Raw genomic sequence first — 72,089 nt, forward strand, 5'->3', positions numbered from 1 at the left:
CACTCAACTATGTTGCAATGTGATAAAAGGCTCAAACTAAGGACTGATTTAGCAGAAATGAGAAATTGTTGAATTGAATTGGGTCTAATCAATTGGAGCTGTATGAATCTAATAAATCTTGATGATATTTCAAACATATTGTGTGTATGAACATTCAGATGTGTGGTTGTGTTGCTTGAGCGCGTAAACCATCGTCAATTCTCTGATAAATCGCGGATACGTGGCTGTGTTGTTTGGGCAGAATGTGATGAAGTTTCATTCTGTTAATTGGCTGCATGTGCTGTTTATCATATTTGGTCATTTGGTTTTTAAGTTATGCGTTGTTTATCATGTGCTGTGAATTTTCCAATAGCTTGGTTGAATGTTTTTCTTTAATAAATTTGAGGTGTGCCGTGCCAAACAAAATCTCAAAATGCATGGCCCTCATTTAATTAATACTTGAATCCTTAGAAATCGAGGCGCGCCATTTAGTTGAACTTCCATGGCCCTCGCAAAGTTGAAAATGCATAGTTGCTCTAGGCGCGTAATTTAAAATTATCTTCCTAAATTCGGGTGTGCATTTCATGTGATCCAAATCCAACTTTTAACAACGTTAAATAAAATGTGTCTCGGACTGTGGGTGCATTTCATGTGGCATGGTCCAAAGACGTGTTTTAGATGACGCTGACCTCCTTAAAATAATTAAAAGTGGTTTGAAGTAAAATGCACATAAGCTTAAAAGTATTTTTAAAATCAGATAATTAGGCCAATAAAAAACAGTTGAGCGACCGTGCTAGAATCACAGAATTCGGGAATGCCTAACACCTTCTCCAGGGTTAACAGAATTCCTTACCTGGATTTCTGTGTTCGCGGACTATAGAACAGAGTCAATCTTTCCTCGATTCGGGATTTGAACCGCTGACTTGGGACACCATAAATTATCCGAAGTGGCGACTCTGAATTTTAAATAAAATAATTCTGTTTTGATTATCACTTTAAGTTGGAAAAAACTCCATTATACACCCTTACCCGGGGGTGTAGTGAAAAAGGAGGTGTGACAGTAGTATTAACCACCCTATAGAAAGTTTGTTGAATCATAGCCTCCGTTATGTCATTGTTTTGGAACTCTTCCACCATAGTTCGGTACCTCCCCCATATCTCATGTAAAGGCTCATTGGTTTCTTGTTTGAAAGCTAAAATCTCATCCCTAAGAGTCGCCATATGCCTGAGAGAAAAGAACTTGGAAATAAATTTCTCGGCCAATTCATCTTATGTATGGATATAATGATTTGGCAACCTCTCTAACCAATCCAAGGCCTTCCCCGTAGAGAGAAAGGAAATAGCCTCAACCATAAAGCATCATTGGAGATGTTTGTCTGTTTACTCCCCCAGCAAGTGTCCACAAACCCCTTCAAGTGTTTGTACGCATTTTGATTCGAAGCCCCGGTGAAGAATCCACGTTGCTCTAACAAGGTGAGCATAACATTTGTGATTTGAAAGTTGTCCGCCCCAATGCGGGGTGGGACCATGGAACTTGCATACCCTTCATTCGGCAACACCCGATGTAGAGCCGCTCTTGGTGGAGGAGGGGGAGGAACGGGAACGTTATCTTGAGGCGGACGACCTTGTCTACTTGCTTGAGGTTCAAGAGGAACCTTTTCAACTTGGTCATCATCCCCGTCATCCCCTAGTGGCATGTTTCCAATAGGATCATTGTTGTTGAGCGCCATTGTATCACCTATAATTGTTTCACAAAAAGATTATAACACGGAAGGAAAGGAAGACAAATCACACACAAAACCAAATATATAGTTAGATCCATTTTAGCTCCCAGACAACAGCACTAAAAATTGATCTCGCCTAAGTCACACCTCAAATTGGGGTCGTAAAGCGGTCGATTGCAATAATAATTACCCAACTAGGAGTCGGGATCGAATCCACAGGGAGCATAGATGGGATTAGTGGTATATATTTGGACTAAGCGCGTAAAGTGTCTAAGTTGCACTTCCACAAACTTTATTTTGATTCTACTTCTAAATTATGTTACAGTTTGCAAATGTAAAATACGAAACTAGAGAATATGTTTTTGTTGTTGTTTTTCATATATGTAAAAGGTCTAGGGCTGTGACTTCCACCTAGGTGTTTGCCTAACGGGTTGTGGGTTTTAGAATGTGTTTCATTGGTCGGGGTGTATTATAGTAATCAACACATAAGTACCCACTCAATACCTCTCGGTAAGAGAGTGATTTTGTCCAATTTGACTTTCTCAAGTCCAAATGGGTATTGAACAAAACAATTGATAAATTGCTCAAGTCGGATTTTACTATCTCTAGGTTCAACCCTTTAATTGGGACTATCAATATCTTGAGTTCATCCCAAATTCTTGATAGTCTTGTTTTCCTAGAGTAAGTCTCTCTTTCTCAAGAAGAGACCAAGTCAAATAGGCTTGAACAAATATTTGCAACCATTAATTGTACAATTAAAAGCAAGAACAAGGCTAAATAATAAACACCCAACCATAAACAAGCCCTAAATCAAAAACCTATTAGGTACCCACACTAGAGTTGGGTCACAACCCTAACTAGAGTTTAGCTACTCATAGTGGGTGATGAAGAAAATAAAGTAGAAAAGATGATTAAACTCATATTGAATGATAAATAGAAAAAAATCCAAAGTGAAACCAACAAGATATGATAACGTTTCCCTAAAGAGTAAAGAAAAATGGCTACAAACTTTCAGGTATTCAAAATTTGACATAATTTCATGAAAGAAGTATATTTATACACAGTTAAAAGTTTCGGACAAAATTACCCTTTCGTAGGTTTTGTGGCCGCACAATTCCATATGTGGTCTGTACTTCTTCTTCAATCTTGGCAGGAGCTTGGTTTGCGGACACATAATTCTGGGATTCAGCCGCGCTTGGAGTATTCTACGGTCCGCACATTTCCTGGTGCGGCTACACGTGCCCTTTCTGCGGACTGTACAAATCTGAGTGTGGCCGTATGGCTGACTTCTGCGGCCGCACAATAAATGTACGGTCCGCATATACTTGATGTTTGAACTTGGACTTCTCTAAACTTGAACTCCAAAATAGCTTTTGCAGCCGCACAATAATTGTGCAGTCCGCATATTGCTTTTGGGCTCTGTTGGATTACCTTTTGCATTCTGCGGCCGCAGAAGGAATTCCGCGGTCCGCACACTAGCCGTTTGCCTGCTTTTTGTCCTTGAGTTCGCATTACTCCTTTTTGAGTTGGATTTCATCTTTGTGGCTCTTTTTCCAATACTCCTGCATTTAAGCACATTTCATCAGTTTTTGGGAATACCTTTAAACATTTTTGCACTAAAACGAAAGTCAAAAGGCGCAAATAAGTAGTCAAAATTCTCACTTATCAACCGGCCCAATGCAGAAGGCGTGGGCAACAACACACAAAAATCAGACAGAATTTCAGTTTTATAGCCCTAAAACGCCAAAACGAGTAACAGTCGTGGCGAGGAGGTGAATATTGTTCCTTAGGATATTTTTTATGGGTTGGAAAAATTTTAGGCGATCCAAGTTCGATGTCTTGGGCTCATGCAGAATGTGTGGGCTATAGCACAATAAAATCTAGGAATTAGCAGAATTCCAGTTTTATGACCCTAAAACCCCCAAAAAACGAGTAACGATCATGGTAAGAAGGTGACTATCGTTCCTTAGAACATTTTTAATGGGACAGAAAAATTTTAGGCGATCCAAGTCTGGTGATCCGGGACCGTGCAGAAAGCATGGGCTATAGCGCATGAAAATATGGTAATCTGGCGGAATTCCAGTTTTATGTCCCTAAAATACCGAAAAAAGAGTAACGGTCATGACGAGACAGTGACTATTATTCCTTGTATCATTTTTTTGGGCCAACAAAATTTTTGACGATACGGGTTCGCTTGCCTAGGCTCATGCATAAGGCATGGGCTATAGCACACAAAAATTAGGGAATCGAGCCGAATTCCAGTTTTATGGCCCTAAAACACCAAGAAATGAGTAATAGTTATGGCGCGGCGGTGACTATTGTTTCTTAGCTCATTTTTGATTGGCCAGCAAAAGTTTAGTCGATCCGTATCTGGTGGCCCGGGCCCATATAAAAGGCATGGGATATAACAGACAAAAATCTGAGAATCATGCGGAATTTCAGTTTTATGACACTAAGACGCCAAAAGACGAGTAACGGTCATGGCGAGGCAATGACTATTGTTCTTAAGGTCATTTTTTATGGTCAGACAAAATCATAGGCGATCTGAGTCCGGTGGCCTAGGATCATGTAGATAGCACATAAAAATTTGGGAATCGGGCGGATTTTCAATTTTATAGCCTTAAAATGCCAAAAATGAGTAATGGTCATGGCGAGGCGGTTAATACTGTTATTTGGGATATTTTTGATGGGCCGAAAATTTTTTAGGCAATCCGGGTCTACTGGCCCGGGCCCATGCAGAAGACGTGGGCAACAACACACAAAAATCTAGGAATCTAGTGGAATACTAGTTTTATAACCCTAAAACGCCAAAAAACGAGTAACAGTCATGGCAAGGCAGTGATTATTGTTCCTTAGATCATCTTTAATGGACCGGCAAAAATTTTGGTGATCCGGGTCCAGCGGCCCCGGCCCAAGCAGAAGGTGTGGACTATAGCACATGAAAATTTAGGAATCAGGAGAAATTCCAGTTTGCTAGCCCTAAAACACCAAAAAGTGAGTAACGGTCATTGCGAGATAGTGACTATTGTTCCTTAGGATGTTTTTGATGGTCCAACAAAATTTTAGGTGAATCAGGTCCAGTGGCCCGCCCCATGCAGAAGACATGGGCTATAGCACACGAAAATGAGGGAATCGGGTGGATTTTCAGTTTTATGATCATAAAACATAAAAAACCTGAGTAACGGTCATGACGAGGTGGTGACTATTGTTTCTTAGGACGTTTTTTATGGGTAAATTTTTTTTAGCGATCCAGGTCCGATGACGAGGGCCCATGAACAAGGCGCGAGCTATAGCATACGAAAATCTTGGAATCGGGCAAAATTCCAGTTTTATGGCCCTAAAATACTAAATATGAGTAACGGTCATGGTGAGGAGGAGAATATTGTTCCTTAGGTCGTTTTGATGGGCTGAATAATATTTAGGTGATCCACGTCCGATGGCCCGGGCCTATCCAGAAGATATGGGCAATAACACACATAAATCACGGAATCGAGCAAAATTCTAATGTTTTGGCCCTAAAACTCAAAAAAAGTAACTATCATAACGAGGTGATGACTATTGTTCCTTAGAACGTGTCTGATGCGCCGACAAAATTTTAGGCGATCTGAGTCCTATGGCCTGGACCCATGTAGAAGGCATGGGCTATAGCACACGAATATTTGGAAATCACACGGAATTTAAGTTTTATGGCCCTAAAAAGCCGAAAACGAGTAACGGTCATGGCGAGGTGGTGACTATTGTCCCTTAGGTCGCCTTTGATATATCGTCAAAATTTTAGGTGATCCGGGTCTGGTGGCCCGGGCCCATGAAAAAGGCTTAGGCTATTGCACACGAAAATATGGGAATCGCGAAAGGTTCTAGTTTTATGGCCCTAAAATGCCAAAAAATGAGTAATGGACATGGCTAGGTGGTGACTATTGTTCCTTAGGTCATTTTTGATATGCCAGCAAAATTTTAGCTGATACGGGTGCAGTGGCACATTCCCTTGCAGAAGACGTGTCATATGAAAATCTGGGAATCGGGCGAAATTCTAGTTTTATGTCCCTAAAATGCCAAAATATGAGTAATGATCATTGCGAGGCGGTGACTATTGTTACTAAGGACGTTGTTGATGGGCCAGCAAAATATTAGGTGATCCGGGTCTGGTGGCCCGGGCCCATGCAGAAGGTGTGGGCTATAGCACACAAAAATCTAAAATATGGCAAAACTCTAGTTTTATGGCCCCAATACGCCAAAAACGAGTAACGGTCATGGCGAGACCGTGACTATATTTACTTAGGACATTTTCGTTGGGCCGACAAAATTTTAGACTATCCGGATCTGGTGGCTCGGGACTACATAGAAGGCGTGGGATATAGCAAACGAAAATCTAGGAATCAGGCGGAATTCAAGTTTAAGGGCCCTAAAAAGCCAAAACACGAGTAACAGTCATAGCGAGGCAGTGACTATTGTTCCTTAGGTCATTTTTGATGGGCCGAAAAAAACACTAGGCAATCCAGGTCCGGTGGCCCGGGCCTATGCAGAAGGCGTGGGCTATAACACACTAAAATCTAGGAATCAGGTGCAATTCCAGTTTTATGACCCTAAAATGCCAAAAAATGAGTAACAGTCTTGGCGAGACGGTGGATATTGTTCCTTAGGTCGTTTTTTATAGCGTGAAATATTTTTAGGCGATCAGGGTCTGATGGCCCAGGCCTGCAGAAGATGTGGGCATAGCACACAAAAATCTGAGAATTGGGCGGGATTCCAGTTTTATTGCCCTAAAATGCCAAAATCCGAGTAATGGTCATAGCGAGGTGGTGACTATTTTTCCATAGGTCGTTTTTGATGGACCGAAAAAAAGAGATCCGGGACTGGTCGATCAGGCCCATGCAGAAGATGTGGGTTGCAGCATACGAAAATCTAGAAATCAGACAGAATTCCAATTTTATGGCGCTAAAACGCCAAAAAACGGGTAACGATCATGGTGAGGCGGTGACTATTGTTCCTTAGGTCATTTTGAAGGGCCAGAAAATTTTAGCAAATACGAGTCCGGTGGCCCGGGCCCATGAGAAGGCGTGGGCTATAGCACACGAAAATATGGGAATCGAGCGAAATTCTAGTTTTATGACCCTAAAACGCGAAAAAATGAGTAAAGGTCATGGCGAGCCGATTAATACTATTCTTTAGGTCATTTTTGATGGGCCGAGAAAATTTTAGGCGATCCAAGTCCGGTGGCCCCGGCCCATGCAAAAGGCGTGGACAATAATACACGAAAATTTAGGAATCAGACAGAATTCCAATTTTATCATCCTAAAACGCCAAAAGTGAGTAAAGGTCATGGCAAAGCAGTAAATATTGTTCCTTAGGTCATTTTTGATGGGTCGGTAAAATTTTTGGAGATTCGGGTTCGGAGAGTCAGGCCGATGCAGAAGGCGTGGGCTATAGCATGCAAAAATTTGAAATCGAGCGGGATTCCAGTTTTATGGCCCTAAAATGCCAAAAAACAAGTAATGGTCATAGCGAGGCGGTGATTATTGTTCTTTAGGTCGCTTTTTGCGGACCGGCAAAATTTTAGGCGATACGGGTCCGGTGGCCCGTGCCCATACATAAGACGTGATCTATAGCATATGAAAATCTAGACATCGGGCAGAATTCCAGTTTTATCGCCCTAAAATACCAAAAATCAATAACGGTCATGGCGAGGTGGTGACTATTATTCCATAGATCATTTTTAATGGTCCGACAAAATTTTAGATCCGATTCTGGTGGCCCGGGCCCATGTAGAAGGCGTGAGTTATAGCACATGAAAATATAAAAATTGGACAAAATTCTAATTTTATGGCCCTAAAATACAAAACGAGTATCGGTCATGGCAATGCAGTGACTATTGTTCCTAGGATGTTAGGCGATCCGGGTCCGGTGGCCCAGGATCATGCAAAACTTTTGGGCTATAGCAAATGAAAATCTAAGAATCGGGCAGAATTCTATTTTTATGGCTCTAAAACACCAAAAAACGAATAACGGTCTTGGAGAGTGGTAAATATCGTTCCCTAGGTCGTTTTTGATGGGCTGGAAAAATTTTAGGCGATAAGGGTCTAGTGGCCCGAGCCCATGCAAAAGGTGTGGATTATAGCACATAAAAATCTGAGAATTGGGCGGGACTCTAGTTTTATGGCCCTAAAATGCCAAAATATGAGTAACGGCCATGACGAGGTGGTGACTATTGTTCCTTAGGTCATTTTTGATGGGTCCAAAATTTTTTAGGCGATACAGGTCTAGTGGCCCGGGTCCATGCAGAAGGCGCACACGAAAATCTATGTATTACGCGAAATTCTAGTTTTATGGTCATAAAACGCCAAAATGCAAGTAACGGTCATGACGAGGCGGTGACTATTGTTACTTAAGACGTCTTTGATATGTTCGCAAAATTTTAGGCGATTCGTCTTTGGTAGCCCCAGACCATACAGAAGGCATGGGCTATAACACCAAAAATCTAGGAAATACGCGGAATTCAAGTTTTATGGCTGTAAAATATCAAAATATGAGTAACGGTCATGGCGAGTCGGTGACTATTGTTCCTTAGGTTATTTTTAATGGGCTTGCAAAATTTTTTGCTATTCAAGTTTGGTGGCACGGACCCATGCAGAAGGTGTGGGCAATAGCATATGAAAATCTGGGAATCGGGCGGAATTCCAATTTTATGGTCCTAAAACGCCAAAAATGAGTAATGATGGTGAGGAGGTGAAAGTTGTTCCTTAGGTTATTTCTGATGGGCCGGCAAAATTTTAGGCGATCCGAGTCTGGTAGACCGGGCCCATGCAGAAGGCGATGGCTATAACACACGAAAATTTGGCAATCGTGCGGAATTCCAGTTTTATGTCCCTAAAATGCAAAAAATGAGTAACGGTCATAGCGAGGTGGTAATTATTGTTCTTTAGGTCGTTATTGATGGGCCGGCAAAATTATAGGAGATCCAAGTACGGTTGTTTAGACCCATGTAGAAGGCGTGGGCTATAGCACATTAATCTGGTAATCGGGCGCAATTCCAGTTTTATGGCCCTAAAATGCCAAAAAAGCAAGTAACGATCTTGGCAAGGCGGTGACTATTGTTTTTTAGAAAGTTTTTTATGGGTTGGCAAAATTTTACGCGATTCGGGTTCGGTAGCCCGGGCCCATGCAGAAAGCGTGGGTCTAGGAATCGGACAGAATTTCAGTTTTATGGCCCTACAACACCAAAATCCAAGTAACGGTCAGGGCGAGGTGGTTACTATTGTTCCTTAGGTCATTTTTGATGGACCAGAAATTTTTTAGGCAATTCGGGTCTGGTGGCCTGGGCCAATGTAGAAGGCGTGAGCTATAGCATATGAAAATCTAGGAATCAAGCGCAATTCCAGTTTAATGGCCCTAAATGCCAAAAAATGAGTAATGGTCATGGCGACGCGGTGACTATTATTCCTTTGGTCGTTTTTGACTGGTCGGCAACATTTTAGGCGATACGGGTCCGGTGGCCCGTGTCCATGTAGAAGGCGTGGACTATTGCACAAAAAAATCTGGACATTGGGCGGAATTCTAGTTTTATGGCCCTAAAACGCCAACAAACGAGTAACAGTCATGACGAGGCGGTGACTATTGTTCTTTAGGATGCTTTTTATGGGCCGGCAAAATTTTAGATGATCGGGATCCAGTGGCCCGGTCCTATGCAGAAGGCGTGGGCTATAGCATACGAAAATATGAAAATCGTGCAAAATTTTAGTTTTGTGGCCCTAAAATGCCAAAAAAATGAGTAGCGGTCCTGGCGAGGCGGTGACTATTATTCCATATGTCATTTTTATGCAGTTAAAATTTTTTAGGCGATCCAAGTTCCGTGGCTCGGGCCCCGTGCAGAAGGCGTGGTAAAGCATATGAAAATCTGAAAATCATGCAGAATTTCAGTTTTATGGCTCTAAAACATCAAAAAACGAGTAACGGTCATGGGAAGGCAGTGACCATTATTCCTCAGAACGTTTTTGATGGACTGGAAAAATTTTAACCGTCTGGGTCCTGTGGCCCGGGGTCATGCAGAAGGCGTGGGCTATAATACACAAAAATTTGAGAATTGGACGGAATTCCAGTTTTATGGCCCTAAAAAAAATAACGGTCATGGTGAGGCGGTGACTATCGTTCCTTAGGTCATTTTTATGGGCAAACTTTTAGGCGATCCGAGTCCGATGACCCGGATGCATGCATTATTTTTTTTAGTTATGTATAATAAACATATTGAAAAACTAGTGTGGTACAATTTCTTTTAAATTTACCAACTGAAGATTAATTTCATGAATAGTCACTCAACTTTCACTTTATTCCACTAAGGTTATTAAACTATCTTTCGTAAATAAAAAAGTGCTGAATTTTACCTAAATATTACGAAAGTTACTATTTTTGTAATTAAAAGAATCTACTTTATTTTGGCATAAATATCACAAAAAGTCATTAGGAAAAACAAAAGAGACAATTTGGTAAAGTTGAATTATTTTTTTTGTGATTTTTTATGGTACTCTGGTGAAGTTGGGAATGTATTATATATACAGACCTTACTCATACTTTATGAAGGTAGAGAAACTCAACCGACTGAACATAACAATTAGGCCAAATACATATGCAGCCCATTCAACTTGGCACCATTCATTTTGGCATTCTGTTTCTACCTTGTTCCATTTTGGCCCTCCAACTCTATTTTATATGTTCCATTTTGACCTTACAACTCTATTTCTTATGTTTCACTTTAACACAAAAGCTGAAACCAGTGCAAAAAATATAGCGCGAGTGTATACACAAATCTGAGGTGTAAATTAAATATTGTCACCTAGTTTTTTCATCCATATCAAACGGGTCAATATAAAAATACCTGAACCTGATCATATTTTTTGTGAGTTTATTTCATCTAAACGGGCCAGGTACGAAATCAGCAGATGAAAGCTTTGGAACTTAGAGAATGAAGATGGGGCTACAGTGGATGAAAAAATAAGGTCGGGTTCAGGTATTTTAGTATTGACCCGTTTGACATGGATAAAAAAACCAGGTGACTACATTTAATTGGATATTTATTATACCTCAGATTTGTGTATACAGGCACACTATATTTTTTGTACTGGTTTCAACTTTTGCATTAAAGTGGAACATAAGAAATAGAGTTGGACGGCTAAACTGGAACAAGGTAGAGATAGAGTGCCAAAATGAAAAATAGTGCCAAGTTGAATGAGCTGCATATGTATTTGGCCTAACAATTAATACGACTAGCTAATATAAGAATGTACTTTTTGTTATGAAATAAAAGCAATTTAGTAAAACATGAACAAGAAATAAAGATAATTTAGTAAAACATGAACAAGAAATAGAGATAGAGAGAAAGGAAGAGATTTTCTTCTTCAATTGTGTGTATTTTCCTATCTATTACAAGGCCTTTATATAAGCATGAAAAGCGAAGAAAATATGTCATGAAATATGTCATTGAACATAGAAAATATGTCATTGAATATGTCATTAACCATTTGAGAGAAAGATCATGGAGGAAGAGTAGACATCCACCATATTTTGATTTTTATCCCCTTAGATGTCCATAAATAATGTGCCTCGTTAAAACCTTATTAGGAAAAACCCTGTGGAAAAAAATCCTAATGAAGGAAAAAGAGTACACATATTTAGAAATACGCCTTTTGGTTGCCTTGTTAAAAACCTTGCAAGGAAAACCCAATGGTACAAAACCTTGTAAGGGAGAAAGAGTACAACGCGTATTAACTCCCCCTGATGAGATCATCAGTTCACATCGTTGAGATTTCGTATCCCAATCTTGTACACTAGTTTCTTGAAGGTTGATGTCGGTAGATATTTGGTGAACAAATCAGCCATATTATCACTTGAACGGATCCGTTGCACATTAATATCACAATTCTTTTGAAGATCATGTGTGAAAAATAACTTTGGTAAAATGTGCTTTGTCTTATCTCCTTTTATGAATCATCCCTTCAATTGGGCTATGCATGTTGCATTGTCTTCATACAAAATTATGGGTAGTTTGTCACATTCCAAACCATATTTGTCTCGGATAATATATATTATAGACCTCAACCAAATACATTCTCGACTTGCTTCATGAATAGCAATTATCTCAGCATGATTAGAAGAAGTAGCCACGATTGATTGCTTAGTTGATCGCCAAGATATGATAGTGCCTCCACATGTAAACACATAGCATGTTTGAGATCGAGCATTGTGTGTATCAGATAAATACTCTACATCGGCATAACCAACAAGATCGGAATTGCAATCATTGCCATAAAATAAGCCCGCATTGGTAGTCCCTTTAGATAACACAATTTGTGTTTGATTTCACTCCAATGTCTCCTTGTAGGAGCAGAGCTATATCTTGCTTAGACATTAACTGAAAATGTTATGTCACGCCTTGTAGTGTTAGCAAGATACATTAGTGCATCAATTGCACTAAGATATGGTACTTCAGGACCAACAAGTCCTTCATTATTTTTATGAGGTCGGAATGGATCTTTATTTATATCGAGTGATCTCACAACCATCGGGGTACTTAATGGATGTGCTTTATCCACATAGAAGCTCTTTAAAATCTTTTTAGTGTATGCTGATTGAAGGACAAAAATTCTATCTTTCATATATTCAATTTGTAGACCAAGACAAAATTTTGTCTTTCCAAGATCTTTCATTTCAAATTCTTTCTTTAAACAGTCTACTGCTTTAGGAAACTCTCCGGGAGTTCTAATGATATTTGAATCATCATACATGGCGATTATAACAAATTCAAATCCACATCCTTTTATAAGGACATAAGGACAAGTTGAATTATTCTTGTACCCTTCTTTCAACAAGTACTCTCTCGAGCGATTATACCACATGCGCCCTAATTGTTTCAATTCGTATAAGAATTTTTGAAGCTTTATTTAATAAATTTCTTGGAAAAACTTAATATTCTCCAAGACAATTTAAATCTTTCAATGATTTTCACTATACACATATCAAGTTTTTCATATATTGTCAGATTAAAACCTGAAGTGACTATATCCACTATAAGAGAACATGTCTCCATATAATCAATGTGAGAATATTTACTAATTTTCTTGTGCCACAAGTCGTCTTTATGTCTATTGACTTGAACCTTTCGCACAAGAATACATTTATACCTCAATTGACTTTATACTTTCAGGTGTTGGACTATCCGTCCAACTTCACATTTTTCAAGTGAAGTCAATTTTGTTAAGAATTTTTTATTTGGCCAATCTTTTATTCGTCCAAATTTCATGACAAATTTGATCTCAAGATCCTCGTTAATATTAATAATATTGAGCGCTACATTATATTAACAATATCGTCGACGATCATTTTATGTCGATTCCATTATTATCCAATAAAGACATAACTTATTGAGATCTCTTTATTTCATTATTTTCAGGTACCTGAGCCTCTCCCGTGAGGTCTTGTGAAGTGTTATGTCGTGGTGCTCTTCTAGGGCACTTGCCTCCTTATTATGACCATTTTGAATATTTGCCCCTCTCCTACTTCAAGGAGTTTTATCTTTGGAACCGATTGGTCTGTTACGCTTCATGCGTGCCATCGACTCTGTCCCTCGTGAAATTTATTCTATTTGGAGCATTAGCAGCTGAAATATGACATTTAGCTTTAATGCGTCTGGTAATAATTTATAAATTAATTATCACTTGAACTTCAAGTTCATATTTTCTTGTACGAGGATCTATATGTATTCATACTAATTCATTTCACGTATCACTTTCTCAGCTATCCATTTTCTCCCCCTAATGTTGGGATCACCAACACATTTGCCAACCATCTTTAGAAACTCATCTTTGTGCATTTTGGTGGCATAATTAAATCATATAGCACATCCATATTTCTATATAGAAATTATTTGGTTCCTGACCCTGAACCTATTGTGATAGGGAGAAATTTTTATAACTTGGCTAGATGCGTACAAGTGCTGTTGTATATTAAATAATACATCTCATACCAAATTTCGTTTTGGGAGTTTTGTTCTCATAACCAATGATTTAGCTATAATTGGAGGCATACAATTTCTGCTAAACCAACTTGGATTTAAACCAGTATTATTAAGATAAATCATCATAATTTATATTCTGGAATTGTGCTCTAATAACTTGAGCAAACAATCTTGCAAAAACCAAATTGCAAGTTGATAACAAATGCACATGTGACCATAGAATAGATCTATTAAAATCATATAATAGTAAACGGTCTACATGGTAGGTGACTGTGCCCATATATATATCACCTTTTATTCCTTTCAGAAATCAAGGGATTCAATCCCAACCTTTAACTGGTATATCATGAGAATAAGCAGCGCAAGAGAATTCTTGATGAAACTTTTATTACTTCAACATATGCCAATGTAATTCTCAATTAATTTTTTCGCATCATAATTGAACCGAGATGGTCAACCGGTCATGCCAATTAATATTTGTTTTAGTAAACCTCTAGTTTACTTATGGCATATGATTCCAGCATCATGCTTATATTTGTGTAGTACAAATAGAAAGAAGATCTGGTAACCTTTCATAGTTACCCGGTACGATTATAGAAATATGAAGATATTCAATCTTTCTTTCATTTATAAATATGCCAACCACTTTGACTTATACATTTGAAACTCAAAAAGTTTCTTTTGAGACTTTATAATATCAATGTCATGAATAATTTTATTCATCCGGGTAATAACAAATTAATTTTTTCGAAGCTCTTAACAACTTTTGTACTACAAGATCTTTTATCATACCATTCATATGGTAAATGTCTCCTTCAAGGAGAAAATTATATCATAATAAATTGTCATGGTCAAAATCATCATAAGCAAACTCATTTCTTGCTTTAATTTTGCCTTTAATAACTGTTTATAAGGCATGACAAAATAACTTTTGGCGTATCACATGTACGTGACAAATGACATATTCATGTAACCACATAATAATATTTATTCTCTTTATTTCACTCAAACCTCCTTTAGAAGTGAGTTGTGTGGTATTCATATAATCATGAATTGCATGTCTTTATTCATTGCTTTTATCACATATTACCACATTCAACTTTAGGAATGGGTTTGCATTCTCAATGCTTATCACAAGTCACATTCTCTTCAAGGAATGGATCATAATCAGCGACGTGCTTTATTATTTTCATACCAATTTGATGGTAAACATTGCCTTCACATTTTGAAGGACTATTTTGAGAACCCTTATTGTTCTCCTTTTATAATCATAATGATGATTGTTATTATTTTAATCTTTGGATTGCCCACGTTCGTTGTTCAACCACTTGTCTTCACTTAAATTTATTATGCACTGCTACCACATTCACTTTAAGAATGGAGCAAATCAAGTGGGACAATCTTCATGCCTTTAATGAAAAATATATTATTTTTAGTCATCATTATATCATCAATATGGTATAGTGGGATTCAAACCCAATGTCTTACCAATATAAAGACATGTTAGGCCATAATAAATTGGGACTCAAACCCAACTCTTATCATTATGGAGCATCCCGATGTCTTACCCTCAATCAATGGCATAATAGGCTAAACAATATTGAGATTCATTATCAAGCCTTAATTTCAATCACATGCCAAGAAAGTTATACACAACTAATTTGCAACTTAGCAAATCAAATTTGCTTTCTTAAATAAGTGTACAAATTTCAAATCAGCGTAAAGCTTTATTAATTATTTGTAGCATCTATATGAAATACAACAGTTTTTAGTCAGAATATTTTTTCTAAATTCTATTAGAGTTTAAATGGATTATAAAATCATTGTCATAATATTTATTGAGTCTCTCTAAAAAATATTATTGTTTTTAGGGTATACCCTACCTATTGGATTTGATTTAACGCCATGACTTTCATTCACTCAATTCAACCAAGTAATTAGTGAATAAATTTATCAAAAGTACACCATATAGGTAACAACACATATATAGTACTAATACATTCAACATTTATATTACTTGAAAAATGACATTATAGGTAACAACTTACCAGTTGTAGCTTGTGCATCATTCATATAAAATACTTAAAAATGGTAAGTCAGTAGCAAGCATCAAGTAGGTCATGGATACTCAAAAATACCTCTTCTAGTAGTTATACTAATCATTGTTTGCTTTTAAATGATACGACCATAAATTATGAAGTATACTTTCTCAATAGCTGGTTTGTTTTCCAAATTTCAAAGAAATAATTAATCAACCTAGATAAAGATGTGAAGTATTTCTTGTTTTCTTCAAGATGATTTATGCTTTTAATCAGTATGACCAATTTTATTTTATTTTTTATTCCTTTTTTTTGGTACTATATGCAAGTGTAAAAATCCAAAAGGAAAAAAAAATATTCATCCAAGTAAAAGAAAATGTTAAAAGCGGCAGGACAGATTGAAGATAGTTAACACATAAATATGCATAAGACAATTTATATAAAATATCCTTGGTTACCATGACATGCATCATATCAACAATTAACTGCTACTATGATTTTCACATATAGAACTTCGAAAATTTTATTCCATTCATGTGATATAAAAGATGTAATATTAATATGTGCTTATGCAATACAGGTGTAGTACGAAGTTGTGTGCATATGAGATTTTAAAGGAATGACAAGTATAAGATAATCATACCTTCTTACGTTTCATTACTTACCATATGTAGTTTCTCTTTACATCAAACAAGAGATGATATGTATGGCTTCTAATTGCAATCTTTCCGGATGTAGTAAATTTTTTGTAGATATATATACAATTGGTTAGAGACTCGTGCTGATAACGTGTTATGAAATAAAAACAATTTAGTAAAACATGAACAAAAAATAAAGATAATTTAGTAAAACATGAACAAGAAATAGAGATAGAGAGAAAGGAAGAGATTTTCTTCTTCAATTGTGTGTATTTTCCTATCTATTACAAGACCTTTATATAGGCATGAAAAATGAAGAAAATATGTCATGATATATGTCATTCAACACAGAAAATATGTCATTAAATATGTCATTAAACATTTGAGAGAAAAATCATGAAGGAAGAGTACACATGCATCATATTTTAATTTTTATCATAGCACTTTTTAAGAATAGAAATACTCATTTATTACTTGGACTTTCTAGAGCTTAGTACATATCTCATCCAGCTACCGTTATAAATAGAACAATCAAATTCTATCCCTTTTATGTTAGAATTTTTTTTAATGATCAATCCTTATTTCTTTTTCCTGCTTAGATGCTGAGATATGGTGGTCCGCCTTATCAAATGATATAATTTTCTTGTTATGTAGAAGGAGAATTATAAGTCTTGCAATTAGGTTTCGGTATCGCGGGTTTCCTTTAATAAATTTCTTCTTTCTTAAAAAAGACATGTTCTTTCCTTCTTGGTTCCGTTTTTGGAAAGTGACATATTTGTCAGGCTTGTGATTCTCCTTCCATGACACAGAAAATGGTACCAATCGGTAACCGGATCTCCATGCGTCTGAGTCGGACAAAGAAACGAGTATTTGATCGGACACTTTTCCGGCGCCGGCGATCTTTCGCCGTTTTTTCAGGTTTCCGGTGATGATTTTTGAAAAAAAATGTTATTTTTATTCAAAACCCTAAATTGATTAACCCTTCGAATTAAATCTTATTAATTTTTCGTGAGTATATCTCCGCTTTTTGAAACCCTAGTAAGCTGCTTCAGTTTAAATCCCAAAATTTGAACCCTAATTTTTTCTTAATTAGCTAATAGACCATTATGAGCATGTTGCTAAATCTGTTCTTAATTGATTGGACTAATTTTTTTTCCTTTAAGTAGAAACTAAATTGGCTGATAAATTTTTCCTTCAAAATTTAGTTTTTTTCTGTGTGCTGTTGAGTTTAACAAGCATTTCTGATTTTTGTAATAAAGTAAATAACGTTGTGCTATGAGAAGCAGTGAACTAGGGCTTCTTTAGTGTTAAGTTTTAATTAGGTTTTCACATTTTTACTTCTTTTCTGCTATAGCTTACTGGTGATTTCTTCAGCCTTCTAATGATTAGTTTCATCCATTTCCTAAAGTTTTGAACTTTTTTATTTTCAAATGCGTTATGAGTTAGTTCAGTTGCAGGAAAGTGAAAGATTATTAAAGCTTCATGATAGGATTTCTTAGTTGCTGATTACTTTCCATATTTGCTGAAATCAGCTTGTTTAATTACCTGTGAAACCTGTTATGGTGCAGAATGTTGCATCCTGAAGGAGAAGTATTTTGTGCTAAATTCTACCATTTATTTCTTGTCAATAAGTTATGGCGATAGTGTGCTCTCATGTGTCAGAAATAGTCAAAGCTAAAGTTGTCGTGCCTTTTCTTATTAATTATGTGTTGAAGTTTGAATATTGTTATGTATAAGTAGCTATTTAGAATGGAATAAACTTATCCTATTGTGGAACATAGTTATGCTTGATCTAATTATGAAAATAAGATATGTAGATGAAAATGAGTGACAAAAGCATGGATATGTCTATGTTATGCATCAATTGCCTAATGGAATTGCTATGATATTACCCAGTGTTATCAAAGGCGAAAAGCGCAAAAAAACTCTAAGGTCTGTTGGGGCTTTAAGTGCAAAGCGCAAGTGTGGGCTTTAATGAAGAAAGGCGCAAATGGAGAAAAACGACAAATATATATGTGCAGTCCAAGACTAAAATGTATAAGCATACATACTAAATATATGATCAAAGAAATTGAAGAAAATTTATGACAAAAGTAAAATATCAATTGTTTAGTGTCACCTTTTCAGGATTATGCTCGTTGGCAAGGAAAAGTATGCCTTGGAGCCTTGATGACAACACTAAAGCGCCCGCTAAGCGAGGCGAAGCGCTTAACATGTTTTGAGCCTCGCTTTAGGGCTTAAGCGCGCCTTTGATAACACTATTATTGCCTCACTAGATCTGATGCAACATTTTATCTCTACCACCTTCGGGGAGCCTGGAATTTGGCTTCGGCACCTATCCCTTGAGACCCTGCAAATATCTAGTTGGAACCTAATGTAGCAGTTTTAGATGAAGTTAGGTTCTTGACTTCCTTAGAACTTGCTGAGCTGTTTCTCTTTTGTTGGGAAGCATTGTCCTTTATTTTCTCATTTCCTGGTGATTGTGTATGATATTAAGCGTGATTTAGCAGACTTATGGCATTAAGGAACATTATTCATAAAGATGATACAGGTGATTGGTACCTTTGTGCTTACTAAATTTGTTGGCTGGAGCTCTCGGATACTTTGAAGATTGAAATGCCTTTTTTTCCATTTTGGGTTGGGTTTTTCATGCTGACAATTCTTTGTCCGAGACACTACATATTTTCAAATTATTCTGATTGATACTGACAACCATAACCTCTAATCTTTGTTGTTTCCTAAAGCTTGTTTTTTTTGTCTGTGTCGATTCACTTCCATTGTTGACTATAAATATTACATGTCTGTGAACAATTACGATTTTTCACATCATAACGAGGAATCTCTTAAATGAGCCATGCTCTTTGAATAGGAATAATTTATGGTGTTCTCAGTTCTTCACACTTTATGGGCCTTATTTTACTTATATGTTAGCCTCTTTCGGATGTATTCTTTTTTATTACATCTAATAGTGAGGATGCATCTTAAAAGCAAGTTGAACGGCTAGAATTAGAACCTTGGTGACATGTCTTGACTCAAGACTGTTAATTCTTGATTGTCGTACTCATACTGGAGCCACATAGCAGAACTACTAAGAAATCAAACTAGTGAACTGTCAAAGAATTCACTCTATGCAACTTGGTATGACAAGATGGAACATAAAACCAAGCATGTTGTGGCAGAAAGCTTACAGACAAGAAATAACAAGCAGCCAGAAATTAGTGGAAAGTTATTAGGATACCTTTTAAAGAACTTCAATACTCTGGTAATGTTCAAAGCTCAAACTTAAAATCTGAAGGTGTGATCTGCTACTGCAATTTGATTAGGTCATGAAATTTTTGCAAGTGTCGCAACCGTAACGTGTCACGTGGACAAAATAGCTGCAAGCTTTTCGACTAACATTGTTGTTGAGGGACTCGTTCCTAGAATGTTGTGGATAAGAGTTAGCAATGAACAGTAATAGTTACTTAGTGCTTATGCAATCCTATTTGTAGAGAGAGTGGGGGAGAGGAAGAATTCACATAGTATCGCCTATGTTGAGATTCGAGCCTTGGTTCCCCAGGTCATTACTCTTCTCTTCGACTTCTAGACTGTTCCGTTGAAGGTGTTTATGGCATATGGCTATTACGGGACATTTATTCCTCTAGAGAGTAGAGACATAGTTATCTTATCAAAAACAATTCCTCCAGAGACATAATTTTAATAGTTCTGAGCTAATAACTTCCTCCACAGGTAATTCCACCATTTTTTTTGCTGAAATTATAGGCTGAAGATCCTCAAATTACTTTTGAGGTTTGAAGTCCTTTCTTTCCTTTTGGGTTAAATAATTGGAGTCTTTAGAGTCTTCATAGAATAGTAGTCAGTGTGAAATAGCATTAGATGCCTGGGCAACAATTAAGGTATTGGTTCATTATGATAAAACTATCAAATGAACCTTGCTCCTAGCATAGGAATAATTTAATTTATGTTTTCTTTGTAAGTAAAATTGGCAAGACATGGCGATGCTTCAGATTACCGAGGACATGACCCTTGATAGAAAGGTATGGAGGTCAAGGATTAGGGTAGAAGGTTAGGTGGCCGAGTGGTTTTTCTTGGTCTCACTAGTAGCATTAGGACATACTCTCGTCTTGTTTTTAGTCATAGGTTTCTATTATTGCCTGGTGTTGCTTTCGATTTGGTTATCTTACTATCTTGTTGTTTTCAATGCTTCTTTTCCATGGCTCCTCATTATTGTTTCTGCCTGTTTTCTTTTCATTATTGTTGTGCTTATGCTTCACTGAGCCGAGGGTCTATTGAAAACAGCCTTTCTATCTCCACGAGATAGGGGTAAGGTCTGCGTACACACTACCCTCCCCAGACCCCACTATGTGGGATTATACTGGGTTTGTTGTTGTTGTTTGTAAGTAAAATTGAGTCAAACCAAACTGTTAAGTGTGAACACCTTGTCTGAAGTTGTTTAATTTTTCTAACTTAAAAGAAGTGCCAACCAATTACTGTAATCTCTACTTTTTTGTATTTGTCTGCAATAACTATTTGTGCCCTCTAACCAAATAATTATTGTAATCTTCTCTTTGTGTATCTTCAATTAATGTGATCTTCTATTATTCAAAAGTAGTAAAATGCATTTATTACTAAGTGAGAACGCTTCATCACATCTCACTTTTTGGTTGGTTATAAATGGTGAAAGATTCATATCCTAACACATGTGTTTAGTTTTTTTCAGATCGGTCAATCTCGTTCCTTTTTCTTTCTTAGATGCTAGAAATGGTCCTCCGTCTCATCAAATGATAATCTTTCATGTTATATGTAAGGAGAATCACAAACCTGACAAATATGTGTGATCATCTCTAAAGAAAGAATACAGTATTTCCTGATGTTTAGATAAATTTTTGTCATTTCATTTACAAAAGAATGCCCTGTATGTGAAAAAAATGTCATATCGCTTTCTTGAAAAAGACACATTTGTCAGGCTTGTGATTTTCCTCTAATGGCATGGAAAATATTATCAACTAGCGAGTGGACCTCCATTCATTTGAGTTGGAAAACGGAACGGGTCATTGATCGGGTACTTCTCCAGCGCTGGGGCTGGAGCACTTTCACCGATTTTCAAGATTTCAGTGATGTTTTTGAGTTGGTGAAATTGTTTTTTTCCTTAGAACCCTAAATTGATTAACCCTTTGAGTGATTCTTATCCTTTTCCATGATTATTTCTTGTTTTTTTTGTGTGGATTTGTGCAGATTTTGGAACCTTGTTAACTGCTTCAATTTAATTACCAAATCTTGAATCCAAAATTGCTTTTAGAAGAAGCTAGGAAGATTTTGATAATGTAATTTCTGGAAATTGTTCATTTATTGACTATTATGATGTATGTATCTATAAATTCGAACTCTAGAAGATTAAGTTAGCTTATTAGTGCATCCACGAAACCATATATGAAACTAATTTGAATTATTTTACCGATTACGATTAGTAAGCTCTATTGCAGGAAAAGGATATGTTTCTAAAACTCGACGATAGGATTGCTTGGTAAATGATTTCATACTCATCTTTGATAAAATCGTCTTGTTACTGACCTGCTATTTTTGAGCTTCTGTTTCTTAACATGTTTATGTCAGTATATCTGTTTTTTTTTACTTGGCAGACTTTGGGTTTCCTTCAACACCTTCACATACGGATGGAGCAATCGAAGGAGTTTTTCTTGAAATGAGATCCCATCCAAATGTAAAACCTGTCTGGATACGTCCTGCTATATTCTAGATTCATAAATGTTTGAGGACAAGCGGCCACTTTGCAATTTTTTTGGTATATGTAAGGAATAGATTGCATTATGATGATATATCTGAACAAAGTGGAGAATGGAGACTGGTAATCTTGAAGTGTTATCAGGTTTTGGTGCACAAGGTAGCATACTGTCGAGGAGAAATTCTACGTACTAAATTTTACAATTTATATATGTTTAGGCCATAGTGTTCTCCCACGTCTCATAAATAGTTAAAATCATAGTCGGCATCCCTTTTCATAGTAAATGTGTATAGAAGCTTTTGGTACTCTTATGTATAAGTATCTCTTTAGAACAGAACAAAGTTGACCTACTGTAGAATTCTTTGAGTTCTAAAAGATGTTTGGAGCAGACTTTGCTATTCTTTAGAACATAGTTATGCTTGATCGAATTGTCAGTACGATTTGTAGATGAGAGAATGGTGACTGAACATCACTACAATGTTTTATGCATTTTTACCTCTACCAACATTTTAGCTATCTCCATCCCCCCTCCCCCCCCCCCAACCCAACCCAACCCAAAAAAAAAAAAAACTGGAGGTCTGCTTGTATGTCTGCCCCCTAACATTATCAAGACATGGCCTAATGTCAAGACCCTTTTAAGTTTTAGCTGATGAAGTTAGTTTCCCAAGGTCATTAAGAACTTTGAGGAACTATTTTCTTTTGTTGGGTATGGAGAAGTCCAACTCCCCCGCTCTTCGTATTCTCATTATCTGGTTGTTAATTTCTTAAACTGCGATGTATCTAACTTTTGGCTGTTAAGAAACATTTACTGCAGTTAATGCTGGAGTTTTATCCCCATTCTACAGGTAATTCCACCTTTATTGCTAAAGCTAATGGCTGAAGCTTTTCAGACCACTTTGAGGTATGAAATCCCTTTGTTTCGAATTTGTGTTTCCCTCTGTAATTCTCGTTTTAGACTCTAAATGGTGCTAGCCCTTGTTCCAACAATAAAGACATGCCGTTGCCTCATTAGGATAAAACACTTAAATGAACCTTGTTGCTCTTAGTATAGGAATGATCTATTGCTACTTCAGTACAATAAAACTCTTAAATGAACCTTGTTTCTCTTAGTATGGGAATAATCTAGGTTGCTTTCAGTAATGCACACCTTATTTCACCTACTTTTTAGACCCTCTCAGTGTGTAATGTAAAATTATTATTACATTTATTAATAAGCTAATGAGTATGCATCTGGAAGACTAGCTGGAGTGCTAGAAATAAATGTTCAGTGACACTTTTTCTACTCAAGAGTCAAGAGTGTAACTCTTAATTCTCAGAACTCTTATTGGAGCCACTTCGTAGAACAAACTACGAAGAATTGAAAATACTAAATCAATCAAAGAAATCATTCCTATGCAACTTGGTATAATAAGTTGGAAAGTAAAAGCAAGCATGCTGCGGCAGCAATTGTTACAAACCTGAAATAACTGTCTAAAAAGTATTGGAAAGCTATAGGAGAGCTTCAATATCTTGGTAATGATCTAACTTAAAGTCTGAACATGTGATTTATATCAGAATTTGTTGGGGCATGATATATTTTGAAGGTTGCATCTGTATATAGTGTATCATATGGTCATATAGTCGCATGCATTTCAACTTAATTTAATTCTTGCTGAGGAACTCGTTCCCCGCATATTATGAATAAATATTTAGTTGTGTCATATTAACAGTTGTCGTGTCTCTCACTCTTCCTATTTGTCAAGTAAATCTGCTTGTTCTCCACACTTTTGTTCCCATAGGTTGGTATTGGCCTTCAAAGGGCAGATCCAATTCGTAAACTTCTCAACACCAGCCTTGAACTATTAGTGCAGTTGTTATATTCCATCGTCCTGAAATCAAGCTGGTTGGTAATAGTAGAATGACGCCTTTACATATTTTCCTTCCGTAGAAAGAATTATCTCCATTAGTAAAGGAGTTCAGTTTAGTGCTCATGTAATACTGCATGCCATTGGAAATTTTCTTGTTTCTACTTTCTTTGGTACTTTCAATGCTACAGGGATTGCCGCCTCCTGAGCCTGATATATTCCATGTCTTCGACTTATCATTTCCCCCCAGGTATCCTTCTTTTTTTTGTAGTTTTATGTACGTGTTAGTGAATGATGGTTTGTGTGGTTTGTAGTTTGCTTTCATATTAGGTCAACAAATTAATTGGGTCTCTGAGCTCAAGAGGAGACTAAAATCGACCATTTGAATCCTTATTGTCCATGTCGCTTGATTTAACCCCGTCTTACTCTGATATTATGTTCAAGAATTTGTTGTAATGCTTAAATAATGAGTTGAAGATTGGATATTCAAGTAATGAAGTGAAGACCTCCCCCCCCCTTCCATCATTGGCATATTCTATGGAATTTTATGAGTAGTCCCTACTTTGGATGTCATGGGATCCATCAAAAGGCAATAAAGTGCCATTAGTGTCCCTATGCTTTGTCCTACAAATTTATTTTTAGTTGAAAAAGTTCAGGTTATAGGCAACGGTTGTTGTCTCAAAAGCCTTTGATGAAAGAGTGCCAAAAAGGGTTAAAGTAGCTAAATTTGTAAGCAAAGAGAATAATTACTATAGGTGAACCAACGGTTGGATTCTACCAGACATAAAAGGAGTTTTCATCATTAAGAGGTAACTTTATGGTAAAAGTTTCACAATTATTCATAAGAGTTTAAATATATGCATAGTTAATTAACTTTTACAACTGTCAGGTTATCCAAAGAATATTTATAGGCAAATCTCTTTAAAATGTAGGATTTATAATTTTATATGTAAGCCATATCTGCTACAACAAGTAAAGATCAGAGGGAGATCTAGGCTTGTAGTACAAGGGTCATATGAACTTAATATTTTCGATGTGAAGCATAAAATTTACTAATATATGAACTCTAAATTTCAAAAATATAATGGGTTCGATTCGGGTGAATAGCCTGGGCTCATGTAGAAGGTCCGGGCAATAGCACACGAAAATTTGGGAATCGGGCGGAATTTCAGTTTTACGGCTTTAAAACGCCAAAAAACGAGCAACGGTCATGGCGGGGCGGTGACTATTGTTCCTTAGAACGTTTTTGATTGGCCAACAAAATGTTAAGTGATCCGGGTCCGATGGCCCGGACACATGCAAAAGCGTGGGCATAACACATGAAAAGCTGGGAGGCGGGTGAATTCTAGTTTATGGCCCTAAAACACCAAAAAAGGAGTAATGGTCATGGTAAGGCAGAGATTATTATCCCATAGGTCGTTTTTTATGGGTTGACAAAATTTAGGAGATCCAGGTCCGGTGGCCCGGGCCCATGCAGAAGGCGTGGACTATGAAAAGATGGGAATCGAGCGGTATTCTAGTGTTATGGCCCTAAAAAGCCAAAAAACGAGTAACAGTCATGGTGAAGTAGTAGTTATTGTTCCTTAGGTCGTTTTTGATGGGCCGGTAAAATTTTAGGTGATCCGGGCCTTGTAACCTGGACCCATGTAGAAAGCATGGGCTATAGCACACGAAAATTTGGGAATAGGGCGGAATTCCAATTTTGTGGCCCTAAAACGCCAAAAAATAAGTAACTGTCATGGTGAGACGGTGACTATTGTTACTTAGGTCATTTTTATGGGCCGAAAATATTTTAGGGGATCCTTGTCCGGTTGCCCCGGACCATGCAGAAGGCGTGGGCTATATAGCACACAAAAATCTGAAAACCGTACGAAATTCAAGTTTTATGACCCCAAAACACAAAAAATGAGTAAGGGTTATGGCAAGGCTGTGACTCTTGTTCCTTAGGTCATTTTTTATGGACCGACAAAATTTTAAACGATCCGAGTTCGATGGCCCGGGCCAATGCAGAAGGCTCGGGTGATGTAGCACACGAAAATCTGAGAAGTGACGCAATTCCAGTTTTATGACCTTAAAACGCCAAAAAATAAGTAACAGTTATGGTAAGGCGGCAACTATTTTCCTTAGGTCATCTTTGATGAGCTGGTAAAATTTTAGTCAATCCGGGCCTGGTGGCCCCTGCCCATGCAAAAGGCGTGGGCTATATCACACAAAAAATTAGAATTTGGGCGGAACTGCGGTTTTTTGGCCCTAAAACGTCAAAAATGAGTAACGACTATGACGAGGTTGTGACTATTGTTCATTAGTAAGTTCTTGATGGTACAACAAAATGTTAGGCGATCATGGTCCGGTGGCTAGGGCCCATGCAGAAGGGCTGAGCTATATCACACAAAAATTCAGAAATTGGGTGGAATTCCAGTTTTATGGCCCTCAAACGCCAAAAACGAGTATCAGTTATGGCGAGGCGGTGACTATTATTCCTTAGGTGATTTTGATGGGCCGACAAAAATTTTAGGCGATCCGGTACTGCTGGCTCGGGCCCATGCCGAAGGCGTGTGCTATAGCACACTAAAAATAAGGAATCGGGCGGAATTCCAGTTTTATGGTCTTAAAATACCAAAAAGCAAGTAACGGTCATGACAAGGCGGTGACTATTATTCCTTAGGATATTTTTTTTGGGCCGGCAAAAATTTAGGCTATTCGGGTCCAGTGACCTAGGCCCATGCAGAAGACATTGGTTAAAGCATACGAAAATCTAGCAGTCAGGCGGAATTCTAGTTTTATGGCTGTAAAACGCCAAAAAAATTAGTAACGGTCATGGTGAAGCGGTGGTTAGTGTTCCCTAGGACGTTATTTATGGGCCTGTAAAATTTTAGGCAATCCGGGTCCGGTGGCCTGGGCCCATGCAAAAGGCAGCACATGAAAATCTAGGAAGAGACGCAATTCCGGTTCTATGGCTCTAAAATGTCAAAGAACGCGTAATGGTCATTGCGAGGCGGTGACTATTATTTCTTTGGTTGTTTTTTATGTGCCAGCAAAATTATAGGCAATCTGGTGGCCCGAGACCATGTAGAAGGCGTGGGCTATAGCACCGAAAAATTTGGGAATCAGGCGAAATTCCAATTTTTATGGCCAGAAAATCTAATAAACGAGTAACGATCATGGTGAGGCGGTGACTATTGTTACTAAGGTCGTTTTTTATGGGCCGACAAAATTTTAGGGGACCCTTGTCTGGTGGCCTGGGACCATGCAGACGGTGTGGGATATATTGCACACAAAAATTTAGGAACTGGGCAGAATTCCAGTTTTATAACCCTAAAACACCAAAAATGAGTAGTGGTATGGCGAGGTGGTGTCAATTGTTCCTTAAGTTTTTTTGATGTGCCGACAAAATTTAAGACGATCTGCGTTCAATGGCCTGAGCCCATGCAGAAGGTGCAGGCGATATAACACATGAAAATCTGGGAACTGGTGGAATTCCAGTTTTATGCACCTAAAATGCCAAAAAATGAGAAACGATTATGGCGAGGCGGTGACTATTTTTCCTTATGTCATCTTTGATGGGCCAGCAAAATTTTAGGTGATCCAAGTCCGGCAGCCCGGGCCCATGCAGAAGGCATGGGTTATAGCACACGAAAATCTAGAAATCGGGCAGAATTTTAGTTTTATGGCCCTAAAACGCCAAAAACGAGCAACATCATGGCGAGGTGGTTACTATCTTTACTTGGTACATTTTTTATTGTACGACAAAATGTTAGGCGATCTGGGTCCGGTGGCCCAGGCCCATGCAGAAGGCGTAGGCTATAACACATGAAAATCTGGAAATTGGGCGGGATTCTAGTTTTATTGCCCTCAAATGCAAAAAATGAGTATCGGTTACGGCGAGGCGGTGACTATTGTTCCTTAGGTCATTTTGATGAGCCGGCAAAATTTTAGGTGATCCGGGTTCCGTGGCTTGGGCTCATGCCGAAAGCGTGGGCTATAGCACACTAAAGACAAGGAATAGGGCGGAATTCCAATTTTATTGTTCTAAAATACCAAAAAATGAGTAACGGTCATGGCGAGGTGGTGACTATTGTTCATTAGGATATTTTTATGGGCTGATAAAATTTTAGGCGATCCGGATCTAGTGGCCCGGGCCCATGCAGAAGACTTGGGCTATAGCACACGAAAAAGTTTGCAATCGGGCGAAATTTCAGTTTTATGGCTCTAAAATGCCCAAAAAACGAGTAACGGTCATTGCGAGGCGGTGACTATTGTTCCTTAGGCCGTTTTTATGGGCTGATAAAATTTTAGGCGATCCGGATCTAGTGGCCCGGGCCCATGCAGAAGACTTGGGCTATAGCACACGAAAAAGTTTGCAATCGGGCGAAATTTCAGTTTTATGGCTCTAAAATGCCCAAAAAACGAGTAATAGTCATTGCGAGGCGGTGACTATTGTTCCTTATGCTGTTTTTATGAACCGAAAAAATTATAGGCGGTCGGGTCCATTGGCCCAGGTCTATGCACAATGTGTGGGCTATAGTACACGAAATCTGGGAATCGGGTAAAATTTCAATTTTATTGCCATAAAACGCCAAAAAATGAGTAACGGTCATGACGAGATGGTAGTTGTTACTTAGCACGTTTGTGACGGGCCGGCAAAATTTTAGGCTATCCGGGTCCGATGATCTTGAACCATGTAGAAGGCTTGTGCTTTAGCATATGAAAATCTATGAGTCAAGTGGAATTCCAGTTTAGGGCCCTAAAATGCCAAAAAACGAGTAACGGTCATAGGGAAACGTTGACTATTATTCCTTAGGTCGTTTTTGATGGCCTGACAAAGTTTTAGGTGATCCGGGCCCATGTAGAAGGCGTGGACTATAGCACCTGTAAATCTGGAAATCGGGCGGAATTTCAATTTTATGGCCCTAAAACGCCAAAAGCAAGTAAAGGTGATGGCTCTCCGGTGACTATTGTTCCCTAGGATGTTATTTATCAGCCGGTAAATTTTAGGAGATACAGGTCCGGTGGCGCGGGCCCATGCAAAAAGCGTACAGATTCTAAAATGTGGAGATACAGATTTTTGGCACATAAAAATCTGGAATCGAATGGAATTCCTGTTCCTAAAACGTAAAAAATTGGCTAATGATCATGGCGAAGTGGTGACGATTGTTCCTTAGGTAGTTTTTGATTGTCAACAAAAGTTTAGGCAATCCGGGTGCGGTGGCTTGGGCCTATGCAGAAGGTGTGGGTGATAGCACACGAAAATTTAAGTATCGAGCGAAATTCCAGTTTGATGGTTCTAAAATGCCAAAAAAGAGTAATGATCGTGACGAGGTGGTGACTATTGTTCCTTAGGTCGTTATTTATGGGTAGAAGATATTTTAGACGATCCGGGTCCGCTTTCCTGGGCCCATGAAGATGGCTGGGCTATAACATACGAAAATCTAGGAATCTAGCAAAATTCCAGTTTTCCGGCCCTAAAATGCCAAAAATGAGTGATGGTCATGGCTAGGTAGTGACTATTGCTTCTTAAGACGTTTTTGATGGGCCGATAAATTATTAGGCGATGCGGGTCAAGCCCATTCAAAAGGCGTGGTCTATAGCACATGAAAATTAGGAATCAGGCAAAATTTCAGTTATATGGCCCTAAAGCTTTAAAGAACGAATAACAGTCATGGCGAGATGGTGACTGTTGTTCCTTAGGTCATTTTTGATGGGTTGGCAAAAATTTAGGTGATCCAAGTCCGATGGCACGAACCCATGCAGAAGGCGTGGGCTATAGTACACAAAAATTTGAAAATTGGGCGAAATTCTAGTTTTATTGCCCTAAAATGCCAAAAACAAGTAACGGTCATGGTGAGACTATGACTATTTTTCCTTAAGCCATTTTTGATAGGCCGACCAAATTTTAGGCGATTCGGGTTCAATGGCCAGGCCCATGCAGATGGCATGGGCTATAGCACACCAAAATTTGGGAATTGGATGGAATTCAAGTTTTATGGCCCTTAAATACTAAAACATGAGTAACGGTCATGGCAAGACGGTGACTATTGTTCCTTAGGTCGTTTTTGATGGGCCAGCAAAAGTTTAGGCGATCCTTGGTCGGTGGCCCGAGCCCATGCAGAAGGCGTAGGCGTATAGCACACGAAAATTTGGGAATCGGGCGGAATTCTCGTTTTAAGACCCTATAGTGCCAAAAAATGAGTAATGTTCATGGCAAGGTAGTCACTATTGTTCATTAGGACGTTTAGATAGGGCGGCAAATTTTAGGCAATCCGGGTCCTATGGCTTGGGCCCATGAAGAAGGCGTGGGCTATAACATATGAAAAACTAGGAATCGGACGGAATTCCAGTTTTATGGACCTAAAACGCCAATAAATGAGTAACGAACATGACGATGCAATGACTATTATTACTTAGGACGTTTTTGTTGGGCCGGCAAAATTTTAGGCGGTTAAGGTCTGGTGGCCCAAAACCACACAGAAGTCGTGTGCTATAGCGCACGAAAATTTGGGAATTGGGCGAAATTCAAGTTTCATGGCCCTAAAAAATGAAAAACGAGTAACGGTTATGGCGAGCCGGTTAAAATTGTACCTTAGGTCATATTGATGGGCTTGCAAAAATTTTATCTATCTGGGTCCGGTGGCCCGGGCCCATGAAAAAGGCATGGGCAATAGCACACAAAAATCAGGGAATCGAGCGGAATTTCAGTTTTATGGTCCTAAATGCCAAAAAAATGAGTAACGGTCATAGCGATGCGATGACTATTGTTCCTTAGGTCGCTTCTGATAGGTCGGCGAAATTTTAGGCAATCCGTATCTGGTGGACCGGACCCATGCAGAAGGCTTGGGCAACAACACACGAAAATCTGGTAATCGGGCAAAATTTTGATTTTATGGCCCCAAAATGCCAAAACGAGTAATGGTCATGACGGGGCAGTAAATATTGTTGCTTAGGACATTTTTGATAGGCCAGCAAAATTTTAGGCGATCCAGGTCCGGTGTCCTGGGTCAATGCAGAAGATGTGGGCTATAGCACACAAAAATCTAGGAATTGGACGGAATTTCAGTTTTATGGACTTAAATCCCCAAAAAACAAGTAACAGTTATGCCGAGGTATCGTTCCTTAAGACGTTTTTAATGAGATGCAAAAATTTTAGGCGATCCGAGTCCGGTGGCCCGGGCCCATGCAGAAAGCATGGGTTATAAAACACGAAAATATGGGAATCTGGCGGAATTTCAGTTTTTTCCCTAAACGCCAAAAAAGAGTAATGGTCATGACGAGGCGGTGACTATTGTTCCTTATATCATTTCTTATGGGCCGACGAAATTTTAGACGATACGGGCTCATGCAGAAGGAGTTGGCTATAGCACACAAAAATTAGGAAATTGGGCGGAATTTCAGTTTTATGGCCCTAAATCACCAAAAAATGAGAAATGGTCATGGCGAGGCAGTGATTATTGTTCCTTAGCTCGTTTTTGATTGGCCACAAAATTTTAGGCTATCCCTATCTGGTGGCACTGGCCCATGTAGAAGGCGTGAGATATCACACAAAAATCTGGGAATCAGTCGGAATTTCAGTTTTATGGCACTAAGATGCCAAAAGACGAGTAACGGTCGTGGCGAGGCGATGACTATTTTTCCTTACGTCATTTTTATGGGTCGACAAAATCATAGGCGATCTGAGTCCGAAGGCTCAAGCCCATGCAAAAGGCATGAGCTATAGCACACAAAAATTTGAGAATCGGACAGAGTTCCAATTTTATGACCCTAAAACGCAAAAAAATGAGTAACGGCCATGGCGAGGCGGTGACTACTATTTGTTAGGATGTTTTTTATGGTCGGAAAATTTTAGGTGATCCGGGTCCTGTGGCCTAGGCCATTGCGGAAGGCGTGGACTATAGCACACCAAAATATGGGAATTAGGCAGAATTCTAGTTTTATGACCCTAAAAAGGCCAAAAAAATGAGTAACAGTCATGGAGAGGAAGTGACTATTATTCCTTAGGTAATTTTTGATGGGTCGAAAACATTGTTTGAGATCTAGGTTCGGTGGCCCGAGCCCATGCAGAAGGCGCGAGCTCTAGCACACGAAAATAGAGGAATCTGGGGAAAATATAGTTTTATGGCACTAAAATGCCAAAAATGAGTAACGGTCGTGGCGAAGCGATTAATATTGTTCTTCTGATCGTTTTTGATGGGCCAAGAAAATTTTAGGCGATCCAAGTCCGGTGGCTCGGGCCCATGCAAAAGGCGTGGGTAATAGCATACGAAAATTTGGAAATTGGGCGGAATTCCAGTTTTATAACCCCAAAACATCAAAAAATGAGTAACGGTCATAGCGAGGGGGTGACTATTGTTCCTTAGATCATCTTAATGGGCCGAAAATATTTTTGGCGATCCGGGTTCGGTGACCCAGGCCGATGCAGAAGGCGTGGGCTATAGAACACTAAAATCTATGAATCGGGCGAAATTCCTATTTTCTACCCCTAAAACGCCAAAAAGCGAGTAATGGTCGTGGCGAGACAGTGACTATTTTTCCTTAGGATATTTTTTATGGGACGACAAAAAACTTTTAGGCGATCCGGGTCCGGTGGCCCAGGCCCATGGAGAAGTGTGGGCTATAGCACATGAAAATCTAGGGATCACGCGAAATTCCAATTTTCTTAGGATGTTTTTGATGGGCTGTCAAAATTTTAGGCAATCCGAGTCCTGTGGCCTGGGCCCATGCAGAAGGCATGGACTATAGCATACGAAAATTAGGGAATCAAGCGAAATTATAGTTTTATGGCCCTAAAATGCAAAAAAATGAGTAATGGTCATGGCAAGGCGGTGACCATTGTTCGTTAGGAAATTTTAGATGGGCCGCCAAAATTTTAGGCGATTCAGGTCCGGTGGCCTAGGCTCATGCAGAAGGCGTGTGTATAGCACAAGAAAATCTAGGAATCTGGCGGAATTCCAATTTTATGGCTCTTAAGCGTCGAAGAACGAGTAGAGATCATGGCGAAGTGGTGAACGTTGTTCCTTTGGTCATTTTTTATGGGTTGGCAAAAATGATCCTGGTCCGATGGCCCGGGCCCATGCAGAAGGCATGTGCTATAATACAAGAAAATCGGAAAATCGGGCAGAATTCTAATTTTATGGCCCTAAAACGCCAAAAAGAAGGCATGTGCTATGAATATTTTCCTTAGGTATTTTTTGATGGACCGACAAAATTTTAGGCGATCCTTGGCCTGTGGCCGGGCCCATGCAGAAGGCGTCAGTTATAACACACGAGATCTAGCGGAATTCAAGTTTAAGGACACTAAAACGCCAAAAAACAACTAAAGGTCATAGAGAGGTAGTAACTATTGTTCAATATGACATTTAGATGGGCCGACAAAATTGTAGGCGATCCGGGTCTAGTGGCCTAGGCCCATGAAGAAGCAGTGGGCTATAGTGCACGAAAATTTGGAAATCGGACAGAATTCTAGTTTTATGGACCTAAAACGCAAAAAATCGAGTAGCGATCATCGCGAGGCAGTGAGTATATTTACTTAGGAATTTTTTGTTGGGCCGACGAAATTTTAGGCGATCTGAGTCTGGTGGCCCGGGACCACACAGAAGGCGTGGGCTATAGCAGACGAAAATCTAAGAATCGGCGGAATTCAAGTTTTATGACCCTAAAAATCCAAAAAATGAGTAACGATCATAGCAAGGCAGTGACAATTTTCCTTAGGTCGTATTGATGGGCTTGCAAAAAAAATTGCTATCCTGGTCCGGTGGCCAGGCCCATGCAAAAGGCATGGACAATAGCACACAAAAATTTGGGAATCGGGCGAAATTCCCATAAAAAGCCAAAAATGAGTAACAGTCATGGCGAGGCGGTGACTATTGTTCCTTACGTCATTTCTGATGGGGCGACAAAAATTTAAGCGATCTGTGTCTAGTGGACCGGGCCCATGCAGAAGGTGTGGGCTACAACACACGAAAATCTAGCAATCAGGCAGAATTCTAATTTTACGGCCCTAAAATGCCAAAACGAGTAACGGTCATAGCGAGGTGGTGAATATTATTCCTTAGGACGTTTTTGATGGGCCGATAAAATTTTAGGCGATCCAGGTACGGTGTCCTGGGCCCACATAAAAGGTGTGGGCTATAGCATACGGAAATCTGGGAATTCGGCGGAATTCTAGTTTTATGGCCCTAAAACACCAAAAAATGAGTAACGATCATGGTGAGGTGGTGACTATCGGTCCTTAGGACGTTTTTAATGAGACGACAAATTTTTTTGCTATAGAGTCTGGTGACCTGAGCCCATGCAAAAGGCGTGGGCAATAGCACACAAAAATCTGAAAATTAGGCAGAAATCCAAATTTATGGCCCTAAAATGCTAAAAATCAGTAACGTTCATGGCGAGACGGTGACTATTGTTCCTTAGGTCATTTCTGATGGGGCGGCAAAATTTTAGCGATCCGTGTCTGGTGGACCGGACCCATATAGAAGGCGGGGGCTACAATACACGAAAATCTGGCAATCAGGAAGAATTCTAATTTTATTGCCCTAGAGCGTCAATACGAGTAACGGTCATGGCGAGACAGTAAATATTGTTCCTTAGGACCTTTTTGATGGGCAGACAAAATTTTAGGCGATTCAGGTCCGGTGTCTTAGGCCCATGAAAAAGGTGTAGGCTATAGCACACGAAAATCTTGGAATTAGGCGGAATACTAGTTTTATGGCCCTAAAACGCCAAAAAATTAGTAATGGTCATGGCGAGGCGGTGACTATCGTTCCTTAGGACGTTTTTAATCAGATGAAAAAAATTTAGGCAATTTGGGACCAGTGGCCTGCGCCCATGCAGAAGGCATATGCTATGTATACGAAAATTTGCGAATTTGGCTGAAGTTCAGTTTTATGGCCCTAAAATACCAAAAATGAGTAATGGTCATGGAGAGACGGTGACAATTACTCCTTAGGTCGTTTTTGATGGGTTGGAAATTTTTTAGGCGATCCTGGTCCATGGCCAGACCCATGCAGAAGGTTTGGGCTATAACACATGAAAATTTGGAAATCGCAAGATTCTAGTTTTATGGTGCCAAAATTCCAAAAAACGAGTAACTGACATGGCGAGGCAGTGACTATTATTTCTTAGGTCGTTTTTGATATAACGGCAAAATTTTAACGGATACGGGTGCGGTGGCCCGTGTCCATATAGATTGTGTGGGCTATAGCACACCAAAATCTGGGAATCGGGCGGAATTCTAGTTTTCTATCCCTAAAACGCCAAAAATGAATAATGATCATGGCAAGGAGATGAATATTGTTCCTTCGGATATCGATGAGCTGGCAAAATATTAGACGATCCGAGTCCGGTCGTCCAGGCCCATGCAGAAGATGTGGGCTATAGCACATAAAAATATACAAATATGGCGGAATTCTAGTTTTATGGCCTTAATAGGCCAAAAATGAGTAACAGTCATAGCGACGCGGTGACTATTGTTCCTTAACTAAGTTTTTATGGGCCTGGCAAAATTTTAGTCAATTCGGGTCCGCTGGCGCGGGCCCGGGAAGAAAGTGTGGGCAATAGCATACAAAAAATGTGAGAATCGAGTGAAATTCTAGTTTTATGGCACTAAAACGCAAGAAACAAGTAGCGGTCATGGCGAGGAGATGACTATTGTTCCTTAAGACGTTTTTGGTGGGCTGAAAAAAATTAGGTGATCCGCGTCCGGTGTCTTGGGCCCATGCAAAACTTGGGCTATAGCACACGTAAATCTAGGAATCGGGCGAAATTCTAACTTTATGGCCCTAAAACTCCAAAAATGAGTAACGATCATGGCGAGGCGGTGACTATTGTTCCTTAGGACGTTTCTGATGGAGCAGTAAAATTTTAGGCGATCCGAGTCCTGTGGCCTGGGCCCATGTAGAAGGCATGGGCTATAGCACACGAATATCTAGGAATCGGGCAAAATTCATGTTTTACTACCCTAAAAAGCCAAAAAATGAGTAATGGTCTTAGCGAGGTGGTGACTATTGTCCCTTAGGTTGCTTTTGATGAGCCGACAAAATTTTAGGCGATCCAGGTCTGGTGGTCTGGGCCCATGCAGAAAGTGTGAGCTATAGCACACGAATATTTAGGAATCGGGCGGAATTCCAGTTTTATGACCCTAAAACCCAAAATAATGAGTGATGGTCATAGTGAGTCAGTGACTATTGTTCATTAGGACGTTTTGAAGTGCCATCAAAATTTTAGGAGATCCTGGTCTAGTAGCCCAGGCCCATGCAGAAAGCGTGGGCTATAGCATAAGAAAATCTAGGAATCGGGTGAAATTTCAATTTTATGGTCCTAAAACACAAAAAAAGAGTAACGGTCAAGGTGAAGTGGTGAAATACTGTTCCTTGGGTTGTATTTGATAGGCCGGCGAAATTTTAGGCGATCCGGGTTTCACGACCCCGGTTCGCCCTCCGTGAACCATCGTGACGACACCTAGTCTCTACGACTAGGTAAGCCTAAAATGCGGAAGATAAACCAATTTGCAGAAGAATACAATTTAAAATAGAAATACTATAATAAAACTGCATTTAAAAGTGCCGCTCAACATACAAAATATAACTCTCAAATCTAATATATGTCTCTCCCAAAACCCGGAAACCATGAATCACAAGCTAAGAGATACATAAGAAGCTCTAACTCCAGAAATGTCTAACAAAATGGAAGTACTGAAGGGCTATACTATTACAGAAAAATAGAAAGGGACTCCTCGGTCTGCGGATGCGGCAGATATACCTCGAAGTCTCTACAGAAGCGCCTCGCCTCAAGGATGATAAGACTGAGTGAAAGTACCTGGATCTGCACATGAAAAACATGCGCAGAAGGGGCATGAGTACACCACATCGGTACTCAGTAAGTGCCAAGCCTAACCTCGGTCGGGTAGTGACGAGAAAGGTCAGGGCCCTACTGAGGTTAAATAAAATACAAAGTATAACAGTGTAGAACAAGAAAGTATAACTAAGTGCAACAGTAAGAAATAACATAGAATAAAAAGATCAACAACAATTAGAACAGAGGCAAAATAATCACCGAAGGAACACGACTCAACACAGAGATAACAACTAGGGATCTACCAGGATACTGTCCTGTAGCCCCCAAATGTAAATGTCTAGTGGATCTCCCGGGTGTCGTCCCATAGTCCAACTTATAGTACGCCGGGGATCTACCGGAATCCCGTTCCGTAGTCCCCAAATGTAAATACCCAGCAGCAACATAGAAATATATTTAGCAAATGTCAGTTTCATATTAAGGTAAATAGGTAATTCTAGTCTAGCATGCTGCACAGAATTCAGGTAAAACAGTTTGAGCAAATAAGACAATTAAATCAATTAGGCATGCTTTCCTAAGCTAACAACAGGCTTAAAGTGCAAGCAATATAAATAGGAAAGGGAACATGCTAGAAATTACTTAAAGAAAACTAGATTTCCAACAATTAGCACAAGTACGCACTCGTCACCTCACATACAAGGCATTTCAATTACCAGATATACCAATCCTAAGGAGAAGGTCCCCCACACAAGGTTAGACAAGCCACTTACCTCGAACCGGCTCAAAATTAACCCGAAATCACGTTTTTGCCATGAGTACCCGACTCCAAATGGCCCAAATCTATTCAATTCAATTGCATAATGTAAATAACACTTCAAGTAACTGATTCTACAAAGAAATTCTAAGCTAATATGCGAAATTAGGTAAAATAACCAAAACGCCCCTCGGGCTCACATCTCGAAATCGGGTAAAATTTATATTTTCAGAATCCTCATGCTCTCACAAGTTCACGCATACCAAAATCATCCAAATCCAAGGTCAAATTCCTAATCAAAAGTTAAATTCTAGGCCTAAGAACTTTCTTCCAACATTTTCCCAATTTTCATCTCCAATCCAAAATTAAATGATGAAACTAACTATAGATTGATGGAATATAACTAGAAAGAGTTAAAGAATCGTTACCCAATGATCTCCTCTTCAATTTCCTCTCAAAATCGCCCTTACTCGAGCTCCAAATCGAATTTTCAACTTTTGAAACTAAACCCTCGAAATTTCATATTTTTGCCCAGCTGTTTCCGCATCTACGGTCCCGCATTTGCGGAACAATGGTCGCATTTGCGACTTTTCACTTAAGGCCCAGCTTTCTGCATCTGTGGCTATCCTTTCGCAGATGCGGGGCCGCTTCTGCGGTGAAGACCCCCTTCTGCGGTCCCTGCTACCTTTTCTCCTTTTCCGCTTCTGCGGTAGATCCGCCGCTTCTGCAGCTCCGCACCTGTGGTCCTACACTCGTAGGTGCGGTTATGACAGAAGAACCGCTGAAGCTGCAACTCCAAAGTCCCAAAATCCTTTCGTCAACCATCCGAAATCATCTCGAGGCCCCCGGGACCTCAACCAAACCTACCAACATATCTTGTAACTTCATTCAAACTTGTTCCAACCTTCGGAACGCTCAAAACAATATCGAAACACCTATTTTCCATTGGATTCAAGCCTAAGAATACCAAAAACTCTAAAAATACGCTTTCGATCAAAAAGTCTATCAAACCTCGTCCGAATGACCTGAAATTTTGCACACACATCATAATCAACACTACGGAGCTACTCTAACTTCCAGAATTTCATTCTGATCCTCGAATCAAAATCTCACTATCGAACCGGAAACTTCAAAATTCGACCTTTCGGCATTTCAAGCCTAAATTAGCTACGGACCTCCAAAATACAATCCGAACACGCCCCTAAGCCCGAAATCACCCAACAGAGCTAACAGAACCATTGGATTTCCATTCCGAGGCCATCTTTACACTGTTTCGACTACGTCAACTTTCTAACACTTAAGCTCTCATTTAGGTACTAAGTGTCGCAAAACTCTCCGAAACTCAAAATCGAACATCCCGGTAAATCAAAATAACAGAAATAAACTTGGGGAAAGCAGTTAATGGGTGATTGGGGCATAAATTCTTAAGACGACCGGCCGGGTCGTCACATCCTCCTACACTTAAACATTCGTTCGTCCTCGAACGAGCATAGAGACATACCTGAAGTAGTGAAAAGATGAGGGTAACAGCTGCATATATCCTGCTCGGTCTCCCAAGTCGCCTCCTCGACTAGCTGGCCCCGCCACTGAACCTTTACTGATGCAATGTTCTTTGATCTCAGCTTTCTAACCTGCCTGTCCAATATTGCCACTAGCTCTTCAACATAGAATAGATCCTTGTCCAACTAGACTGAACCGAAATTCAACACGTGCGACGGATTACCGTGATACCTCTGGAGCATCGAAACATGAAATACCGGATGAACTCCTGCCAAGCTGGGAGGTAAAGCAAGCTCATAAGCAACTTTCCCAACATGCCTCAATATCTCAAAAGGGCCAATAAACCTCAGACTCAACTTTCCCTTCTTCCCAAATCTCATAACGCCCTTCATAGGCGAAACCCAAAGCAGAACCCGCTCTCCAACCATATAGGAAACAACACAAATCTTCCGGTCCGCGTAACTCTTCTGTCTGGACTAGGCTGTACGGAGTCTATCCTGAATCACCTTAACCTTCTCTAAAGCATCCTAAACCAAGTCTGTTCCCAATAGTCTAGCCTCACCCAGCTCAAACCAAACCACCGGGGATCTACACCGCCTACTATATAAAGCCTTATACGGTGCCATGTGAATGCTGGACTGATAGCTGTTGTTGTAAGCAAACTCCGCCAATGGCACACACGCACGGATCATATCCTCAAGAATCTGAATAGTGTTCTCGGACTTTCCGTCCGTCTGAGGGTGAAATGTCGTACTCAACTCCACCTGAGTACCCAACTTATGTTGAACGGCCCTCCAGAACCGTGATGTGAACTGAGTACCTCTATCTAAAATGATAGACACTGGAATGCCAAATAGACGAACAATCTCTCGGATATAAATCTCCGCTAACCGCTCCGAAGAATAAGTAGTACACACAGGAATGAAATGGGCAGACTTGGTCAGCCGATCCACAATCACCCAAATAGCATAAAACTTCCTCAAAGTCCATGGGAGCCCAACTACAAAGTCCATGGTGATCCGCTCCCACTTCCACTCCGGAATCTCTATCTGCTGAAGCAACCCACCCGGTCTCTGGTGCTCATACTTCACCTGCTGACAGTTGAGGCACCGAGCTACAAATCTAACTATATCATTCTTCATCCATCTCCACCAGTAGTGCTGCCTCAAATCCTGATACATCTTCGCGGCAGCCAGATGAATGGAATACCGTGAGATATGGGCCTCCTCTAGAATCAACTCTCGCAGACCATCAACATTGGGTACACAAATCCCACCCTGCATCCTTAATACCCCATCATCACCAATAGTCACATCTCTGGCATCACCTTGCTGAACCTTGTCCTTGAGGACAAGTAAATAAGGGTCATCATACTGCCGCTCCATGATACGATCAAATAAGGAAGACCGAGAAACCACTCAAGCTAGAACCCGACTGGGCTCCGAAAGATCCAATCTCCAAACTGGCTGGCTAAGGCCTGAACATCTATCGCCATAGGCCTCTCCGATGCTGGTAAATAAGCCAAAATCTCTGCCCGACGACTTAAAGCATCGGCCACCACATTGGACTTGCCTGGGTAATACAAAATAGTGATGTCATAGTCCTTCAACAACTCTAACCACCTTCTCTAGAGCAAATTTAGATCTTTTTGCTTGAACATGTGCTGCAAGCTCCGATGGTCAGTATAAATCTCACAGGAAACCCCGTATAAATAATGACACCAAATCTTTAGGGCATGAACAATGATAGCTAACTCAAGGTCGTGAACAAGGTAGTTCTTCTCATGTGTCTTCAATTGTCTGGACGCGTAGGCAATTACCCCACCGTCCTGCATCAACACCACTCCGAGGCCAATCCTCGAGGCATCACAATAGACTGTATGACTCTGAACCTGTAGACAATATCAAAATTGGGGCTGTAGTCAAAGCTGTCTTGAGCTTCTAAAAGCTCGCCTCACACTCCTCCTTCCACTGAAATGGAGAACCCTTCTGGGTCAACCTGGTCATAGGGGCTGCAATCGATGAAAACCCCTCCACAAAACGACGGTAGTAACCCACCAGGCCAAGGAAACTACGGATCTCGGTAGCTGAGGATGGTCTGGGCCAACTCTGCACGACCTCTATCTTTTTCGGATCTAACTGAATACCCTCACTCGATACCACGTAGCCTAAGAACGCTACTGAATCCAACCAAAACTCACATTTCGTGAACTTAGCATATAACTTCTTCTCTCTCAAAGTCTGAAGCACAGACCTCAGGTGCTGCTCATGATCTTCCCGACTCCGGGAATACACTAGAATATCATCAATAAAGACAATGACGAACGAGTCAAGATACGACCGGAACACATTGTGCATCAAGTGCATAAAAGCTACTGGGGCATTGGTCAGCCCAAATGACATGACAAGGAACTCGTAATGACCATACCGAGTCCTGAAAGCAGTCTTTGGGATATCTGGCTCCCGAATCTTCAACTGATGGTAACCTGAGCGCAAATCAATCTTAGAAAATACTCGTGCGCCCTGAAGTTGGTCAAACAGATCATCAATACGAGGCAAAGGATAACGGTTCTTCAATGTAACCTTGTTCAACTGGCGATAATCCATACACATACGCATAGAACCATCCTTTTTCTTCACAAACAAGACCGGAGCACCCCAAGGTGATACACCGGGCCGAATAAAACCTTTATCAAGAAATTCCTGTAACTGATCCTTTAACTCCTTCAACTCAGGAGGAGCCATACGATACGGAGGAATAGAAATGGGCTGAGCGCCCGGCAATAGATCAATACCAAAATCAATATCTATATCAGGCGGCATGCTCGGAAGATCAGCTGGAAACACGTCGGAAAAATCCCGTACTACTGGAACTGAATCAACTAAAGGGGTATTAATACTGACATCTCTCACATAAGCTAGATATGCGTCACACCCCTTCTCAACCATACGCTGAGCTTTAAGAAAAGAAATAACTCTACTGGGAGTGTGATATAAAGTACCTCTCCACTCAACATGTAGTACACCTGACATAGCTAGCGTCACGGTTTTGGCGTGACAATCAAGAATAGCATAATGGGGCGACAACCAGTCCATGCCCAAGATAATATCAAAATCTACCATGCTAAGGGGAACAATAAATCGGCTCTGGTCTCAAAACCACTAAGAGCAACCAAACACGACCGATAGATGCGGTCCACAATAAGAGAATCTCCCATAGGAGTAGAAACATAAATAGGGGAACTCAAAGAGTCCCGAGATACACCCAAATGCGGAGCAAAATAAGAAGACACATAAGAATAAGTGGAGCCTGGATCGAATAGAACCGATGCATCTCTGTAACAAACCAGTATAATACATGTGACGACAGAATCAGAGGCAACGGCCTTGGTACGGGCAAGAAAGGCATAGTATCTGGCCTAGCCTTCCCCTCTAGTTGGCTGAGCAGGTGGGGTAGCAACTGGTGCTGTAACCATGGCCTGAGAACTCTAATGTCTCCTGAAGTGCTGGAGCAGTAGTAGCAGTAGGCGCATTTGATGCCTGAACTCCGGCTGGAACTGCTGGTGGTACCTCGGCGGCAACTCGCGCAGGTGCTCTGGCTGCACCACGTGGGCGTCTTTGGCCTCTACCCCGGCCTCGGCCTCTAATGGCTGCAATAGGGGGCGCGAGTGCCTGATCATCCCAGGTAGCACGTGTCCTCACCATCTGTGAGAGAATAGAAGACAGAAGTTTAGGATTTGTGATGTCAAAAATCTCGCACGACAAAGAAATCAAATGAAGTGAAATTTTCCTAACGGCTGCATAGCCTCTCGTAAATAAGTACAAACGTCTCCATACTGATCAGCGAGACTCTAATAAACCGGCTTGTGATCCATGACTCCTATGAACCTAGAGCTCTAATACCAACTTGTCACGACCCCGATTCGCCCTCTGTGAACCATCATAATGGCACCTAGTCTCTACGAATAGGTAAGCCTAAAACGTGGAAGAGAAACCAATTTGTAGAAGAATACAATTTAAAACAGAAATAATATAATAAAACAACATTTAAAAGTGCCACTCGGCATACAAAATATAACTCTCAAATCTAATATATGTCTCTCCCAAAACCCGGAAACCCATGAATCACAAGCTAAGAGATATATAAGAAGCTCTAACTCCAGAAATGTCTAACAAAAGGGAAGTACTGAAGGGCTATACTATTACAGAAGGATAGAAAGGGACTCCTCGGTCTGCGGACGTGGCAGATATACCTCGAAGTCTCTACAGAAGCGCCTCGCCTCAAGGATGATAAGACTGAGTGAAAGTACCTGGGTCTGCACATAAAAAACATATGCAGAAGGGGCATGAGTACACCACAACGGTACTCAGTAAGTGCCAAGCCTAACCTCGGTCAGGTAGTGACGCGGAAGGTCAGGGCCCTACTGAGGTTAAATAAAATATAAAGTATAACAATGTAGAACAAGATAGTATAACTACGTGCAACAGTAAGAAATAACATAGAATAGAAAGATCAACAACAACTAGAACAGAGGCAAAATAATCACCGAAGGAACACGGCTAAACACAGAGATAGCAACCAGGGATCTACCAGGATACCATCCTGTAGCCCCCAAATGTAAATGTCCAGTGGATCTCTCGGGTGTCGTCCCGTAGTCCAATTCATAGTGCGCCAGGGATCTACCGGAATCTCATTCCATAGTCCCTAAATGTAAATACCCAGCAACAACATAGAAATATATTCAGCAAATGTCAGTTTCATATTAAGGTAAATAGGTAATTCTAGTCTAGCATGCTGCATAGAATTCAGGTAAAACAGTTTGAGCAAATAAGACAATTAAATTACTTAGGCATCCTTTCCTAAGCTAACAACAGGATTAAAGTGCAAGTAATATAAATAGGAAAGGAAACATACTAAAAATTACTTAAAGAAAATTGGATTTCCAACAATTAGCACAAGTACGCACTCGTCACCTCACGTACAAGGCGTTTCAATTACCAAATATACCAATCCTAAGGGGAACAATAAATCGGCTCTGGTCTCAAAACCAATAAGAGCAACCAAACACGACCGATAGATGCGGTCCACAATAAGAGAATCTTTTTCAAGGAGTAGAAACATAAATAGGGGAACTCAAAGAGTCCCGAGATACACCCAAATGCGGAGCAAAATAAGAAGACACATAAGAATAAGTAGAGCCTGGATCGAATAGAACCGATGCATCTCTGTAACAAACCAGTATAATACATGTGACGACAGAATCAGAGGCAACGGCCTTGGTATGGGCAGGAAAGGCATAGTATCTGGCCTAGCCTTCCCCTCTAGTTGGCTGAGCAGGTGGGGTAGCAACTGGTGCTGTAACCATGGCCTGAGAACTCTACGGGGCATGCTGTGGCTGAGAAGTCTGTGAAGGTGCACTCCTCCCAAGTCTAGGGCAATACCTCACCACATGGCGTATGTCACCACACTCAAAGCAACCTCGTGGCTGATGTGGCAGTGGAAATTGTATGGTACGGGTACTCCAAGACCCCTAAACACCTGAAATACTATATGAAATCTAAGATGCAAACTGAGCTGGCTGACCCACAAAACCTCTACTATGTCGTACTCTTCCTCCAAAATAAGGACCAGTAAATCTCTCCAGTCTACGAGGTCTCCTCACTTCCCTATACTCTATCTCCTAACCTCGTCTATCCTCTCTCTCCTGGACCCACCTGGCCTTTATTCGGCAAGAGGTCCTCACCACCCACTGAACTGGGATCACAAGCTGTGTCGCTATGACGCTCGGAACCCGACTAATGAGAACTCGCTGCTTTGGAGTGGGGGTGGCGGAAGTCTGGGTCCCTTCCCATTCTGTGAAGTAGTTGGTACAACCTGAATCAACCCCGCTTGAACTAACGTACCAAACATGCTCATGAACTGTGCTAATGTCTCCTGAAGTGCTGGATCAGTAGTAGCAGTAGGCGCATCCGATGCCTGAACTCCGGCTGGAACTGCTGGTGGTACCTCGGCGGCAACTCGCGCAGGTTCTCTAGCTGCACCACGTGGGCGTCCTCGGCCTCTACCCCGACCTCGGCCTCTAACGGCTGCAATAGAGGGCGCGAGTGCCTGATCATCCCAGGTAGCACGTGTCCTCACCATCTATGAGAGAATAGAAGACAGAAGTTTAGGATTTATGATGTCAAAAATCTCGCACGACAAAGAAATCAAATGAAGTGAAACTTTCCTAACGGCTGCATAGCCTCTCGTAGATAAGTACAAACGTCTCCATACTGATCAGCGAGACTCTAATAAACCGGCTTGTGATCCATGACTCCTATGAACCTAGAGCTCTAATACCAACTTGTCACGACCCCGATTCGCCCTCTGTAAACCATCGTAATGGCACCTAGTCTCTACGAATAGGTAAGCCTAAAACGTGGAAGAGAAACCAATTTGTAGAAGAATACAATTTAAAACAGAAATAATATAACAAAACAGCATTTAAAAGTGCCACTCGGCATACAAAATATAACTCTCAAATCTAATATATGTCTCTCCCAAAACCCGGAAACCCATGAATCACAAGCTAAGAGATATATAAGAAGCTCTAACTCCAGAAATGTCTAACAAAAGGGAAGTACTGAAGGGCTATACTATTACAGAAGGATAGAAAAGGACTCCTCGGTCTGCGGACGTGGCAGATATACCTCGAAGTCTCTACAGAAGCGCCTCGCCTCAAGGATGATAAGACTGAGTGAAAGTACCTGGGTCTGCACATAAAAAACATATGCAGAAGGGGCATGAGTACACCACAACGGTACTCAGTAAGTGCCAAGCCTAACCTCGGTCAGGTAGTGACGCGGAAGGTCAGGGCCCTACTGAGGTTAAATAAAATATAAAGTATAACAATGTAGAACAAGATAGTATAACTACGTGCAACAGTAAGAAATAACATAGAATAGAAAGATCAACAACAACTAGAACAGAGGCAAAATAATCACCGAAGGAACACGGCTAAACACAGAGATAGCAACCAGGGATCTACCAGGATACCATCCTGTAGCCCCCAAATGTAAATGTCCAGTGGATCTCTCGGGTGTCGTCCCGTAGTCCAATTCATAGTGCGCCAGGGATCTACCGGAATCTCATTCCGTAGTCCCTAAATGTAAATACCCAGCAGCAACATAGAAATATATTCAGCAAATGTCAGTTTCATATTAAGGTAAATAGGTAATTCTAGTCTAGCATGCTGCATAGAATTCAGGTAAAACAGTTTGAGCAAATAAGGCAATTAAATTACTTAGGCATGCTTTCCTAAGCTAACAACAAGCTTAATAGTGCAAGTAATAGAAACAAGAAAGGAAACATGCTAATAATTACTTAAAGAAAACTGGATTTCCAACAATTAGCACAAGTACGCACTCGTCACCTCACGTACAAGGTATTTCAATTACCAAATATACCAATCCTAAGGGGAAGGTCCCCCACACAAGGTTAGATATGTCACTTACCTCGAACCGGCTCAAAATCTACCCGAAATTACGCTTTTACCACAAGTACCCGACTCCAAATGGCCCAAATCTATTCAATTCAATTGCATAATGTAAATAACACTTCAAGTAACTGATTCTACAAAGAAATTCTAAGCTAATATGCGAAATTAGGTAAGATGACCAAAATGCCCCTCGGACTCACATCTCGAAATTGGGTAAAATTTCTATTTTCAGAATCCTCACGCTCTCACGAGTTCACGCATACCAAAATTATCCAAATCCAAGGTCAAATTCCCAATCAAAAGTCGAATTCTAGGTCTAAGAACTTTCTTCCAACATTTCCCCAATTTTCATCTCCAATCCGAAATTAAATGATGAAACTAACTATAGATTGATGGAATATAACCAGAAAGGGTTAAAGAATCGTTACCCAATGATCTCCTCTTCAATTTCCTCTCAAAATCGCCCTCTCCCGAGCTCCAAATCGAATTTCCAACTTTTGAAACAAAACCCTTTAAATTTCATATTTCTGCCCAGTTGTTTCCGCATCTGCTGTCCCGTATTTGCGAAACAATGATCACATTTGCGACTTTTCACTTAAGGCCCATCTTTATGCATCTGCGGCTATCCTTTCGCAGATGCGAGGCCACTTCTGCGGTGAAGACCCTACTTCTGCGGTCCCTGCTACCTTTCCTCCTTTTTCGCTTTTGCGGTAGATCTGCCGCTTCTGCAGCTTCGCACCTGTGGTCCCACAATTGCATGTGCGGTTATGACAGAAGAATAGCTGAAGCTGCAACTCCAAAGTCCCAAAATCCTTCCGTCAACCATCCGAAATCATCCCGAGGCCCCCAGGACCTCAACCAAACCTACCAACATATCTTGTAACTTAATTCAAACTTGTTCCAACCTTCGGAACGCTCAAAACAACATCGAAACACCTATTTTTCATCGGATTCAAGTCTAAGATTCCAAAAACTCTAAAAATACGCTTTCGATCAAAACGTCTATCAAATCTCGTCCGAATGACCTGAAATTTTGCACACACGTCACATTCAACACTACGGAGCTATTCCAACTTCCGGAATTCCATTCCGACCCTCGGATCAAAATCTCACTATCGAACCGGAAACTTCAAAATTCGACCTTCGGCATTTAAAGCCTAAATTAGCTACAGACCTCCAAAACAAAATTCGAACATGCCCCTAAATCCGAAATCACCCAATAGAGCTAACTGAACCATTGGATTTCCATTTCAAGTCCGTCTTCATACTGTTCCGACTACGGTCAACTTTCCAACACTTAAGCTCTCATTTAGGGACTAAGTGTCCCAAAGCTCTCCGAAACTCAAAACCGAACATCCTGGCAAATCGAAATAGCAAAAATAAACTTAGGGAAAGCAGTTAATAGGGGATCAGGGCATAAATTCTTAAGACGAACGACCGGGTCGTCACAATAGGTCTGGCGGCTTGAGCCCATGCAAAAGGCGTGGACTATACCACACAAAAATCTGGTAATCGGGCAGAATTCTAGTTTTATGGCCCTAAAACACCAAAGTAACGGTTGTGGCGAGGCGGTGAATATTGTCCCGTAGGACATTATCGATGGGCCGGAGAGTTTTTAGACGATCCGAGTCCCTTTGCTCGGGTCCATGCAGAAAGCGTGGGATATAACATGGCGAGGCCCTAAAACGCCAAAAAATGAGTAACAGTCATGGTGAGGCATTGAATATTATTCCTTAGGTCATTTTTGTGGGGCTAGCAAAATTTTAGGTGATCCAGGTCCGGTGGCTCGAGCCCATGTAGAAGGTGTGGGCTATGCACACGAAAATATGAGAATCGTGAGAAATTCTAGTTTTATGGCCCTAAAACGCTAAAAACGAGTAAGGGTCATGGCGAAGTAGTGACTATTGTTACTTAGGATGTTTTTAATGGACCGACAAAATGTTAGACGATTCGGGTCCAGTGGCTCGGGCTCATGTAGAAGCCGTAGGCTATAGAACAAGATAATTTGGAAATCAGGCAAAATTTCAATTTTATGGCCCTAAAACGCCAAAAGACGAGTAACAGTTATTAGCGAGGCGGTGAATATTGTTCTTAAGGACGTTTTGATGGGTTGGAAAATTTTTAGGCGTACCGTGTCATGTGGCCCGGGCATATGCGGAAGGCTTGGGCAATAACACATGAATATCTTGGAATAAGGCGAAATTCCAAGTTAATGGCCCTAAAACGCCAAAAACTGAGTAACAGTCATGGCTAGGCGATGACTATTGTTCATTAGGTCATTTTTTATGGGCCAAAAAAATTTTAAGCGACCTAGGTCCGATAGCCCAGGCCCATGTAGAAGGCGTGAGCAATAGCACACGAAATCTGGCAATCAAACAGAATTCTAATTTTATGGCCCTAAAATGCCAAAAAACGAGTAATGATAATGGCGAGGCGGTGAATATTTTTCCTTGGGACGTTTTTGATGGGTCGGCAAAGTTTTAGGAGATCCGGGTCTGGTGGCTCAAGCCCATGCAGTAGGCGTGGGCTATAGCACACGATAATTTGAGAATCAGGCGAAATTCTAGTTTTATGGCCCTAAAACGCTAAATAAGAAGTAACGGTCATGGCGAAATAGTGCATATTGTTCATTAAGACGTTTAGATGGGCCGGAAAATTTTTAGGCAATCCGGGTCTGGTGGCCCGGGCCCATGCAGAAGGCATGGGCTATAGCACCAGAAAATCTAAGAATCGAGCGAAATTCTAGTTTTATGGCCCTAAAATCCAAAATAAATGAGTAACAATCATGGAGAGACGGTGATTGTTATTCCATAGGTTGTTTTTGATGGTCTGATAAAATTTTAAGCGATCCGAGTCATGTGGATCGCGCCCACACAGAAGGTGGGGGCTATAACATACGAAAATCTGTGAATCATACGAAATTCCAATTTTATGGCCCTAAAATATCAAAAAATGATTAATGGTGATGGCGAGGCGGTGACTATTATTCCCTAGGACCTTTTTGAAGGCCGACAAAATTTTAGGCGATCTAGGTCCAGTGGCCTGGGCCATGCAGAATGCATGGGCTATAAGCACACAAAAATCTAGGAATCGAGCTGAATTCAAGTTTCATTGCCCTAAAATGCCAAAAAATGAGTAATAGTCATGGCGAGGTAGTGAATATTGTTCCTTAGGTCGTTATTGATGGTTCGATAAAATTTTAGGCGATCCGGGTCCGGTTGTCCGGGCCCAAGCAGAAGGAGTGGGATATAACACACTAAAATATGGGAATCGGGCGCAATTCCAATATTATGGCCCTAAAATGCCAAAAATAAGTAATGTTCATAGCAAGGCGGAAACTATTGTTCCTTAGGATTTGATAAATTTTAGATGATGCAGGTCCGGTGGCCCGACTCCATGCAGAAGGGTAGACTATAACAGAAGATAATCTGGGAATCGGACGGAATTCCAGTTTTGTGGTCCTAAAACTCCAAAAAGACTAACAGTCATGGCGAAGCTATAACTATTTTTCCTTAGATTATTTTTCATGGGTCGACAGAATTTTAGGCGATCCGGTCCCGATCCCGGGCCCGCGCAGAAGGCATGGGTTATAACAAACGAAAATCTAGGAATCGGGCGAAATTCTAGTTTTATGGTCCTAAAATACCAAAAAACAATTAACTGTCATGGCGAGATGATAACTATTGCTCCTTAGGTCGTTTCTTATAGGCTGAAAACTTTTAGGGGATCCAGGTTAGGTGGCCCGGGCCCATGTAAAGGCGTGGGCTAGGAATCGAGCAGGATTCCAATTTTATGGCCCTGAAACGCCAAAAAATGAGTAACGGTCATGGCGAGGCAGTGACTTTTTTTCCTTAGGTCGTTTTTTATGGATCGGAAAAATTTTAAGCGATACAAGTCTAATGGCCTAGGCCCATGCAAAAGGCGTGGGCTATAACACACAAAAATATGGGCATTGGGCGGAATTTCAGTTTTATGGCCCTAAAATGCCAAAAAACTAGTAACGGTCGTGGCGAGGAGTGACTATTATTCCTTAGGTTGTTTCTGATGGGCCGGAAAATTTTTAGGCGATCATCGTCTAGTGGCCCGGGCCCATGCAGAAGGTGTGGACTATAACACACGAAATTTTGGGAATCTGGCGGAATTTCAGTTTTATGGCCCTAAAACGCCAAAAAACGAGTAACGGTCATGACGAGGCGGTGATTATTGTTGCTTAGGACATTTTTAATAGGTAGGCAAAATTTTAGGCAATCTGGGTCCAGTGGCCCGAGCCCATAGATAAGGCGTGGGCTATAGCACATGAAAATATGAGAATCGGGCTAAATTCTAATTTTATGGTCCTAAAACACCAAAAACCGAGTAACGGTCATGGCGAGGTGGTGACTTTTGTTCCTTAGGTCATTTTTTGGGCCGAAAATGTTTTAGGCGATACGAGTCGGTAGACCGGGCCCATGCAGAAGGTGTGGGCTATAGCACACGAAAATATGTGCATGGAGCAAAATTTCAGTTTTATGGCCCTAAAACGCCAAAAAATGAGTAACAGCCATGACAAGGTGGTGACTATTGTTCTTAGGTTGTTTTTGATTTCTTGGAAAATTTATAGACGATCCAGATCTGGTAGCCCAGTCCCATGCAGAAGGCATAGGCAATAACGTACGAAAATCTGGAAATCGGATGAAATTTCAGTTTTGGCCCTAAAATGCCAAAAAATGAGTAACGGTCCTGGCTAGACGGTGATTATTGTTCATTTGGTCATTTTTTATGAGGTTGCAAAATTTTAGGCAATCCGGGTCCAATGCTCCGGGCCCATCTAGAAGGCGTTGTCTCATGGCGAGGCGGTGACTATTGTTGCTTAAGACGTTTTTAACAGGCAGGCAAAATTTTAGGCGATCTAGGTCCAGTGGCCCTAGCCCATAAAGAAGGCGTGGGCTATAGCACACGAAAATATGAGAATCGGGCTGAATTCTAATTTTATGGTCCTAAAATGCCAAAAAATGAGTAACGGTCATGGCAAGGCGATGACTATTGTTCCTTAGGATGCTTTTTATGGGCCGGCAAAGTTCTAGACAATCGAGTCCAATGGCCCGGGCCCATGCAGTAGGCGTGAGCTATAGCACACGAAAATATGGGAATCAGGTAGAATTTTAGTTATGTGACTCTAAAACGTCAAAAAATGAGTGACGGTCCTCGCGAGGCGGTGACTATTATTTCTTAGGTCATTTTTATGGGGCTGCAAAATTTTTGGCGATTTGGGTTACGTGGCTCGAGTCTCATGTAGAAGGCGTGTGCTATAAGCACACGAAAATGTTGAAATTAGGCGGAATTCCAGTTTTATAGCCCTAAAAGATCAAAAAACAAGTTAGGGTCATATGGAGGCGGTGACTATTGTTCCTTAGGATGTTTTGATGGGCCGACAAACTTTTAAACGATTCGGGTCCGGTGACCCATGAAGAAATGATGGGCTATAGTACACGAAAATCTGGGAATCAGTCGAAATTCCAGTTTTATGACCTTAAAAAAGGAGTAACGGACATGGTGAGGTGGTGACAATTGTTCCTTAGATCATTTTTTTATGGGCAAAATTTTAGGCGATCCAGATCCGATAGCCCAAATGCATGCATTATTTTTATTTTGGTTGTGTATAATAACATATTGGCAAACTAGTGTGGTGATAATAGGCGAAATCTAGGTGATTTAGCTATTGTTTATGCTTCCGCTTGATTATATTCCAATGGCATATTATGGTTAATTGATGAAAAATAGGCTTTAATTGTGATATGTATACATTGCAGGACGAGGAGCCTGTATGATACTTTCAAAAGAATATTGGAATGATTTATGAGCAAGAACAACCCCTCGGAGTTGAGTGCGCGCAAGGACGAGATGAAAAAATGGACGAAATCAAGCTCCAGGTGTGCGAAGAAACGCGCGAAGGCGCGCAGGAGTTCGCATGTAAGAAAGGCCGAGGCAGAATCATGCACGAAGAACGCGCGAAGTTATGCGCGAGCTCGCGCGTGTCCGGTTCGGAAAAACGTTATTTATCGATAAAATTGGAAATCTGGAGAGAAACCCACTTAACCGATATAAAGTCAAGCTCGCCCAAGGTTAAATCATCAAGGGTTTTCATAGTTTAGTGCAAGAAATAGAGAGGCAAGAGGCAAGAAGGAGTTTTGACCATCAAGTTCTTCTTTTCTTCTCTTGTTTTTGCTATTTTGTGATGAAATTGAACTTATTTGGGATGAACACTAGTATGAGTGGCTAAGACCCATTGTTCTGGGGTCATGGGTAAAACATGAATATTGTTGTTTGGAGTTTAATTTGACAAAGTGGGTTTATCATATTGGGTTGTTTATTTAATTCTGCGTTCAATTATTTTGCTGAGTAGCTAACAGTGAAATACTATCTACGAATCTTTAGTTGAACTCGAAAGTGGGAACTTTAGATTGCATATAGAATTAAATAGAGCAAGTTCTTGAACCCGGGTCTCGGGGAACAGATTCGCAATTGGGATAGACATATACCCAATTGCCTTGCTTGGTTGAAATACAGGAATTGTAAATGCGTTCTTGTTAATCTTAATTCCATAGACATATAGGCATTGAGTTGACTTGAATAGGCGAGTAAGAACTCGATAGAATCTTATAAGTAATATCAACCCTGTCAATCAATAACCCAGATAAATTGATTAGTCATTCGAAGCCAAGAACACAACACGATTGTTAACTATGCCCGTGACCCTGGAATATCCTCTCCTACTGTTTGTTACTCGAAATTGCTATTCGTTTGGTTACTTGCTTTAGTTAGATTAATTCTTTATAGTTTAAGTAGTAAAATAATTACATCTCTCTTTTGTGAATAATCTCTTGGGTAGATATAGAAATTGGGTTTGAATCAGTCAACAGTTGATCATAAGTCTTCGTGGGAACGATACTCTACTCACTACTCTATTACTTGACGATCACGTGCACTTGCGTGAGTGTTTTAGGTCACAACAAGTTTTTGGTGTCGTTGCCGGGGACTTAGAAATTAGCTACTTGACTGAATTGAGCTTTTATTATTTATTATTCGAGTTTTAACTCTCAGTTCACTTTGTTTGTGCTAATACAGGAGTTTCTATTGAATGCGAAGAAGTAGAAGCACAAACAATCTCCTTCCTCTCGATCCCGAAATTGAACGAACACTTCAAAGATTGAGGAGGGAGGTGGACGCTAGAACCAGAATTGAAAGAGAGTTGGACATCGTAGTTCAACCACAGCCAATTGAGATGGCAGGTAATGAGGAATACGCGGTGATTGAAACCGCAAGGACCAGTCTGGCTAATATGACTCAAGCTACTGTGAAGCCTGACATCATTGGGAACTTTGAGCTGAAACAATACATGGTGCAGCTGATCTAATCCACAGGGTTGTTTGTGGGTTTACCTCATGAAGACCCGCAGAGGCACATTCAGAATTTCTTGGAAATTATGGATACCTACAACTATCCGAACATTTCCAAGGACTATGTCAGGCTGACACTTTTCCCCTTTTCACTGATTGGGGAAGTTAAGGAGCGGTTGAATAAAGAGCCAGCAAATTAAATCCGCACTTGGGATGATCTGGAGAGGTAGTTCTTAATCAAGTTTTTCCCCACTAAGAAAACAAAGTTATTGAGGAGTCAAATTCTTGGGTTTGAACAACGAGCTGGCGAGACACTGCGTCAAGCATGGGAAAGGTAGAAGAAGATGCTCAGAGACTGTCCTCATCATTGCCAAACGGACGAGGTATTGGGTCACACTTTTGTAGATGGGTTAGATGATGCTTCAAAGATGAATCTTGATTCAGCTTGTGGGGGGTAGTTGCATGGCCAGACCGTACAGTGAAATCCAATTGCTAATGATAATAACTGGCAAGGTAATAACGGGCAAGGTGAGGGTGATTCACGGGTTACTTGAGTTAGACGAAGTGTCAGCCATGAGAGCTGATATTGCAAAGCTGGCCAATCAGATGACTAGGATGACAATGCAGCAACTAAAGACAATGCAACACATACAACAAATGACTATTTGCTGCAAACTCTGTGGCGACAGTCATATAAGTGATATGTGCCCCACGAATCCAGAATCCATCTATTATGTGGGGCAACAGAACAGAGGTCCACCGAATCAGCATGCACAGTAAGGGAATTCTTACAATCCAAATTGGAGGAATCATCCCAACTTCTCATGGGGTGGAAATCAGCAGAATCAGAATCAGCATAGACCCTAAGGGAATTTCAATCAGCCTCAGAGACCACCCCAACAAATGGAAGAAAGTACCAATGATTTGCTAAAGAAGTTGTTGATTGACAATCAGTAACTCAGGACCGACTTCAGAAATCTTGAAAGGCAAATGGGGCAGTTAGCAACAAATCAAAACACTAGACCTGTAGGCGCCCTCCCCAGTGATACAGAAAAGAACCCTCAAGTGAATGCAGTTACACTTAGAAATGGGAGGGAGCTAGAGGAAGTGCCAAAGAAAAAGAAAGACAAGCCCATACCTGAGGGAGAGTTGATCCCTAAAGTGACTCAAGAGCTAAAGAATACTGCTGAAATTTCAGAGCCAGTGGAGGCCCCAAGACCACCACCACCTTTTCCCCAGAGATTGCAGAAAAAGAATGATGATCACATGTTCACAAAATTCCTCTCTATGTTGAGCCAGGTTCAATTGAATATCCCACTTGTTGATGTGCTCCGTGAAATTCCAAAGTATGCTAAATACATAAAAGATATAGTGGCTCACAAGAGAAGATTAACTGAATTTGAGACAGTGACACTTACTGAGGAGTGCACTTCAAGGATCCAAAATAAGCTCCCTCAAAAGCTTAATGATCCTGGCAGCTTCACGATTCCTGTGCGCATTGGCAATATTGATATGGGTCGTGCTCTTTGCGATTTGGGGGCGAGCATAAATCTAATGCCTCTGTCCTTGTTCAAAAGATCCGTCATCAGGAAGAGCCTACAATTTTTTCATTTTTTTTCTTTTTTTCTCGACTCAGTCCCTCAAGAACCCCGTCGAAAGGGATCCGTCGTCGGGCCGAGCCATTTATCTAAATTAACAAAAAAAAACTACTCCTGCTTAACAAAAACTATCAAGTAAACATGAAATAAACAAAACAACCCGGCAATTTGTACAACTACATACAACATACAATGAAGGAATCCCTCACCCCACACTTAAAAAGAAGACATGTCCCCATGGCTTAAAATTTAAAAGAGTAGTGAGGTAAAGAGACTTCCCTGAAGCTTCACTCTTGATCGAAAACGGTTTCGGGGTTCACGTTGCACGCACGCCCCAAAGCTCGCAGCCAACCCATGAACTTCTTTTCCGGCTTGACTTGTCGGTCAGCTATCGCGTCCACACGAGTGCCCAAATCATTCATGGAGGTGCGTAGACCAGCCACCTCCTACTCCAATGTGGTGTGCAGGGACACTCTGGCAGTTCCTGAAGAGGACGCTGCTCGTGACAGTGCTGCAGCTGTTGCGATGGGCGCATGGGCCTGCGCTTCGCCCTCCACATCCATTTGCTCTTCCTTTTCCTCCTCTGATGCATCAGAACCACTCTCATTCTCTCCACCTACCGCTGCTACTGGGGCTGCCCCCGAGGTGTTCTTGCCAGGCCGGATCTTGTGGCTTTTTCTTACCAGCCCGTCCACACGAGTATTTTCAGGTACCTGCACTTTCTTGCAAAGCTTAGTCACCAAGGATGGGAAAAAGAACCCATACAGGCGTTGGGGGCATCGGATAAACATCTCGTCGTGGATCACTTTGGCCATGTCGAAGGGAAGACCCTTGATGAAACACCAAATCAATGCAGCCCGGGGTCCATTCACCTCCGTAGTATTTTTGGAGGGAATGAGGCGACTGTTAATCACATACAGCCAGCTCTTCGCCTTTGGAGTTAAGACGGAGGAGTGGAACTTCTCTCCATATTCCAGCCACTCTACTATTTTTCTTGGTATGCAAATGTCATCAAAGAAACGCTCCCACTTGGCATCGGTTGGATTTCGCCAATATTCATAAAAGTTAGTATTCCTAGGCAGAGGGTCGGACAATTGATATGCTATGTGTATCGCCTCAATGGAGGCATCCACCGCCTTGCGGTGCACTGTGACCACATGGTGGACATGCTCTGGTAGATTAACATAGAATTCACGTACAACTATTACATTAGCCTCCCCTGGCTCGTCAATGAAGGCCTGCAAACCCCGCTCCATCAACTCATTATACATGTGGGGGCATCATTCCTTGACCTTTTTGATGTTAATGCCCCTCTCCGGGATTGGCTTCTTGGCAGCCTTCTCTGTAAAACGGGTCTGAGCCTCAGGGGAGACAAATTTGTTGTTGTCATATAGACGTGCAGCAGCTGCCCTTTGGCGGCTTGAGGATGGACCCGTGGCTTGGAGCTTTTTCGATGGTGCCATAATAACTGCAAAATGTGGACACATTAGCTCAGCCCAACAAAATTAGTGTGACTTAATGTGGTTACTCAGACTTCACATGCAAAATTGGTCACAAATACATAATCATGCTCATTGAGGCATTTCCACAAACACCTTGTGGGCATTAGGCTCTCACAACTCTTTTCTAAGTGTCGTGCAACAAGGGCTCCCCATAAAATCTCATCCAGAACCCAACTCAAGTGCTACCCACCCCACACTTACAACAAACTAACCCCAAAACATATTTCACCAAGTTTGAACACCAAATCACAAAACACATCTACACTAATGGCATACGATGCAGCATAAAAAAATCTGAAAGTAGAAAGAGAAAAAGAAAGAAAACTACAACTAAGGCTCCTACCTTGTTGAAAATTGTGAGAGAGGGGGATGGGGGCAGGGGTGCTGGAATTTGGTGTTTTTGAAGGAGTTGGGAGAGCTTGGAAGAGGGGATTTGGGTTTTGATTAATAGAAAGGGGGGGGTGTAATTGTGTCTAAAACAAATAACCAATTAAACTACAAAAAGAAAAACAAAACGCCTGAAAAGTTCTAGGCAGAATGGTCCGCCCAGGCGCGCGAACTTGTGCGCAAAGTTTTGGAGCTCGCGTGTTTCTTCGCGCGATGCTGTTGAGTTCCAGGCAGAATGGTTCACCCAGGCGCGCGAAGTGGGCACGAAGTCGCGCTCCTACGTGTTTATTTTGCATTTATTTTCACCTAGTTTTCTCCTAGTTGATGGTCCTTTCACCTGCCCTTCGTCGCCTGCATTTGTTAGTAAGTTAAAGCTCAAACTCAAACACTACCTTATTTAACGTCGTGGCATGTCGGTTACAACGTCGTGGCAGGCGCGCGAACTTGTGCGCAAAGTTTGAGTTTGAGCTTTAACTTAATAACAAATGCAGGCGACGAAGGGCGGGTGAAAGGACTATCAACTAGGAGCAAACCAGGTGAAAATAAATGCAAAAATAAACGCCCAGGAGCGCGACTTCGCGCCCACTTCGCGCACAAGTTCGCGCGCCTGGGCGAACCATTCTGCCTAGAACTCAACAGCACCGCACGAAGAAATGCGCGAGCTCCAAAACTTCGCGCACAAGTTCACGCGCCTGGGCGGACCATTCTGCCTAGAACTTTTCAGGCGTTTTGTTTTTCTTTTAGTTTTAGTTTTTATTTTTATTTTTTTTATTTTTGTAGTTTAATTGGTTATTTTCTTTAGACACAATTATCCCCCCCCCCTTCTATTAAACAAAACCCAAATCCCCTCTTCCAAACTCTCCCAACTCCTTCAAAAACACCAAATTCCAGCACCCCTGACCCCATCCCCCTCTCTCACGATTTTCAACAAGGTATGAGCCCTAGTTGTAGTTTTCTTTCTTTTTCTCTCTCTACTTTCAAATTTTTTTTATGTTGTATCTTATGCCATTAGTGTAGATGTGTTTCGAGATTTGGTGTTCAAACTTGGTGAAATATGTTTTGGGGTTAGTTTGTTGTAAGTGTGGGATGGGTAGCACTTGAGTTGGGTTCTGGATGAGATTTAATGGGGGGGACCTTGTTGCACGACACTTAGAAAAGAGTTGTGAGAGCCTAATGCCTACAAGGTGTTTGTAGAAAGGCCTCAATGAGCACGATTATGTATTTGTGACCAATTTTGCGTGTGAAGTCTGAGTAACCACATTAAGTCACACTAATTTTGTTGGGTTGAGCTAATGTGTCCACATTTTGCAGGTATTATGTCACCATCGAAAAAGCGCCAAGCCACGGGTCCATCCTCAAGCTGCTGAAGGGCAGCTCCTGCACGTCCCTATGACAGCAACAAATTTGTCTCCCCTGAGGCTCAGACTCGTTTTACAGAGAAGGCAGCCAAGAAGCCAATTCCGGAGAGGGGCATTGACATAAAAAAGGTCAAGGAACGATGCCCCCACATGTACAATAAGTTGATGAAGCGGGGTTTGCAGGCCTTCATTGACAAGCCAGGGGAGGCTAATGTAATGGTTGTACGCGAATTCTATGCTAATCTACCAGAGCATGTCCACCATGTGGTCACAGTGCGCCGCAAGGCGGTGGATGCCTCCATTGAGGCGATACACATAGCATATCAATTGCCCGACCCTCTGCCTGGGAATACTGACTTTTATGAATATGGGCGAAATCCAACTGATGCCAAGTGGGAGAGTTTCTTTGATGACATTTGCGTACCCGTTTTATAGAGAAGGCAGCCAAGAAGCCAATTCCGGAGAGGGGCATTGACATCAAAAAGGTCAAGGAACGATACCCCCACATGTACAATGAGTTGATGAAGCGGGGTTTGCAGGCCTTCATTGACGAGCCAGGGGAGGCTAATGTAATGGTTGTACGCGAATTCTATGCTAATCTACCAGAGCATGTCCACCATGTGGTCACAGTGTGCCGCAAGGCAGTGGATGCCTCCATTGAGGCGATACACATAGCATATCAATTGCCCGACCCTCTGCCTGGGAATACTGACTTTTATGAATGTGGGCGAAATCCAACCGATGCCAAGTGGGAGAGTTTCTTTGATGACATTTGCGTACCAGGAAAAATGGTAGAGTGGTTGGAACATGGAGAGAAGTTCCACTCCTCTGTCTTAACTCCAGAGGTGAAGAGCTGGTTGTATGTGATTAATTGTCGCCTTATTTCCCTCCAAAAATACTACGGAGGTGAATGGACCCCGGGCTGCATTGATTTGGTGTTTCATCAAGGGTCTTCCCTTCGACGTGGCCAAAGTGATCCACGATGAGATGTTTATCCGATGCCCCCAACGCCTGTATGGGTTCTTTTTCCCATCCTTGGTGACTAAGCTTTGCAGGAAAGTGCAAGTACCTGAAAATACTCGTGTGGACAGGCTGGTAAGAAAAATCCACAAGATCCGGCCTGGCAAACACCTCGGGGGCAGCCCCAACAGTAGCGGCAGGTGGAGAGGATGAGAGTGGTTCTGATGCATCGGAGGAGGAAGAGGAAGATCAAATGGATGTGGAGGGCGAAGCGCAGGCCCATGCGCCTAGCGCAACAGCTGCAGCACTGTCACGAGCAGCGTCCTCTTCAGGAACTGCCAGAGTGTCCCTGCACACCACATTGGAGAAGGAGGTGGCTAGTCTACGCACCTCCATGAATGATTTGGGCACTCGTGTGGACGCGATAGCTGACCGACAAGTCAAGTCGGAAAAGAAGTTCATGGGTTGGCTGCGTGCTTAGGGGCGTGCGTGCAACGTAGAAAGCTTGGGCTATAACACACGAAAATTTTGAAATCTCGAAAGATTCCAGTTTTATGGCCCAAAACAACCAAAAACGAGTGCCCGATATGGCGAGGCGGTGGCTATTGTTACTTAGGTCAATTTTGATATGCCGACAAAATTTTAGCCGATACGAGTGCGGTGGCCCGTGCCCATGTAGAAGGCATGGGCTATAACATACGAAAATCTGGAAATCGGGCGGAATTCTAGTTTTATGTCCCTAAAATGCCAAAAAATGAGTAATGATCATGGAGAGGCGATGACTATTGTTCCTAAGGACGTTATCAATGGGCCAGCAAAATATTAGGTAATCCGGGTTCGGTGGCCTGGGGCCCATGCAGAAGGTGTGGGTTATAGCACACGAAAATCTAAAAATATGGCAGAATTCTAGTTTTATGGCCCTAATACGCCAAAAATGAGTAATGGTCATGGTGAGACTGGACAAATATCAGGCGATACGGGTCTGGTGGCCTGGGCCCATGCAGAAGGCGTGGGCTATAGCACACGAAAATATGAAAATATGGCAGAATTTTAGTTTTATGGCCATAATATGCCAAAAACGAGTAACGATCATGGCGATGAGATGACTATTGTTCTAGGTCATTTTTGATGGGCTGAAAAAAATTTAGGTGATCCGCGTCCGGTGGGTCGGACCCATGCAGAAGGAGTGGACTATAGCACACGTAAATTTAGGAATCGGGCAAAATTCTAATTTTATGGCCCTAAAACTAAAAAAACAAGTAACGGTCATGGGGAGGCGATGACTATTGTTCCTTAAAACGTTTCTGATTGGCCGCAAAATTTTAGGCGATCCAGTCCTGTGGCCCGGGCCCGTGCAGAAGGTATGACCTATAGCATATGAATATTTGGGAATCATGCAGAATTTAAGTTTTATGGCCCTAAAAAGCCAAAAGCGAGTAACAGTCATAGCGAGGTGGTGACTATTATCCCTCAGGTTGCTTTTGATGGGCTGGCAAACTTTTAGGTGATCCGTGTCTGGTGGCTCGGGACCATGTAGCAGGCATGGGCTATTGCACATGAAAATCTAGGAATCGCGAAGGATTCTAGTTTTATAGCCCTAAAACGCCAAAATATTGGTAACGGACATGGCGAGGTGGTGACTATTGTTCCTTAGGTCATTTTAAATACAACAACAACAACAACGACCTAGTATAATCCCACAAGTGGGGTCTGGGGAGGGTAATATGTACGCAGACCTTACCCCTACCCCGAAGGGTAGAGAGGCTGTTTCCAGAAGACCTTCGGCTCAAAAAAGCAATATGAGATGATATATTAGTACCATAAAAATGCGTAATAAAAATAACAACAATATATAAGAGATATGAAATATGAAATACAGAATACGAAATACGAAATACGAAATACGAAATACGAAATACGAAATACGAAATAGATGGCTGGTATAGTACAACTAGAAGGTAAAACCTGCATCAATAGACGACCAATGACATTCCTAGTTTAACTCCTAACTGGATAGTCTCCCTCTATTGTGCTGTAGAAATATTCACACTCTCCCCTAACCTACAACCTTAATGCTCGACCTCCATAATTCCCTATCAAGGGCCATGTCCTCAGTAATCCTAAGTCGCGCCATGTCATGTCTGATCACATCTCCCCAATACTTCTTAGGTCTTCCTCTACCTCTCCGATATGCCGACAAAATTTTAGTCGATCCGGGTGCGGTTGCCCATGCCCTTGCAAAAGGCGGAGGCTATAGCACACGAAAATCTGCGAATCGGGCAAAATTCTAGTTTTATATCCCTAAAACGCCAAAAAATGAGTAATGATCATGGCGATGCGGTGACTATTGTTCCTAAGGACGTTATTAATGGGCCAGCAAAATATTAGGTAATACAGGTTCGGTGGCCCATGCCCATGCAGAAGGTGTGGGCTATAGCACACGAAAATCTGAAAATATGGCAGGATTCTAGTTTTATGGCCCTAATACGCCAAAAACGAGTAACGGTCATGGAGAGACAGTGATTATATTTACTTAGGAAATTTTTGTTGTGCCAACAAAATTTTAGGCGATCCAGGTCTGGTGGCCCGGGACTAAATAGAAGGCGTAGGCTATAGCAGACGAAAATCTGGGAATCACGCGAAATTCAAGTTTTATGGCCCTAAAAAGCCAAAAAACGAATAACGATCATAGCGAGGCAGCGACTATTGTTCCTTCGGTCATTTTTTATGGGCCAAATTATTTTTAGATGATCCAGGTCCAGTGGCCCGAGCCCATGCAGAAGGCTGGGCTATAATTCACTAAAATTTGGGAATCGGGCGCAATTCCAGTTTTACGGTCCTAAAACGCCAAAAAACGAGTAACGGTCTTGGCGAGATGGTGAATATTGTTCCTTAGGTCGTTTTTGATAGGCTGGAAAATTTTTATGCGATCTGGGTCTGGTGACCCGGGCCTGCAGAAGGCGTGGGTTATAGCACATAAAAATTTGAGAATTGGGCGGAATTCCGGTTTTATTACTCTAAAATGCCAAAATCCGAGTAACGACCATAGTGAGGTGGTGACTATTGTTCCACAAGTCATTTTTGATGGACTATAAAAATTTTAGGTGATCCGGGTCCGGTAGCTCGGGCCCATGCAGAAGGTATGGGCTATAGCATACGAAAATCTAGAAATCGGGCGAATTCTAGTTTTATGGTCCTAAAATGCCAAAAAACAAGTAACAGTCATGGCGAGGCGGTGACTATTGTTCCTTAGGTCGTTTTTGAAGGGCCGACAAAATATTAGGCGGTACGAGTCCAGTGGCCCGAGCCCATGCAGAAGGCGTGGGCTATAGAACACTAAAATCTGGGAATCGGGCGCAATTCCAGTTTTATGGCCCTAATACGCCAAAAACGAGTAACGGTCTCGGCGAGGTGGTGACTATTGTTCCTTAGGTCATTTTTTATGGGTCGGCAAATTTTTACGCGACCCAGGTCCGGTGTCCTTGGCCCTTGCAGAAAGCGTAGGCTATAGCACACGAAAATCTGGAAATCAAGCGGAATTTCAATTTTATGGTCCTAAAATGCAAAATCCGAGTAACGATCATGGCGGGGTGGTGATTATTGTTCCTTACGTCATTTTTATGGACCAGAAAAAGTTTAGGCAATCCGGGTTCGGTGGCCCGAGCCCTGTAGAAGGTGAGGGCTATAGCATGCAAAAATCTAGGAAACGGGCGAGATTCCAATTTTATGGCCCTAAAACGCCAAAAAAACTAGTAACGGTGATGGCGAGACGATGACTATTATTCTTTAGGTTATTTTTTACGGGACAGCAAAATTTTAGGCGATACGGATCCGGTGGCCCGTGCCCATTCAGAATGTGTGGGCTATAGCACATAAAAATTTGGACGTCAGGCGAAATTCCAGTTTTATTGCCCTAAAATGCCAAAAATCGAGTAACGGTCATGGCGAGGTGGTGACTATTGTTCCTTAGGTCGTTTTTTATGGTCCGACAAAATTTTGGATGATCCAGTTCTGGTGGCCAGGGCCCATGCTGAAGGCGTGGATTATAAAACACGAAAATCTGGAAATCGGGCAAAATTCCAGTTTTATGGCGCTAGAATGCTAAAATGAGTAATAGTCATGGAAATGCGGTGACTATGTTCCTAGGATGTTTTTAATGGGCCGAAAATTTTTTAGGCGATACGGATTCAGTGGCCCCGGACCATGCAAAAGTTGTGGGCTATAGCACATGAAAATCTAAGAATCGGGCAGAATTCCATTTTTATAACCCTTAAACGCCAAAAAATGAGTAACGACTTGGCGAGATGGTCAATATTGTTCCTTAGGTCGTTTTTGATGAGCTGGAAAAAATTTAGGCGATAAGGGTCTGGTGGCCCGGGCCCATGCAGAAGACGTGGGTTATAGCACACCAAAATCTGAGAATTGGGCGGGATTCCAGCTTTATGGTCTTAAAATGCCAAAAAATGAGTAACGATCATAGTGAGGCGGTGACTATTGTTCCTTAGGTCATACTTTATGGGCCGAAAAGTTTTTAGGAGATACGGATGCGGTGGCTCGGGCCCATGCAGAATTCGCACATGAAAATCTAGGCATTGCAAGAAATTCTAGTTTTATGATCATAAAATGCAAAAATGTGAGTAACGGTCATGGCGAGAGAGAGACTATTATTACTTAGGACGTCTTTGATGTATTGGCAAAATTTTAGGTGATCCGGGTATGGTGGCCCGGGACCATGCAGAAGGTGTGGGCTATAACACCAAAAATCTAGAACCATGCAGAATGCATGAGCTATAACACCAAAACTCTAGAAATCGGGCGAAATTCAAGTTGTATGACTGTAAAATGCCAAAAAATGAGTAAAGGTCATGGCGAGGCGGTGACTATTGTTCCTTAGGTTATTTTTTATGGGCTTGCAAAAGTTTTTGCTATTCGGGTTCGGTGGCATGGGTCATGCAGAAGGAATGGGCAATAGCACACGAAAATCTAAGAATCCGATAGAATTCCAATTTTATGGCCCTATAACGCCAAAAAACGAGTAACGGTCATGGCGAGGTGGTGAAAATTGTTCCTTTGGTCGTTTTTAATGGGCCGAAAAAACTTTAAGCGATCCGAGTCCGGTAGACTGGGCCCATGAAGAGGCGGCGGATACATTACATGAAAATTTGGCAATCATGTGGAGTTCCAGTTTTATGTCCCTAAATCGCCAAAAAATGAGTAACGACCAAGATTCTTTCTTCATCGTCGACCTGATCTTGCACAATCAACCCGCCAAATTTCTTGATATCCTTCTGTTAAACCTTTCATGAACACTCCAATTACCAGCCACATTTACATATCCGACCTTTTACTGGATATCCAGTAGAATTCTTCGTAGATGCTTCGTCAACACCACGCGACCGCTAACCTGCTAGCAGGAAATAACCCACATGTGAAAATTCCATGCCGACATCATCTAACGAAGCATGGAGGTGATTATTATTTCTTAGGTCGTTATTGATGGGCAGTCAAAATTTTAGGCGATCCAGGTTCGGTTGTTCAGACCCATGCAGAAGGCGTGGGCTATAGCACAATAAAATCTAGGAATCGGACGCAATTCCAGTTTTATGGCCCTAAAACGCCAAAAAAACGAGTAACAGTCTTAGCGACGCGGTGACTGTTGTTCCTTAGGTCGTTTTTTATGGATCTGAAAATTTTAGTCTATCCGGGTCTGGTGGCCCGAGCCCATGCAGAAGGCTGGGCTATAGTATACGGAAATCTAAAAATCGGGCGGGATTCCAGTTTTATGGCCCTAAACGCCAAAAAACATGAGTAACGGTCTTGGCAACGCGGTGACTATTATTCCTTAGGTCGTTTTTTATTAGTCGACAAAATTTTAGGCGATACGGGTCCGGTGGCCCGTGTCAATGCAGATAGAACACGAAAATCTGGACATCAGGCGGAATTCTAGTTTTATGGCTCTATAACGCCAAAAAACGAGCAACGGTCATAGAGAGGTAGTGATTATTATTGCTTAGGACATTTTTATGGGCCGACAAAATTTTAGACGATCCGGGTCCAGTGGCCCGGACCTATGTAGAAGGCGTGGGCTAACATATGAAAATATGGAATCGTACAGAATTTCAGTTTTATGGCCCTAAAACGCTAAAAAATAAGTAACGGTCCTGGTGAGGCGGTGACTATTGTTCCTTAAATCATTTTTATGGGACTGCAAAATTTTAGGTGATCCGCGTTCCGTGGGTCGGGCCCCATGCAGATGGCGTGTAAAGCACACGAAAATCTGGAAATCATGTAGAATTCCAGTTTATGGCTCTAAAACGCCAAAAAACGAGTAACGGTTATGGGGAGGCGGTGACTATAGTTCCTCAGGACGTTTTTGATGGGCCAATAAAATTTTAAGCGATCCGGGTCCGGTGGCTCAGACCCATGCAGAAGGCGTGGGCTATAATACATGAAAATCTAGGAATGGGAACTGAATTCTAATTTTATGACCCTAAAATAAAATAAAAACGAGTACGATCATGGTGAGGTAGTGACTATTGTTCCTTAGGTTATTTTTTATGTGCAAAATTTTAGGCGATCCAGGTCCGACGGCCCGGATGCATGCATTATTTTTATTTTGGTTGTGTATAATAAACATATTGAAAAACTAGTGCGGTATAATTTCTTTTAAATTTAGCAACTGAAGATTAATTTCTCAACTTTCACTTTATTCCATTAAGGTTATTAAACTATCGTTTTGTAAATAATAAAGTACTCAATTTTACCTAAATATTACGAAAGTTATTTTTTTTTAATTAAAAAAATTTACTTTATTTTGCCATAAATATCACAAAAAGTCATTAGGAGAAACAAAAGAGCCAATTTATATGATACTTTGGTAAAGTTAAATTCTTTTTTATTTTGATTTTTTATGATGTATACAGATCTTATTCATACCTTGTAAACGCAACCAACCATTATAAATAAAACAATCAAATTCTATGCTTTTTATGTTAGAAAAATTTTCAATGATCAATCCTTGTTTCTTTTTCCTGCTTAGATGCTAGAAATGGTGGTCGGTCTTATTAATTGATACAATTTTCTTGTTAAGCAGAAGGAGAATTACAAATCTGACAAATAGGTTTCGGCGTCCCGGATTTCCTTAATAAAGTTCTTTTTTCTTAAAAAAGACATGTTCTTTCCGTTTTTGGAAAGTGACATATTTGTCAGGCTTGTGATTCTCCTTCGATGACACAGAAAATGGTACCAATCGGTAACCGGATCTCCATGCCTCTGAGTCGGATAAAGAAACGAGTATTTGATCGGACACTTTTCCGGCGCTGGCGATCTTTCGCCGGTTTTTCAGGTTTCCGGTGATGATTTTTGAAAAATTTGTTCTTTTAATTCAAAACCCTATATTGATTAACCCTTCGAATTAAATCTTGTTGATTTTTCATGAGTATGTCTCAGCTTTTTGAAACCCTAGTAAGCTGCTTCAGTTTAAATCCCAAAATTTGAACCCTAAATTTGTGTAACTAATAGACCATGAAGAGCTTGCTAAATCTCTTCTTAACTGCTTTTAATAAAGTAACCTTTTGCTATGAGAAGCATTTAACTAGGCTGCTTTAATGTTCACTTTTAATTTACTTTTCACATTTTTACTTCTTTTGCAATACTTTTTGGCGAGTCTTCAGTATTAGAATGATTAGTTTCATTTATTTCCTAAAGTTTGAACTTTTTAGGTTTTGAATCCTTTATGATTCCAAGTGATTAGTTAGTTCAGTTGCAGGAAACATTTCTTAAGCGTCATGATAGGATTTCTTAGTTACTGATTACTTTTCATATTTGCTGAAATCGGCTTGTTTAATTACATGTTATACCTGTTATGGTGCAGAATGTAGCGTCCTGTCGGGGAGAAGTATTGTGTGATTCTACCAGTTTATTTCTTGTCTCATGTCTCAGAAATATTAAAAGCTATAGTTGACGTGCCTTTTCTTATTAAATATATGTGCAGTGGAAGTATGGATACTATTATGTATAAGTAGATATTAGAATGGAATAAACTTATCCTACTATAGAATCTTATTATGACAATAAGATGTGTAGATTGAAATGAGCGACATAAGTATGATTGCATCTACGTATGCATCAATTGCATACCAGAATTGCTATGATATTGCCTCACTAGATCTGATGCAATGTTTTACCTCTACCACCTTCTTAACTTTCCGGGGGGGGGCGCTCCCCCCCCCCCCAGGGAACCTGGAATTTAGCTTCCGCACCTATCCCCCGTGACCCTGCAAATATCTAGTCAAAACCTAATGTAACAGTTTTAAAAGAAGTCAGGTTCCTAACTTCCTTAGAACTTGCTGAACTGTTTCTCTTTTGGTGGGAAGCATAGAACTACCCTGTCCTTTATTTTCTCATTTCCTGGTGATTATCAGACTTATGACATTAAGGAACATTATTCATAAAGATGATACAGGTGATTGCACCTTTGTGCTTACTAAATTTATTGGCTGGAGCTTCTCGGACACTTTGAAGATTGAAATGCCTTTTTTTCCCTTTGGGCTGTTTTATGCTGACAATTCCTTGTCGGAGACACTCCGTATTTCCTAATAATTCTGATTGTTACTGACAACTATAACTTCTAATCTTTGTTGTTTTCTAAAGCTTGGTTTCTTTTTTGTGTGTTGTGTCTATGTACTTCCATTGTTGACTATGAATATTACATGTATGTGAATAATTATGATTTTTCACATCATAACGAGGAATCTCTTAAATGAGCCATGCTCTTTGAATAGGAATAAAATATGTTGTTTTCAGTTCTTCACACTTTATGGGCCTTATTTTACTTATATGATAGCCTCTTTTCATATGTGTTGCAATTACCTTTATTATTACATCTATTAGTGAGTATGCACCGGGTATGTTGTTGTTGTTAGTAGTGTGTATGCATCTAGAAAGCAAGCTGAAGAGCTAGATATAGAACCTTGGTGACATGTCTTGACTCAAGACTGTTAATTCTTGATTGTCGTACTCATATTGGAGCCAATTTGCACAACTACTAAGAAGTCAAACTAGTGAACTCTCAAAGAAGTCACTCTATGCAACTTGGTATGTCAAGATAAAACTAAGTATGTGGCAGTTATTCCTTGCATTGGTTAATACAACTTGGATTATGCCCAGTACTACTTGTGATCTTTTGGGGTGCTGGAACAATGTAGGTGGCTGGGGAAGGAAGAAGAGATGGTGGAGGGCTATACCAGCATGCATTTGGTGGAATGTCTGGAAGGAAAGATAAAACCAAGTATGTTGTGGCAGAAAGCTTACAAACTAGAAATAACAAGCAGCCCGAAATTAGTGGAAAGTTATTAGGAGACCTTTTAAAGAACTTCAATACTCTGGTAATTTTCAAAGTGCAAACTTAAAATCTGAAGGCGTGATCTGCTACTGCAATTTGATTAGGTCATGAAATTTTTGCAAGTGTTGCAACCATAATGGTCATGAAATTTTTGCAAGTGTTGCAACCGTAATGTGTCACGCGGACAAAATAGCTGCAAGCTTTTGTGGATAAGAGTTAGTATGAACAGTAATAGTTGTGCAGTGCTTATGCTTTCCTATTTGTAGAGAGAGAGAGAGAGTGTGTGTATATCGCTTATGTTCGTTCACATAGTATCGCTTATGTTGACTATCCCATTGAGGGTGTATATGACATATGGCTATTATGGGACATTTATTCCTCTAGAGACATAATGTTGATAGTTCTGAGCTAATAACCTCCTCCACAGGTAATTCCACCATTGTTTTTGGCTAAAATTATTGGCTGAAGATCCTCAGATTTCTTTGAGGTTTGAGGTCCTTTCTTTCCTTTTGGGTTAAACAGTTGGACAGTCTTTAGTGTCTTCATAGAATAGCAGTCAGCACGAAATAGCATCTGGGCAACAATTAAGTTGTTTGTTCAAATGAACCTTGATCCTAGCATAGGAATAATTTAATTTATGTTTTCTTAGAAGGAAAATTGAGTCAAACCAAACTGTTAAGTGTGAACACCTAGTCTGAAGTTGATTAATTTTTCTAACTTAAAAGAAGTGCTAACCAATTACTGTAATCTCTACTTTTTTGTATTTGTCTACAATAACTATCTGTGCCCTTTAGCCAAATAATTATTATAATCTTTTCTTTGTTTATTTTCAGTTAATGTAATCTTCTATTATTCAAAAGTAGTAAAATGCATTTATTACTAAGTGAGAACGCTTCATCACATCTCACTTTCTGGTTGGTTATAAATGTTGAAAGATTCATATCCTAACACATGTGTTTATTTTTTTCCAGATCGGTCACTCTCGTTCCTTTTTCTTTCTTAGATGCTAGAAATGGTTGTCCGTCTTATCAAATGATAATCTTTCATGTTATGTGTAAGGAGAATCACAAACCTGACAAATATATGTGACCATCTCTAAAAGAAAGAATACAGTATTTCCCGGTGTTTAGATAAATTTTTGTCATTTCATTTACAAAAGAATGCCCTGTTTGTGAAAAAAATGTCATATCGCGTTCTTGAAAAAGACATTTGTCAAGCTTGTGATTTTCCTCTAATGGCATGGAAAATATTATCAACTGGTGAGTGGACCTCCATTCATCTGAGTTGGAAAACGGAACGGGTCATTGATCGGGTACTTCTCCGGTGCTGGAGCTGGAGCACTTTCATCGATTTTCAAGATTTCAGTGTTGTTTTTGAGTCGGTGAAATTGGTTTTTTCCTTAGAACCCTAGATTGATTAACCCTTTGAGTGATTCTTATCCTGTTCCATGATTATTTGTTGTTTATTTGTGTGGATGTGTGCAGATTTTGGAACCTTATTAACTGCTTCAATTTAATTACCAAATCTTGAATCCAAATTTGCTTTTAGAAGAAGCTAGGAAGATTTTGATAATGTAATTTCTGGAAATTGTTCTTTTATTGACTGTTATGATGTATGTATCTATAAATTCGAACTCTAGAAGATTAAGTTAGCTTACTAGTGCATCCACGAAACCGTAGATGAAACTAATTTGAATTATTTTACCGATTACGATTAGTAAGCTCTATTGCAGGAAATGGATATGTTTCTAAAACTCGACGATAGGATTGCTTGGTAAGTGATTTCATACTCATCTTTGATAAAATCGTCTTGTTACTGACCTGCTATTTTTGAGCTTCTGTTTCTTAACATGTTATGTCAGTATTATCCTTTTCTGTTTTTTGTTACTTGGCAGACTTTGGGTTTCCTTCAACACATCCACATACGGATGGCTCATCTGAAGGAGTTTCTTCTGAAACGAGAGCCCTTCCAAATGTAAAACCTGTCTGGATACGCCTTGCTATTCTAGATTCATAGATTTGCTTTTAGAAGAAGCTAGGACGATTTTGATAATGTAATTTCTGGAAATTGTTCTTTTATTGACTGTTATGGTGTATGTATCTATAAATTCGAACTCTAGAAGATTAAGTTAGCTTACTAGTGCATCCACGAAACCGTAGATGAAACTAATTTGAATTATTTTACCGATTACGATTAGTAAGCTCTATTGCAGGAAATGGATATGTTTCTAAAACTCGACGATAGGATTGCTTGGTAAGTGATTTCATACTCATCTTTGATAAAATCGTCTTGTTACTGACCTGCTATTTTTGAGCTTCTGTTTCTTAACATGTTATGTCAGTATTATCGTATTCTGTTTTTTGTTACTTGGCAGACTTTGGGTTTCCTTCAACACTTCCACATATGATGGCTCATCTGAAGGAGTTTCTTCTGAAACGAGAGCCCGTCCAAATGTAAAACCTGTCTGGATACGCCCTGCTATTCTAGATTCATAGATGTTTGAGGAGAAGCAGCCACTTTGGAATTATCTTTGGTATATCTAAATAATAGATTGCATGCTGATGCTATATCTGAAGTCTGAACAAAGTGGAGAATGGAGACTCGTAATCCTGAAGTGTTATCAGGTTTTGGTGCACAAGGTAGCATACCGTCGAGGAGAAATTGTACGTGCTTAATTTTACGATTTATATACATGTAGGCCATAGTGTTTTCCCATGTCTCATAAATAGTCAAAATCATAGTTGGCATCCCCTTTCTTATTAAATGTATGTAAAAGCTTTTGATTCTCCTATGTATAATTAAGTAGCTCTTTAGAACGGAACAAAAGTTGACCTACTGTAGAATTCTCGAATTTTAAAAGATGTTTGGAGCAAACTTTGCTATACTTTAGAACATAGTTATGCTTGATCAAATTGTCAGTGCGATTATAGATGAGAATGGTGAGTGAACATCACTACGATGTTTTATGCTTTTTTACCTCTGCCAACTTCTTAGCTATATGCCGCTCCCCACCCCCCAGGAAACCTGGAGGTCTGCTTGCGCATCTACCCCCCTAACATTATCAAGGCATAACCCAATGCCGAGAA

General features: G+C 40.7%; 1 long non-coding RNA gene and 1 other non-coding gene across 3 annotated transcripts; one reads left to right on the plus strand and one right to left on the minus strand.

Annotated features, from left to right (window-relative positions):
* The first annotated feature begins 20,305 nt into the window (after positions 1–20,305).
* LOC107790403 (uncharacterized) lies at positions 20,306–24,456 on the plus strand. Of its 2 annotated transcripts, XR_001649034.2 has the most exons (3): positions 20,306–22,280; positions 22,967–23,022; positions 23,900–24,456. It is a non-coding gene; the product is annotated as an uncharacterized LOC107790403 (long non-coding RNA). The 2 variants fall into 2 exon arrangements; XR_001649033.2 differs by having other exon boundaries at positions 22,967–24,456.
* Positions 24,457–54,121: 29,665 nt separating this feature from the next.
* LOC142170827 (small nucleolar RNA R71) lies at positions 54,122–54,228 on the minus strand. The gene has a single exon (XR_012700440.1). It is a non-coding gene; the product is annotated as a small nucleolar RNA R71 (small nucleolar RNA).
* Between the last annotated feature and the right edge of the window lie 17,861 nt (positions 54,229–72,089).

The sequence above is a fragment of the Nicotiana tabacum genome, chromosome 16, assembly GCF_000715075.1.
Source record: "Nicotiana tabacum cultivar K326 chromosome 16, ASM71507v2, whole genome shotgun sequence".
Classification (NCBI taxonomy): Eukaryota; Viridiplantae; Streptophyta; class Magnoliopsida; order Solanales; family Solanaceae; genus Nicotiana; species Nicotiana tabacum.